At 41.7% G+C, this 72,089-nt stretch overlaps 1 protein-coding gene across 2 annotated transcripts; it reads right to left on the bottom strand.

The window, feature by feature from the left end:
- Positions 1-33,119: 33,119 nt before the first annotated feature.
- Positions 33,120-61,379, bottom strand: LOC138356747 (zinc finger protein 160-like). Of its 2 annotated transcripts, none has more exons than XR_011224633.1 (2): positions 59,239-61,379; positions 33,120-33,458 (listed from the first exon to the last, which is right to left on the bottom strand). XR_011224633.1 is itself a non-coding variant. In XM_069313060.1 (2 exons), the coding sequence occupies exon 1, from the start codon at positions 61,164-61,166 to the stop codon at positions 59,385-59,387; it is 1,782 nt and encodes a 593-aa protein (XP_069169161.1). In that variant the 5' UTR covers positions 61,167-61,379; the 3' UTR covers positions 33,120-33,458; positions 59,374-59,384. The 2 variants fall into 2 exon arrangements, 1 of the variants encoding a protein (XP_069169161.1); XM_069313060.1 differs by having other exon boundaries at positions 59,374-61,379.
- Positions 61,380-72,089: the final 10,710 nt, after the last annotated feature.

Below are 72,089 nucleotides of genomic sequence, written 5' to 3'. Positions count from 1 at the left end.
TCTGTGGCTAACTGCCAACAAACTCACCCTTAACATTGACAAAACTTTCTATATTCTGTTTGGCAATAAATCCTCTAATCAAATAAATCTCAAAATAAACAATACCCAAATTTGTAACAAATTAGATGGCAAATTCCTTGGTATTCTCATTGACCACAAGCTGAATTTCCAGGGACACATTCTAAACATATAAAAAAAAGTTTCAAAAACTGTGGGCATTCGTTCTAAGATCAGATATTATGTACCACGCCCTGCCCTGGTGACTCTCTATTACTCCCTTATCTATCCATATCTCAACTATGGTATTTGTGCTTGGGGCTCTACTACCCAAAATCACTTACGTCCTCTAATTACTCAACACAAAGCTGCTATTAGGACAATATCCAATTCTGGCCCCAGACATCACTCGGTACCCCTACTCAAATCTCTGAATATGTTAGACATTAAGTCACTGCACATTCTCTCATGTGTATTATACATATATAAAACGCTAAACTATAATGCCAATCCTGATCTCAAAAGCTTCATAGAAGGTTGTAACAGAACCCATGAGCACCACACCAGAAATAAATACAGTTTTGATATTCCTAGAGTACGACTAAATCAAACCAGAAATGCTCTACAAATCAAGGGGCCCAGAATGTGGAATGACCTTCCTAACCATGTTAAAGACTGTACCTCTCTCAACCAGTTTAAGTTAAAAACGAAGCTATACCTAATAAATTCCATGTAACCCACCTTACCCCTCTGTTGTCAACCCATGTATGTTTTTTTTTTTTTTTTGTTTTTCAAATCAACGCTGTTTGAATGTAATTTTCTGTAATAATTTGTAATTGTATTTGTGCTGCTTTTTCAACAATGTTCCCCCCTCTTTTACCTCTATTTTTTATATGTACTCATCACATCTTTTCTTTTTACCCATTAGTTTTAAGCTTTAGTCATTAATGTTTTTCCTGCCCGAAACGCTTTGCGTAATAGTGGCTTTAGGCATTGTATGTACTAGCTCTATCTATAAAGCCAACAAACTTTGTAAAATCTCTTTATGTATGTACCGTACCTAAATAAAAATTATTATTATTATTATTATTATTATTATTATTATTATCTGAAGCTGAATTGCATTTGTAGATTTGCTTCCAAATAAGATGTAGTAGGTCTTTTCTATGTTAAGTGTTAGTTTGTTGGTTGACATTCATAAGTGGACTTTTTTTAGTTCATTATTAACAACATTATTTAGTGTATGTAAGTTGGGATTAGAGTAGATGTGGGTAGTATCATCAGCAAACAAAATAGGTTTCAGAATGTTAGAGACGTTAGGCAGATCATTGATGTATATAAGAAATAGGAGAGGTCCCAAAATGCTGCCCTGTGGCACTCCAACGGTTATTGGTTGAGAGGGAGAGGTTATATTATTGAAGGCCACACATTGGTGTCTATCAATAAGATAGAATTGGATATAGTCCAGTGCATGGCCTCGGATTCCATAATGATGGAGTTTACGTAAGAGGTAATCGTGATTAACAGTATCAAAGGCCTTTCTCAGGTCAATGAAGAGTCCAATCGGAAACTCATTTTTGTCAAGGGCTGAGTAAATTATATCAAGGAGACTAATAATTGCATCGTTGGTACTCTTTTGGGAGCGAAAGCCAAACTGACAGGGGCTAAGAATGTCGAATTTTACGAGGTAGGAGTAGAGCTGTTTGTAGATAATTTTTTCAAATATTTTTGATAGTATGGGTAGGTTTGATATTGGTCTATAATTGTTTATGTCTGCCGGATTACCTCCTTTATGAACTGGCGTTACTCTTGCTTTTTTAAGGATATCAGGGAAGGTATGACACTCAAGGGATTTGTTGAACAGCAGAGCTATAGGTGGCGCAAGGGCATGGGAGGCGCTCTTGTATACTGTGCTATGTATTTAGTCTCCGTGGTGTAGTGATAAGACACTCGCCTGGCGTTCCGCGAGCGCTATGTCATGGGTTCGTATCCTGGCCGGGGAGGATTTACTGGGCGCAATTCCTTAACTGTAGCCTCTGTTTAACGCAACAGTAAAATGTGTATTTGGATGAAAAAACGATTCTTCGCGGCAGGGGATCGTATTCCAGGGACCTGCCCGAAACGCTACGCGTACTAGTGGCTGTACAAGAATGTAACAACTCTTGTATATATCTAAAAAAAAAATACAATGGATGGTATTGCACTGATGTTCCCAGCTTTGGTTTTTAGTGAGTGTATGATGGACACAACATCTGTCGGGCTGACTGGTAAAACGAGAAGAGAGTTTGGATAGCTGCCTGAGAGATATGTGTTGATATGTGTCTGAGTCTGTGGGATTTTACTGGCAAGGTTAGCACCAACCGATGAAAAGAAGCTATTAAATTCATTCGCCATTTCTAAATCAGATGACGGTGTAAGGCCATCCTTAGAGAGTGTTATCTGGTTGTGGGAGTGTTGTTTAGTTCCTAGGATATTAGAGATGGTTTTCCATGTGCTTTTCATGTTGCCTTTTCTTTGATAAGATTTGATCTTTTTTGATTCTTTGCGTCTCATAATATGAAAGTTTAGCTTTTCTTATGATACTGGTAAGCACTGATGAGTTCCTCTTAACTACTTCCTTGGTAACTAGTCCAATCCTAAATTTCTTTTCATATTCATGTTTTTTGTTGATTGATTTGATTATGCCACTTGTGAGCCACGGGTTATTTTTTCTTTTATCAGTTACTTGTTTGGTAAAGAGGGGACAGGAGTGTTGTAGAGCGGCTTAGAGTTTTGGAGAGAAAGAGGTTAGTTAATGAGTTTCTATCCTGTGTATTAATAAATTCAGATTCCCAGTTAATATTGTGAAGTGCATTAGAAAGATTGCCTAAAGCTGATTCACTGTGTAGCCTGAATGAGAGTTTCTTGCTATCTGGTGGTGCTGTGTCCATGTTTGCTATGAGGAAGGTAGGATAGTGGTCAGTTGTTCTGTCATAGATTACCCCAGATGTAAGGGGAGCTGTTATATTAGTCCATAAGTGATCCAGGGTAGTGGCAGATGTTTGAGTGACTCGGGTGGGCTTGGTGATTGTGGGGATTAGCATACAGGAGTGCATGCTGTTACGGAAATAGTCAACTTGAGGGTTGTTTTGAAGACCCAGGTCAATATTGAAAACACCTCCCAGAATGATGTGATTTTTGTTGAGATTGTTATTTATGATAAGATTCCTTACGTTGTCTGAGAATAAAGCTATGTTGGTATTAGGAAATCTATAGATGACAGCGATAGTCAGAGAGGATTTAAGGGATTTACTGGAGAATTGGGCAAAGGTATATTCATAATAGTCGTCTCTATCACTGATGACACAATTGCAAATGAACGTATCTTGGTAATATATTGCTGTGCCACCACCCTTTTTTATTAGGCCTGCAGTTATGAATGGCTTTATAACCAGCTAAATTGTAGAGTTGGGTGTAGTCTTTACTTAGCCAAGTTTCTGTTAAAATGATGAATGATAATTTAGTACCTAGTGCTGTGAGTAGTGCATTTATATCATCAAAATGTTTACCAAGTGACCTAACATTTTGGTTGCAAACTGATAAGCAGGTGCTATTTAGGAGTTTGTTTTTTGCAAGATTTGCTGTGTAATACCTGCAATAATGATGATCAATGTGCTGATTTGTGTGGGTATGAGACAGAAGATTTTGATCAGGATCAATATCAATAAGCATATAGATACAATAATGTCACGATACAATAAGATAAGCAATTACAGGAACAGTTAAATACTAAAACTGCTGTAAATAGAAAGTAATTGTAGCAAAACACAACAATAAACGTAGGTACACAAAAAATAGAAATAATTAGAAGTAGAGCAAAGATTCCCGTAGACAGCCAGGAAGGATACAGTAGTTAGGTTAAGAGAGAAGAAAAAATCAGTAGACTGACAAGAATAATATATAGCAAAAAATAAAGAGATAAATAATAATCGTAAAGTAAAAAAAATCTTAAAAATCAATTATTAAATATAGCTTAGTTGTGAACCTATAATTAGTATGAACTTAAGAAAAAAAAATGAGCTCAGTAATTAATTACAATAAATGATGTATAAATCAAATTACAATTAAATTTAAAAATTAAAAACAAAAACAAAAATAACAGGGTAAGATTATATATATGAGCAAGATTTTACTAAGACACTGAGGTAAATGCTTACATAAGTACAAAGTCTGCTATAATTAGTGAATAATTATAGCAACTATAATTAGTGAATAATTATAGCAAAACACAACAATAAATGCAAGTAAACAAACGAATTGAAACAATTAAAAAGTAGAATAAAGATCACTAGATAGCCATGAAGGATACACAAGTTTCGTGGAGAGAACAAAAAATACAGTAGAGACTGTCAAGATGAATATATACAAAATTTGACAAATGATGATTGTAAAGTAAAATAATCTTAGATAATTAATTTTATTTAGCTTAGTTTTTAACCTATAATTAGTATGAACTTAATTAAGAGAACAAAATGAGATTAATAATTAATTTCAATAAATGACATATATCAGAACAATTAAATTTAAAATTTAAAAAAGAATAGGGTAAGATTAGGTTTAAGAGTAAAATTTTACAATGATACTGAGGTAGATGCTTGCATAAGTGCCCCTCCTCCACTTGACTGATTACTTAGGAAATTATATGAATGAGAGAACATTAGGTAAATGGTAAGGCAGAGACAGCACCTTGGACAAAGTTAGATTAAGTTAGGTAAGACTCAGGCACTGAAAGAGTTATTTTAAGTATTGGCATTGGTCGGGTTCAGGTTTTCAGATATACCACAATCACTAAAGAAGGCCAGTAGTTGTTGGTCACACTTTATTTCATATCTTTTTCCTGCACTTTCCTTCTTTGCAATGATCGTTCCATTCCTAGTGTAGCACTGCTTGATAAGACCAGGGTTTTGTTTGCAAATTGTACGCAGCCTGAAGAGGAGGGATCCACGCTGCTTTGTAAGGCACTCATTTATATAGAGGTTGTTTTTTTTCTTAGCAGCTGATTGTATGAGGTCAAACTTAACAGAGGGATTTGCAAGTTTGATGAGCATTCTCCTACTGCTACGGGAACTGTTTTTATCTATCCTGATAGCTGATTTGATATCAACATTGACTTTGATCTTTGAATTAATTAGGGTGTGGGCTATGTTACAACAATTCTCACCTTGTTGTTCATCAGGTAGATGAACATCATCTACTGTCTTAGTCCGTCTTAATCTTCCTCATAATTTTTCCATCATCAGCAAATAATGAGAGGAATGATTATATACACTCTGGAAGATCATTTACATATATTAGAAACAGTATGGGTCCAAGGACTGAACCCTGCGGGACCCCACTGGGGACGTCTCGCCAATCTGAGACCTCACCCCGCACAGTGACTCGCTGCCTTCTGTTACTTAGGTACTCTCTCATCCAATGGAGTACCTTCCCCCTTCAATCCTGCCTGCATCTCCAGCTTTCGCACTAGTCTCTGGTGTGGCACTGTGTCAAAGGCTTTCTGGCAATCCAAAAAGATCCAGTCTGTCCACCCCTCTTATTCTTGTCTGATTCTTGTTGCCTGATTGTAGAATTCAATTAATCCTGTGAGGCATGACTTGCCATCCTTGAAACCATGTTGGTGTTGTGACACAAAGTTCCTTCGCTCTAGATGTTCGACTAGCTTTTTTCGCTCAATTTTTTCCATTAGCTTGCATGGTATGCAAGTCAGACACACTGGCCTGTAGTTCAGATCTGTGTGTGTATGTACTCACCTAATTGTGCTTGCGGGGGTTGAGCTTTGTCTCTTTGGTCCCGCCTCTCAACTGTCAATCAACTGGTGTACAGATTCCTGGGCCTACTGGGCTCTATCATATCTACATATGAAACTGTGTATGGAGTCAGCCTCCACCACATCACTGCCTAGTGCATTCCATTTATTAACTACTCTGACACTGAAAAAATTCTTTCTAACGTCTCTGTGGCTCATCTGGGTACTAAGTTTCCACCTGTGTCCCCTTGTTCGTGTCCCACCCATGCTGAAGAGTTTGTATTTGTCCACCCTGTGAATTCCCCTGAGAATTTTGTAGGTGGTTATCATGTCTCCCCTTACTCTTCTATTTTCCAGGGACGTGATGTTCAGCTCCTTTAGCCTTTCCTCGTAGCACATGTGTGTGTATATGTGTATGTTTCAGTGCGTTTCAGTGGGTTTCAGTGTGTAAATGGGTTTTGTGGGTTTGTATTTGAGTGTGTGCGTGTGTATGATTGCGAGGGCATGCATATTTATGTGGGTGAGAGTTCTTTTTTTGTGTGTGTGTGACTGTTGGTGCCTTTATCTCACAGTGGGGGTGGGGGAGATGTGGAGAGAGACCTAGAGATTAACACACTATCCAGTTCCGAAGTAAGATCACGAGTGAGGTTCCTTAAATGCCTCCTTCCCTATCAAGATTACTATTATATTCTATTATTGAATGAGAATGCATTAGTGATTACCATATGATATTATATAAACCTTCCACACTGTTGTAGACATCAGAGAGACCAGTCCTCACAAGCACTTACCTCCCACAAGCACAACAAGACAAGTTTCATGGCAGGTCTCCTCTCGTCCAGCGATGTGTTGCCACTCCAGTTTGGTTTCTCTATTCTATTTGTTCTATCGTTTGCGAGTTCACTATGCACGTTGCACCCTGCTTGCTGCACACTGAGTGAGGCCAAATACTATGATCTAGCCTCTATATCACTGCAGTGTCCCGACTATTTGACGTTTATTCGCGGACCCCACTGACACGTGTGTCTCCCCGCCGACAGCCTACTACTGCGTGATAGTATGTGTATAGTAAATGAAATATATATAGTATAGTATAGTATATGAATTGTATTTGATATTGTGTATAGTATATGAAATTGGTAAACTCAAGATACCGGGCTAAGCTTTGGGGTAATATGTCTTCTCCGAAAGATTTTAAAGGCTTAAACAAATTTTAAGAAATTTTTATGAATAACAAGACAGCAAGAAAGTAAGAGGCTGCATCTCCACCTCGCTTTTTCGTCGTCAAGGGGACAGAAAGTCATCGATGTGGGAAAACAGGAGAAGAATTCCAGGAAGAAGTGAAATCAGTTGAAAAACATTAAACCAACTGCTTTCTTGTTTATTTTTAAGAAAAAGGAAAGGCTTAATATTTTTGTAAACGTTAGTAATAGTTTTTTCCTTGAAATTCTTAAATTTTTCCCATCCAGTTATATAGTAATGGTGAGAATGTGAATTGTTCTGCTGACAGTTAACAAGTGGTCATATTGACTTCAGTATGTTAAGTAATGTAACCTGCAGCCCGTTCTTTAAACAAAGACCCAAAAGTTTTTTTTTTTTTTTTTTTTTTTATAAATTACACAAAGACAAGAACACACAAAACAACGAAAACCTGTACACATCAAGTATACCAATGAAGGAACAGTACACAGGAATAAACAGTCTGTACACTAAACAATAACAGTAACCGCAAAACAAACACAAGCGCTGAACAAAATAAAAACGCATTGAAGCAATGGGTTAAACAGTACAGGGAAATAAGTGCTAAAACAGTACATGGAAACAATAGGCTAAACAGTTCATATCTACATAGCAACACAGAACATGGCAAAGAAAATTATTTGAAAAATAAAGAAAACAATAAAGTACATAAATAACAGTTAAACACACCTGGAACCAATAACATAAAACATACACAGACGTGGACATAGAATCACGTGCACAGAACCACGCCTACCACACACACAGAAGAACAAAGGAGCATAGGACCATACACGCGCTACCCAGGAAAATGACATACACTAAATGAGAAGAAATTATGTACACACACACTAAACACATCCTAAACAACAAGACAAACACACTCATACCGCCCACACCACCACGGCACACCACACTGCACCCAAGCACGCAAAATAATGGGTCACAGGCCAAAGCGAAACACGGCCACAAAAAGAACAGTAGAAAACAGTACAGCAGAAAACCCAGGCCCACGCAGGAGCCAAAACCCCCCTCAAAACCACACACCCAAACGCATACGGACACAACCGGCACCCGGAGGTACGGAAACACACCACACACACACAAGAGCAGCAGCATCTCAAGGGGGGGAAACACACAATCACACGCATCCCCCGCCAAGGACACCCAAAGAAGCGGAAAGGGAGCGCATAGCAAAGCAAACCCCGAAACCCCCCAACCCCTCTAAACCCACATCGACACCCCAACCCCACCCAAGACGAGAACATCACCTTCCCACCAAGGCACCTACCGACTCAAAGGCAACCCCACGAACATAGGCATCTGTGAACCACCGACCAAACTCCTCCGGAAAATCGCGCTGCAACCACCACCAGGTAAACCGCATGCGCCCCCGCAAAAATCCTAAAATTCAGGCAGCCCCAAAACCCTCCCGCCTCCCAACCCACACACAAAACACATAATCAGCAACCAAAACACACAATGTATTACGCACCCGCTGCGGATAAGCCGGAAAATACAAAAACAAAAACTGCAAAACATCACCCCGACAACCCGGACCACAAAACACCTCCAGGACATCCCGAAACCAGTCCACCAACCCCTGTAACCGGACACAAAAATAAAATACATGCACCTGCGATTCACTTAAACCACAATGAACACACGCCCCAGAATCACGCAAGCCAAGCATACACAACCGCTCATTTGTCGCCAGCGACAAATGCAGAACCCGAAACAGCAATTCACGCTGCTGAGGCGCCAAGAACCGTGCCCCCAAACACGACCAGATACCACCCCAATCCCAACACGGGAATAAGCCCTCCACTCGAGGCCGCACCCGGGGCAACAACACCCCATACACAGCCTTGCACGAGAAGGACAGAAACCCAGGATGGCGGCAGAGCTCCTGAAGAATCCCCACAGCCCAAGAATAAACAGGGGGCGTAACCAAGGCTACCTCCTGACAAACCCCCAAATCAACAAAAAACTGAAGCGAAGCGAGCAGAAAAAAACACCCAGTGTATTCAACCCCCCACCGAGAACCAGCCCCTGACGCAATGAGACCCAGAAGAGGGCCTTGGCTTTCGTGAAGACGTCAGGAATGCCAACACCCCCCTCTCTCACCCCTAACACCAACGTCGAACAGCGCACCGGTTGATAACGCCCACACCATACATATCTGTACACCACACTCTCCAAACTCAAGGCCTTCCGACGATCCAACAGGAAACATCGAGCCACAAACCAGACACGCGACAAGACCTTACACGCAACAAGCAGTCCCCTCTGATAAATCATCAAAGGACGACGCGACAAAAGGCCAACCGCAACACCAACCGACCGAGAGACAGCACCCCAATTCCACTCCAAGGAGTGGTCATAGGAGGCAAACCAAGTAACCCCAAGAACCCGAATCGAGGAAACCACCGGAAACCACGACCTATCCCACACCAGGCGGGAGGTCCACTCACCGATCCCCATGAATCCCGACTTCGCCCGATTAAGAACGGCCCCTGTAGCGGACTCAAACCGCAGGAGAACGTCCTGGACAGCTCCAACAGAACCCTCCGAAGCTACAAACAGAACGGTGTCGTCAGCATACCCGCAAACGGGTAGCCGGAGACCGGACGGCAGACAAGGAGGCACAATCAAGGAACACACTTTCACCGCCCGGAAAAGAGGTTCCTGAAAAATCACATACAAAAGCATGGACATGGGACACCCCTGACGAACGGAACGGCAAATAGGAAAAAATGAACTAAACAACCCATTCACACAAACGCGACTGCGACTCCGGACATACAACAAACGGACCCACCCCACAAACACCACCGGAAAACCAAGCCTCTCCATAGCACTAAAAACAAACTCTAAAGACACCCGATCGAAGGCCTTTGACCAGTCCAAGCTGATCATAGCCGCCGAAAGCCGATACTCGGACGCATAGAGAAGCACGTCACGAAGTAAGGCATTGCAATGCATCAGGGCACGGCCAGGCACACCACAAAATTGCTCCATAGAGACCACCGACGCAACTACACCCCGACATCGACGCGCTAAAACCTTAGAAAGAATTTTATAATCAACATTTAAGAGCGTAATAGGCCTCCAATTGGAAAACAACTGCAAATCGCCCGGCTTTGGGAACAGCCGCACGATCCCGTCACAAAAGGAATCAGGCAGAGCACCCAAACGCAAACACGCCTGCACCACTTCCAAAAGCACCACCCCCAACACATCCCAAAAGGTAAGGTAGAACTCAATGGGCAGGCCATCCGCACCCGGCACTCTCCCAGAACAAAACGACCGAACCACCTCCAGGAGCTCCACTGTGGAAACATCCTGCACCAACCGGTCACACTCCGAGCGCGACAAACCGGGGAAGCACTTGTCCAAAAAGGAACCCACGAGCACACTCTCCCCACGCACCTCCCCATAGAGTGCCTCCAACTCCTGCCGCGCGGTAAGCAGAACACCCTCCGTGCTAGAAATCACAGACCCATCAGGCCGCCGAAGGCCCTTGAGAAGAATGGAACCCCGAGCAGCCTTCTCCCTCCCTAAAAGAAAGGGAGAGAGCCTCTTCCCATCCACCCACTCAGCTACATGAGCACGCACGCAAACACCGTCAGCCAACACCGCACGCAAATCACAAATACGCTCCTTACACTCAGCAATCTCACTAAAGCAGTCAACCCCAGCATTCAACTGCACATATAAAGACAAACGTGCCTGAAGTAACCGCAGCAGACCAAACTTCCCGGCAGCCTCCCGCTTAGCAACAATCCCAAAAAAAACCCGACACTCTTCCTTACACCACTCCCACCAAACGAACAAAGAGAAGAAATCAGCCTTCCGGGCAACGATGCCAACCCACCAGGCCCGAAACTGCGCACAAATACGTGGACAACGCAATAACCGACAATTTAGTTTCCACCACCCAGGCCCCACCCGCACCTGACTCCGGACACCAACCCGGACAACCACCAAACAATGATCCGAGAAAGCCACCGGGACCGTACGAAAATAAAAAACCGAACACTCCCCACCAGAAACATAGAACCTATCCAACCTAGAACTCGCCCCACGCGCAGCGAAGGTATACTCCAACGAGCCGCCACACAAAACAGCTGCATCGCGAAACCCGCACGCACGCAAAACCTCAATTAAAGCAGCCGAAACATTCCGAGGGTGAGCACTAGAGCAATCCCTCACACACGTAACACAATTAAAATCCCCCCCAAAGATCAAATCCCGCGTATCATGCCACAGGTACGGCAAAAACCCCTCCCGAAAAAACAGCTCCCGGTCCTGACGATGCGCCACCCCAGAAGGGGCGTACACCGTCAATAACGGAATCACAACCCCCAAATACTCAGCCCGAACAAACAAGACCCGCCCTTCTTCATCCATTTCCATGTGAAGCACGGAAATAGATGCCCTCCGGGAAAACAACATCAGCGTTCCCCCAAAGGACGTATTCGGCGGGTTCAACACAACATGATACTCAGCACACAACCCCTGTAACACAGACACATCCCGAACATTGTGCTCTTGGATCAGAGCCACATCCACCTGCTGCTCCCGAAGCACATCCACAAGGCCCAATTGGACCGCCAAAGCATTCAGACCACGAACATTCAAAGACGCACAAACAATAGCAGGCGCCATTGAACCCATTAATGACCCCCAGCCCCTCCAGGACCACCATAGGGCACAGAGCCACCCACTGCAGAGGCGCCGTCATCATCCTGAGCCTCAAACTGCCGCCATCCCACCGTCGAGGAATCCACCATAATGCCGGGCCTCTGATCCCACAGGAGGCGGACAGTGCCGGCATCACCCAGCGAAGCACGCCGAGACCCCACTGCCACTGACCAGGTATCACCGACGTCCACCATCGACGAGGAAATCTTGCTGCCATCCGGCACTGCATCACTTCCGGAATCCATATCAGACACAGGAGAATTAGGAGGAGGAGGAGGGGCACTACCCAAGGCACAACTCCGCGAAGCCTCAATCCGTTTGCCAGGGGGCTCTCTACTGCGTGAGTGCGCCCCTGCAACGCGCTTCCGGCGAGGAGCAAGGGAGGTCAACGCCCCCTCATGGCACGCACCCTCAGGGGGAGCAGAAAGCGGACTCGCAAAGCATGCAACAGGAACGCCGGCACCAACGACGACGCTTCCATCACCCTCAGCGAATGTACCGCCCACAACGGGAGGCACCGAGACGACACTCCCAACACCACGCCCATCCACCAACGACGCACCAGGAACAGGATACACCTCCACATCCACCGGAAGTAGAAGACGGGAATCAGGAGCAGCCACGTCCACCACCACAGCCGGCACAGGAGACACCACAGGCACAGACGAACCAGCAGGCACAACAGTTGCAGGTGCACCACCAGGCACAACAGTCGCAGGTGCACCACCAGGCACAACAGTCGCAGGTGCACCACCAGGCACAACAGTCGCAGGTGCACCACCAGGCACAGCAGTCGCAGGTGCACCACCAGGCACAGCAGTCGCCGGTGCACCACCAGGCACAGCAGTCGCAGGTGCTCCACCAGGCACAGCAGTCGCAGGTGCACCACCAGGCACAACAGTCGCAGGTGCACCACCAGGCACAGCAGTCGCAGGTGCACCACCAGGCACAGCAGTCGCAGGTGCACCACCAGGTACAGCAGTCGCAGGTGCACCACCAGGCACAGCAGTCGCAGGTGCACCACCAGGGACAGCAGTCGCAGGTGCACCACCAGGTACAGCAGTCGCAGGTGCACCACCAGGCACAACAGTTGCAGGTGCACCACCAGGCACAACAGTCGCAGGTGCACCACCAGGTACAGCAGTCGCAGGTGCACCACCAGGTACAGCAGTCGCAGGTGCACCACCAGGCACAGCAGTCGCAGGTGCTCCACCAGGCACAACAGTCGCAGGTGCACCACCAGGCACAACAGTCACAGGTGCCCCACCAGTCACACCCCCATGCCGAGGACCGGCCAGGGATGCACCATTCTCACGGAGGGGGGGAAAATCCCCCACACTGAATACAGAAGCAGTCTCCATTCGAGGAACCTCACACTGGGCAGCGTCATGGCCCTCCTCCCCACAGCGGAAGCACGTGCGGGCCTGCCCTGGATAGAAAACTCGGAGCGGAAAACCACAGCACATAACCTTAGAGGGGATGGACTCCTTGAGGCGCATATGCAGCGTGCGAGTACCCAGACGGAGGCCCTGCAGCCGCCCGGCACTAAACAAGTTGTACCGATGACGCAACACCGCACCATACCTCGCAAACACAGAAGAAAGCTCCACCTCAGGAAACGTAACAGGTACCCCGTGCACGCTCACAAAGGTCAGTGGACCCCATGGATCAGAGACAGTCACAGACACAGCCGAATGAGGATGGGGAGTCGTCCGCTCGTTCCAACATCCCACAAACCGCTCGTATTCAGGTGACGTGGCAAACGTCACCGCCACGCGAGTGGGAGAAAATTTCTCGAGACCGAGGAGATCCTTAATATCCACCTTCAGGACATCCAAAAGCGCAGCCGCCACAAGTTCCCAATCCACCGGCGCAGAGAACTCCAGCCGAGCAGTATTCACACGGCGGATGCGGCCACCACCAGCCGTCGCCATATTGCTGACCTCCGCCCCAGTCAGCTGGCGCCCCACACCAACCAGCAACCACCACCAGTCAGCGACAAACAGCTACTGGCAGCCAGAGCCCAACGTCCACGCCCCCCAGAGGCAGAGGACGGAATCCAGCGGACCCCACTGACACGTACTGTGTCTCCCCACAGACAGCCTACTACTGTGTGATAGTATGTGTATAGTAGATGAAATATATATAGTATAGTATAGTATATGAATTGTATTTGATATTGTGTATAGTATATGAAATTGGTAAACTCAAGATACCGGGCTAAGCTTTGGGGTAATATGTCTTCTCCGAAAGATTTTAAAGGCTTAAACAAATTTTAAGAAATTTTTATGAATAACAAGACAGCAAGAAAGTAAGAGGCTGCATCTCCACCTCGCTTTTTCGTCGTCAAGGGGACAGAAAGTCATCGATGTGGGAAAACGGAAGAAGAATTCCAGGAAGAAGTGAAATCAGTTGAAAAACATTAAACCAACTGCTTTCTTGTTTTTTTTTAAGAAAAAGGAAAGGCTTAATATTTTTGTAAACGTTAGTAATAGTTTTTTCCTTTAAATTCTTAAATTTTTCCCATCCAGTTATATAGTAATGGTGAGAATGTGAATTGTTCTGCTGACAGTTAACAATTGGTCATATTGACTTCAGTATGTTAAGCAAAATCAGGTGGAGCCATGGGAGTGATTCGAACCTATAACGTAGGTACTCCCAAGTCCACACCAACAACCACTGAACTACAGTAATGTAGTAATGTAGTCTTTAAGTAATGTAACCTGCAGCCCATCCTTTAAACAAAGACCCAAAAGTGATTCCATCCACCCGCCAAACCCCCTGTTTATGATTGAAAAGCGGTTTCCACACAACTCACAACTGTTGATGTTCGAACACTTCTGAAACAAGTGCTTCACTGACGAATTTTATTCGCACTGCTACGCTGTAAATGCTTCACCCTTGTACTACAAATACAAATAATCGCCAACAGAACCTAAACACGTAACCTAACCTAATCTATGCCTACATATGAACCATATGCTAATATATTATAATATTAATATTAATTTATAATATAATTAATTAATTATAATATTAATATTAAAAGCGAAGCTATACCTAATAAATTCCCTGTAACCTACCTTACCCTTCTATTGTCCACCAATGTCTGTTTTTTTCTTTAAAGAGCACTGTTTGTCGACATAATTGTATTTGTGCTGCTTTTTCATCTATGTTTTCATTTCTTGTTTTCATTCTACTCATTATGCTCAATTAGTATTAAGCTTGTCATTTAAGTTTATCATGCCCGAAACGCTTTGCGTAATAGTGGCTTTAGGCATTGTATGTACTAGCTCTACCTATAAGTCAACCAATCCTTGTAAAAATTTATTGTATGTATGTACCTTACCTAAATAAAATTGTATTGTATTAATTTATATATGAGAAAATTTCCATTTTGAATGAACAGCATGTAAACCTCTGCGAGCCAGAACACCCTACTGCTGTTAGCTTCCTCAACTGTATGAATTCCTGCCTCCTCATACCCTTAATCACTAGACCTACTAGAATCACTGATAGCACTGCCACGACTCTAGATCACATCTGGACCAACATAACCTCTCCGCTTACTTCAGGTATAATCACCGATAGCACTACAGACCACTACCCCACATTTCTTTTAACTAACATTAGCAAACCACCTCTAGAAACAAGGGAGTTAAGCTTTAGGCTGCACAATGAAACTGCTATAAACAATTTTATAACTGCTGCTGATAATGTCAACTGGGAGTCCGAGTTAGGTAACATAGGGGACATCAACCTAGCAGTGCAATCTTTTCTACAAACAACTCTTAGCCTTTATAACACCCACTGTCCTAGGCTTACAAAACAAGTCACAAGCAAAAGGCTTAACAATCCTTGGCTTACAAAGGGAATACTGAAATCCATTAACAAAAAACACGACCTTGAGAAGAAGTATAGGTTAGGAATTGTCTCCAAAGAATTCTCAAAGAATTACTCATTATTGCTATCTAAGATAATTAGACGAGCCAAAACTAATTACTACGAAGATAAATTTACTCAAATAAAGAGCAACATTAAACAAACTTGGAGCACAATTTCACAAATATTGGGATCAAAGAAATCTTTAAATAACAAACCGACTCTCCTGTCTAATAACGATGGTCAGCTTTCAGCCTCTGATTCTGCTATTGAGTTTAATAGGTTCTTCTCTTCCATTGGTTCATCCCTTGCAAATGATATTCCATCTTCCAGTACTGACATTAAGGACTATCTTACAGGTAACTATCCACAGTCTCTGTACCTAAAGCCTATTAACTCCACTGACGTCAATGAGATAATCCTTTCCCTTAAAACCAAGTCTGGTGCCCTTGAGGAGATACCAACTTTAATTTACAAAAAAGCCTCCAGATCTTTAGCCCCTGCTATTGCTTTGCTCTTCAACAAGTCACTTGAACTCCAAACCTTTCCAGATATTCTAAAAAAAGCGAGAGTAACGCCTGTCCACAAATGTGGTGACCCCACAGATGTTAACAACTACAGACCTATATCAATCCTGCCAAACTTGTCAAAAATTTTTGAAAAACTTATATACAAGCAGCTTTACTCATATCTAGCCAAACTCAATATACTTAGCCCTTGCCAATATGGCTTCAGACCCAAAAAAAGCACTAACGATGCACTTATTAGTATGCTTAACTCGATTCATACAGCTCTTGATAAAAAGGAGTTCCCTGTTGGGTTATTTGTGGACCTGCGTAAAGCTTTTGATACTGTCAACCACCATAACCTTCTTCTTAAATTACATCATTATGGAGTCAGAGGACACTCCCTACAATACCTCGAGTCCTACCTTACTGACAGGCTCCAATATGTTTCTGTGAATAATACAATTTCTCCCACCCTACCCATCAACATTGGTGTTCCTCAGGGCAGCATACTTGGCCCTCTCCTCTTTCTCATCTACATTAATGACCTTCCAAATGTCTCCCAACACCTCAAACCAATTCTATTTGCTGACGACACAACCTTCATTTACTCCAGTCCTGACCCTCTTGCTCTAAATGCCACAGTAAATACTGAGCTAAATAAAGTCCATCTTTGGCTAACTGCCAACAAACTCACCCTTAACATTGACAAAACCTTCTATATTCTGTTTGGCAATAAATCCTCTAGTCTTATAAATCTCAAAATAAACAATACCCAAATTTGTAACAAATTAGATGGCAAATTCCTTGGCATTCTCATTGACCACAAGCTGAATTTCCAGGGACACATTCTAAATATATCTAAAAAAGTTTCAAAAACTGTGGGCATTCTTTCTAAGATCAGATATTATGTACCACGCCCTGCCCTGGTGACTCTCTATTACTCCCTTATCTATCCTTATCTCAACTATGGTATTTGTGCTTGGGGTTCTACTACCCAAAATCACTTACGTCCTCTAATTACCCAACACAAAGCCGCTATTAGAACAATATCCAACTCTGGCCCCAGACATCACTCGGTACCCCTACTCAAATCTCTTAATATGTTAGATATTAAGTCACTGCACATTCTCTCATGTGTATTATACATATATAAAACGCTAAACTATAATGCCAATCCTGATCTTAAAAGCTTCATAGTAGGTTGTAACAGAACCCATGAGCACCACACCAGAAATAAATACAGTTTTGATATTCCTAGAGTACGTCTTAATCAAACTAGAAATGCTCTGCAAATCAAGGGGCCCAGAATGTGGAATGACCTTCCCAACCATGTTAAAGACTGTACCTCTCTCAACCAGTTTAAGATAAAAACTAAACACTACCTAATAAATTCCCTGTAATCTACCTCACTCCTCTATTGTCAACCCATGTCTGTTATTTTCTTTTTTTTTTTTTTTTTTTTTTTTTTTAATCAACACTGTCAACCTATTGTATTTGTGCTGCTTTTTCAGTCATGTTTCCCCCTTTTTTTTATCTTTATTTGTATTTGTTCTCAACATCTTTTATTCTTTATGCTCAATTAGTATTAAGTTCTAGATATTAATGTTTTCTTGCCCGAAACGCATTGCGTAATAGTGGCTTTAGGCATTGTATGTACTAGCTCTATCTATATACCAATCCATTAATGTAACATCACTTGTATGTATATACCTTACCTGAATAAACATCTGAATCTGAATCTGAATCTGAATCTAAAAATTTATGAATGGGTCTGTGGGGTTGACCGTTAGATGTAATGGGCTTGAGCCGATAATGAGTTGATAACCTGGGATACAACTGAATCCACAAGGGGTCTTGAGGCCTCGACCTTAGCACAAGGTTTCAAGCTTATACCTCGAGCTACTGCGGCCTCACCAGAGCCAGTACTACCTGGAACTGTTATGATCCGGGTAGCTGAATCTATAACAACAACAACAACAACATGATACCACAAGGTTTCAAGTTGATACTTCAAGCTGATACCTCGAGCTGATGATCAAGGTTTCACACATTACCACCTGCTCTCCGGTGTGGCATAAGAATTCTCCCAAACGCTCCCTTCAAATGCACAAAGTGATCATAGTAACGTGATGTATCAATGAGATATATCTTGTTGATCTAATATCTTTCTGCATGGGTTAAGCAAATTTCCAGATGTATTTGTAGCTGGGTCTAGGGCATAGCAGTAGTAATGACTAGAAGTCTTCCGACTTTACTATATGACTTAAAGATTCATATTGGCAGAGGATATGTTTTCGTGTAAGAGGGCATTTCTCAGTTGGAAGCGGTGTATTTTTAGTTGTGGGTAATTTATCATAGTGAGATGCTATATCTTAGCTGCGGGAATGTTTTTCACTCCTCTGTGTCCTGTCTCTAACAGCGCTTAATGTTCATGATTCGTTAAAGACTTACAAGCTCACTTACAAGAACTGTAACTCTTACCTCGATCATGGCGACTTCGTCAGTCTTATTAAACTGTTTAAGAGTTCTAAATGTTATTATTGTTACTGTTAATCTCCTAGCTAGCGCTTCGGAACTCGTGATTGTATATTATTATTCAATTTACACCTTAGTGCTTGATGAATCCTGCTCAGTTCTCTTAATCTGTCGTCGCAAGTGGTTCATTCCAATTTTGTTAAGGGGGGTTTAGTGGAGGTCTCCATACTGGTTCTCTATACTCCAGGACTCATCTACTATACGTACATGTGTACTCGCCTACATACGCTTGCAGTATCAAATACATCTATCCCATCATATATACTTGCCAATTTTAGGTTAATGATCTTACTGGAACTCTGTGACTAATGTACGTATTGTATCCATATATATCTACCCATTATGTAGTTCTTCACTTGAACATTGTGTTTCTGTCTATATTAATTTTTATTTGATTCTTGTCTCTGTATCTTGTGTTTGTGTGTCCAGTTTTACCAGCTGTGGTTTACTTGAATGATTATAATGATTGGAATCTTCACGTTTTTCTTTCAGTCTTAAAAGTAATTATATCTTCATTAAACAGCTTGTGCAGTGAGCCACAAAAATAATTGCCAGGCACACAAGGGCGTGTGCAAGAAGAAGTGCAGGTCGACGGAGCGCCAGATAGCCAAGGGCTGCTCCAAGAAGAAGTGCGTCTGCTGTGCCAAGTCTTGCAAGCCATTGAGTGCCTGCAAATGTTCTCAGTGGTCATTGTGTCGACAATAAGAAGCTCTGTACAGGATTGATAAACAAAAGGAGCTGCAAGGGGACCAAATGTCGCTGTTGTTATCCAGGTAAGACATCCATTACAATCACATAAGAAATTTGCTTGTACATCTCGGAAAAGACTTGCATAAAATATTTACTTTTCACGGTTGTTATGAGGAATCTAGACCTCAGTAACTGATCTTAATTTCAACAGCCACCTTGGAAGACTGGCACAACTGCCAGTTTCGGCAGCTTCTGAAAGTACTCTTAAAGCGAATCTTTTTAACAGTACTCATTTGATTCAGGACATTTTAGTAACGCTGGTACATAACTATTCTAATTGTAGCTATTTTGTAGATAACGCAGGGTGTGTGTGCATATGTGTGAATGTTTATGTGTGTATATGTATGTGTTTATGTGTATATGTATGTGTATGTATATGAGTATATGTATATGAGTATATGTATATGTGTATGCAATTACCTAAGTGTAATTACCTAAGTGTAGTTACAGGATGAGAGCTACGCTCGTGGTGTCCCGTCTTCCCAGCACTCTTTGTCATACAACGCTTTAAACATGTGTATGTGTATATGTGTATGTGTATATGTGTATGTGTATATGTGTATGTGTATATGTGTATGTATATATGAGTATGTGTACTCACCTATTTGTGCCTGCATCGAGGTCTATTTGATCGAGGTCTAGCTTTTGGGCCTCGCTTTTACCCCTTTAGTTGTCTAATGCAATGACTCCTGACCTATTTCACTATCATACTTGCTTTTAAAGTTATGAATAGAGTTAGCCTCTGCAATCTGCTCCTTTAGGTTATTCTATTTATTCACAACCCTTACGCTTAAAGAAAAATCTTTCTAGCATCTCTATGACACATCTGAGTCTCAACCTTACCCCTATAATGTCAACCCATGTCTGTTATTTTTAAATAATGCTGTTTGTCGACCAAATTGTATTTTTTTTTTTTGCCATGTTCCCCCCTTTTTTATTTTTATATTTTCTCAGCACATTTTATACTTTAATCTCAATTAGTATTAAGTTTTAGTCATTATTGTTTTCCTGCCCGAAACTCTTTGCATAATAGTGGCTTTAGGCATTGTATGTACTAGCTCTATATATAAATTCATCAATATTTATATCACCCCTTGTACGTATGTATTTTACCTAAATAAACATTTGATTTGATTTGATTTGATTTGAGATTCAGGTAAAAATAGTTCTCAGCAGATCAGCTACTTCTCCAGCTTGAAGTCGAGTCATTAGTGTGCAACAATATTCAATCTACAATATTAAGACACTATCAACACACGTGTCTAAAAAAGTACCATAATTGGTGTGGCATTTGTTTGTAATGTTCTTGTTATACGGCGTTCCTTTTTCTTGCAATTTATAACAGCCACTATATTATGTTCTTTTAAAGCGAGGCCTTCCAACATAATTACTCCCAAATCATTTATATTGCAGAATTATTGTTTTTCCCATTTGTTGTGTGACCTGACTGCCTTTTATGTTTAGTTTGGGGGTTTTACATTTTTATTTTTTTGCCCGACTTCAAGGGTGTTTGATCCGAAGTTGGGATACATTATCCATTGTCTCTCACCAGGTGCATACTGCACAAATTTAGATTTGTAGAACCCCAAATCCTTATCCTGACCATTTCCCAGTGGTTGGGCACCATTCCTTCACCTGTTCCATCACTAATCCTTATCGTGACCAACTTCCCAGTGGTTGGCCACCCTTCCTTCCCCCCATCCCATCCCTAATCCTTATCCTGACCCCACTTCCCAGTGGTTGGGCATCATTCCTTCTCCATCGTCCCATCCCTAATCCTTATCCTGACCCCCCTCTTCCAAGAGCTATAGTCGTAATGGCTTGACACTTTCCCCTGATAATTCCCTCCTTCTCTGCCTCTTGAGAATACTGTACTACTCCAGGAAGTTTGTTAAATAACTAGTCAACACTCGACCCATCCTCCTGTTTACATAGTAACTATTGTGAAAATCGTCAATAGTCAGAATTCGTACGTACTTAGCTTTTAGATAGTAGTGTACTGACTAGTAAGGAATTCTTTTACATTGAAATGAAGCAAAAAACAAACTTACATATTCCTAGGCCTAGTATAGCACACATATGTACTATATTAGGCCTCAGATATTGTGTATTAGGCCTTTGAAGTTTGGGTTAGTTCAGTGTCAAAGCAACACAAGTAAAATAAAAAAATTCCAGTTTGTCCAGCTAAATAGTTCAAATTTCTACTTTCTAATTTTGCTGTACGTTGGTATATATACTATGGTCCTTCGCATTACTATCAGTACTACCAAAATATAAGGATGGGGCTGCACAATTAGTCATATATATAATTCACCATGCTTGATACAGTGTTAAGCAAAAACATTACTGATCAAAGATTTGATATATCAGTACCTATCATGAGATGATTTCTGGGCTTAGCGTTCTCACGGCCCGGTCCTTGACCAGGTCTCCTTTTTGTTACACATCCTTAGGAGGAAACCCGTAGCAGCTGTCTAACTCCCAGGTACCTATTTACTGCTAGGTAACAGAGGCATCAGGGTGAAAGAAACTCTGCCCATTTATTTCCGTTTACACTGATGATCGAACCTGGAACCTCAGGACTACGAATCCGAAGCGCTGTCCACTCAGCCATCAAGCCCCTACTTGTCTGCCTGCAACCCATTCTCGCAAATTCGTAAAGTCAATATTGACTTATTAACTACGTGCATAGGTGATATACTAAACATAATAGATACCCTTAAAAAGATTCATAGAAAACACCAGCCTTACCTAACCTTGTTAGTATCTTAAGATAAGCATCTTATTGCTTCGTAATTACAATTATTACTTAACCTATACCTATTATAGGTTAGGTAATAATTGTAATTACGAAGCAATAAGATGCTGATCTTAACATACTAAGTAGGTTAGGTAAGGTCGGTGTTTTCTATGAATCTTTTTAAGGGTATCTATTATGTTAAGTATGTCACCTATGCACATATTTAATAAGTCAATATTGACTTATTAAATTTGCGAGAACGAGTTGCTGCCTGCCTACTTACTAAATACCTACTTACAAATAACAACACATATACCACAGTACTTAAAAGGGGCAAGGTAAGGTAATTATCAAAAGAAGGCACCAAACCGGAAAGGCTATGTAGCACCATCAGAGTGTGAAATAATCAAAAGGCGCAAAATATCACCAAGAATGCCAATACGAGAACAGAAACGCATAAGGCGAACGATATCAAAAGTATCTGATTCACCAAGAATTCTATCGAGGGACAAGTGACCACGACGGACGGTCGGAAAGCAAGACACGCTCGTCCTGGAAGTCAGGACACTCATCAAGGATATGCACAACTGTAAGAGGGACAATGCAACTTGGGCAATAAGGAGCAGGACGCCGCTACCTTAAGTGACCGTGAGTTAAGCGAGTATGGCCAATCTGCAGTCTAGCCACAGCAATTTCCCACCACTGATTACGGTGGTAGAAGGAAGGCCACGGGGACACACTACGTTTGAGAATACGCAGCTTGTTACTAACTACAGAGGAACAACAACCCTGCAAACGGGCAAGGATGGTGGAATGAATAACAGGATAAAAGTCGGAATAAGGAATTCCTTTATGGGAGATGGGACAAGAACGGATAGCGTCCCTAGCAGCAGCATCTGGACGCTCATTTAAAGAAACACCAATATGGCTGGGAACCCAGCAAAACTCTACTGATTTAAATTTACTAGAAATAAGAAACAGCCAATGTTGAATTTCGATGACCACCGGATGGACAGGATTAAAGGACCCTAGAGCCATGAGGGCACTACGAGAGTCAACTACAACCACAAAGTACGAATGACAATGAAAAAGCAAGAGACGGAGAGCATAGAGAATAGCATAAAGTTCTGCTGTGAAGACGCTAGCCTTCAAAGGGAGGCGACACATATAAGTGCGCTTACAGCGGACAGCCCGAGTACAGTCCACATTCCACCAGGGAACGCACTTCCACATTCCCCAAGAGGAAGAGCAAGGAATAGAGTGGAGGGCAGCATCAAAGACAGTGTCATGAAAAAGAAGGAAGGCATGAGGGAGAGGCAGAACAGAGATGTCGGAAATAGTAACATGGAGAGTAAAGAGGCACCAGTCAGCCTCTGCAAACCGCCACCTAGGGAAGGAGAGAGGAGGGTGAAAAGAGAAAAAGTAACAAGGATAGGAAAATGGTCACTGCCATGGAAGTCATCAAGGACCCACCACCCAAATTCTAAGGAAAGGGATGACGAGCACAGAGAAAGATCGAGACAGGAAAGGGAGCAAGTCCGAGAGTCCAAATGACTGGGCTCACCAGAATTAAGAAGGAACAGGAAAGAAGAGAGGATGAAAGGTTCAAGGAGGCGACCCTAAGTGTTTGTCAGCACATCACCCCAAAGGGCATGGCGACAATCGAAATCACCCAGCAGGAGCACAGGTTCCGGCAAGGAGTCTAGGAGGTGTTTAAGATCGGGAAGAGAAAGTGGGACAGTGGGGAGGAGATAAATGGAACAAACCACGTACCATTTATGCACAAAGACACGGGCAGCAGAAAAGTGGAGAGGCGAGGAAAAAAGTAAGGGGATGAAGAGAACATCTGAGTGAATCAAGAGAGCAGAAAAGTTATGGGTCCTAGCAACAGCTGGGGGGGGGGGGGTGAGAAAAGAATAGCCACGGAAGTGACCAGGACGAGCACCAAGCATCGGCTCCTGGAGACAGACACAAAGGGGGGCGAAAACTGTGAAATTATTAGTTGGAGGTCAAGGAAATTTGCGTAATATCCACGGATGTTCCACGGAAGAATAGACATTGGCAAAAAGAGAAAGGATAGCAACAGAGATCAAAGAAGAAACAAAGGTGAAAAGGGAATACAGTACTTGAAAGAAGCACAGGGTCAGAATCAGCGAAGTCAGGGTTAGGGGGCATGGGTAAACTGAGTAAAGAAGGAGGGAAAGAAGCTGGAGGACAAACCAGAGGTGGACGAACAGGGTCTTGAGAAGGAAAAGGAAGAGGAGGAGGAGGGGCAGAAAGAAGGGAGCGCACCTCAGCAAGGGCAGTATTCATGATGGAACCGGGGCTAAACATACCCCCACAGTAGGAACAGGGAGCTCCACTACCGAAGCGGGAGGGGAAGGAACGAAAGAATCAGAGATAGGGGGTTGAGAAGAAAGCAAAGCCTTCTTACCTACTGGGAAGGAGGAAGGAGAGGAGTCAGGTTTCCGCTTCTGACTCAAAGAGACAGGTTTCCCAGCAGCAATGTACTGGGCAACAAACTCCAGCGTCTCGAAAGGAGAAGAAGAGCATGAGCGAACAACATGACCACCAGGAGAGCGATGGACATCAGCCCGCACAAGTAAGTAATTATCAATAGAAGGCACCAAACCGGGAAGTCTATGCCCTGGAAATACAAACCGTAACTGTCTTTATATTCCGCTTGTTACAACTTGTAATAAAGTTGTTACATCTTGGCTTAGCGTGTTTATGACCTATTAGAACGTTGTTACAACTTGCTATATTGGTTGTTATAACTGGTTAGGAGGTGTTAAAACTTGTTCGAATGTTGTACCAACGTCGTAGTTTCGGCGTGTGTTTGGCGGGTGTAGCACCATCAAATGTGTGGGATAATCAGAGGGCGCTAAATATCACCAAGGATGCCAATACGAGAACAAAAACGCATAAGGCGAATGATATCAAAGGTATCAGAGTCGCCAAGAATTCTATCGAAGGACAAGTGACCGCGGGGGACAGCCGGAAAACAAGACATACGCTCGTCCTGGAAGTCAGGACATTCAACAAGGATATGTAGGACCGTAAGAGGGACAACGCAATTTGGACAATAAAGAGCAGGGCGGCACTCCATTAAGTGACCGTGAGTTAAACGGGTATGGCCAATACGTAACCTAGCCAGAGCCATTTCCCAACATCGGTTACGGTGGCAGGAGGAAGGCCACTGGAACACACGACTCTTGAGGGTACGCAGTTTGTTACCAATAACAGAAGACCAACAACGCTGCCAACGGGCAAGGATGGAGGCATGAATAACTGGGTAAAAGTCAGAATAAGGAAGACCTTCATGGGAGATGGGACAAGTGCGGATAGTGTCCTTAGCGGCAGTATCCACACGCTCATTTAAAGAGACACTAACATGGCTGGGAATCCAGCAAAATGCAACCGACTTAAATTTACTGGAGATAAGAAACAGCCAACGTTGAATCTCGATGACCACAGGGTGGACTGGATTAAAGGACCCTAAATCCATGAGGGCACTACGAGAGTCAACTACTACCACGAAGGAGGACTGCCCCCAGGAAAGCAGGAGACGAAGAGCATAGAGAATAGCATAGAGTTCTGCTGTGAAGATGCTAGCCTCCGGAGGAAGGCGACACATATAAGTGTGGTCAGGAAAAACAACAGAGTAGCCCACACCGTCAGCAGACTTTGACCCGTCGGTGAAGATGGGAACGGAGTAGGAGTGAGAAGAAAAGTGCTCAAGGAAGAGGCGTTTCAGAACTGTAGGAGGGGTAAAAGCTTTATTGATGCGGGTTAGAGAAGTACAAAAATTTGGGAAGGGGCAAGGAGGGAACAATACGAGGAGAGACATTAATTAGTAAGACGAACCGAAAGAGAATATTGTAAGCGAGACAAACGGACAGAAAGAGGAAGGTGGTGAAGAGGAACAGGAACTACAGGAGGGATAAAAGTCAAAGCACGATAGAGGCGAGAGTGAGGATGCTGTAAAGACTGCGCTAGATAGCGAAGACTGTAGCGATCACGGCGGTCCTGGAAAGACAGAAAACAAGTGTCAGTGTACAAACTGAGGGTAGGAGTGGAACGAAAAGCACCAGAGCTGAGGCGCAACCCAGTATGATGCAAAGGATCAAGACAGCGAAGAGTAAAAGGAGAAGCAGAAGAGTATGCAGAGCAACCATAATCGAGCTTAGACAGGACGAGAGAGGAATGCAAATAGAGGAGCGTGTGCCTATCTGCTCCCCAAGAAGTATGGGACAAAACCTTAAGTAGGTTAAGGGCCTTAGAGCATTCCACACGGATGTAAGAGACATGGGGCGACCAAGACAAACGAGTGTCAAAGAATAACCCCAAAAGCTTCGCAGAATCTTTGCACTCAAGGGGATGACCATAAAGTGACAAAGAGGGACGAAGAACGACCCACTTCTGAGTAAAAGTCATGGCACAAGTCTTAGTAGTAGAGAACTTGCAGCCATGATTGGTGGCCCAAGATGACACGGCATCAATCGCAAGTTGAAGCCGTCGTTGAAGGAGAGGTGAATCATCACATCGACAGCAAAGAGTAAGATCATCAACATAAAGAGCGGAGAAGATGCCAGAAGGAAGGGAGGAAAGGAGACCATTGAGGGCAACCAGAAAAAGAATAGTACTCAGAACACTGCCTTGGGGCACACCTTCACACAGCCGAAAAGAGGCAGAGAGAGTGCCACACCAAGCCTGACTCGAAAGGTACGACGAGAGAGAAAGCTTTGAAAGAAGAGAGGGAGATTACCACGAAGGCCAAAAGAACGAAGTTGGGACAGAATATGGTATCTCCAAGTCGTGTCATAAGCCTTTTCCAAGTCAAAAAGGACAGCAACAACGGAGGTCTTCGCAGCAAAAGCAGTACGAATATAGACCTCCAAGTTCACCAGGACATCAGTCGTGCTGCGGCACTTACGAAAACCAAATTGAGAAGGAGAGAGGTGGTGATGGTGTTCCAAGAACTACATCAGACGGACATTTACCATACGCTCAAACAGCTTGCAAACACAACTCGTGAGAGCAATAGGGCGGAAGTCCTTAGGGGACGTACTGAGAGACCCTGGTTTCTGAAGAGGGAGTACAATGGCATCGAGCCAGTCCTCAGGGACGGACGACGACTCCCAGGCCTGGTTATACAGATTCAGTAAATACTGAAACGTGCACTGAGGGAGATGGCGAAGCATCTCAAAATGAACGTCATCCGATCCCGCTGCCGTAGATCCGCAGAGGGTCAGGGCAGACTGAAGTTCAGAAAGAGAGAGAAAGGATCGTTATAGGGAAGGCGGAGATGAGTGTGGAAATCTAAAGGAGAAGAATCAAGAACAGGCTTACGGAGAAGGAAGGATTGAGAAAGATGAGAACCAGAGCTAACAGAAGAAAAGTGGGAACCCAGTTTGGCTGCAACCTGCACTGGATCCACCACAAGAGTCCCACGGAGGTGGAGAACCGGCGAGACATCTGGAACGAACTTGCCCGCAATCTTGCAGATATTCTTCCAGATCTGCTGTAGAGGAGTATCGGACGTAATGGTGGAAACATAAGATTTTCAACTCTCACGTTTAGCAGTACGGACGGTCCTATGGGCTACCGCACTTGCCTTCCGAAACAGAATAAAAGAAACAGCCGTCTGCTGGCGGTGGTGTTTTTTCCAGGCTGCACCCTTACAGCGGACAGCCCGAGCACAATCGGCATTCCACCAGGGAACAAACTTCCGTGTGCCCCGGAAGGAAGAGTGAGGGATAGAGCTGAGGGCAGCGTTGAAGACAGTGTCATAAAAAAGGAGGAGGGTGCGAGGAAGAGGCAGAGAGGAGAGGTCAGAGAGAGTAGCACGGAGGGTGAATAGGCACCAGTCAGCTTTGGCAAACTGCCACCGAGGGAAAGAAAGGGGAGGGTGGAAAGAGAAAAAGGAAACGAGGATGGGGAAATGATCACTGTTATGGAGGTCATCAAGAACCTGCCACGTGAAATCTAAGTAAAGGGACGACGAGCAGAGAGAAAGATCAAGACAGGAAAGGGTGCGAGTTCGAGAGTCTATATGAGTGGGCTCACCAGAATTCAGAAGAGATAGAGATGAAGCGAGGACGAACGGTTTGAGAAGACGGCCTCGGGCGTTTGTCAGAACATCACCCCAGAGGGAATGTCGACAGTTGAAATCACCCAAAAGGAGCACCGGCTATGGCAAGGAGTCCAGGAGGTGCTTAAGATCAGGAAGGGAAAGAGGGACATTTGGAGGTAGATAAATGGAACAAACTGTATACCATTTACCCACAAAAACACGGGCAGCAAAGCAATGGATAGGGACCGGAAGTAGGAGACGAAGGGAACATCAGAACGAATTAAGAGAGCAGAAGAGTTATGGGCCCCAGCAAGAGCTGGGGGGGGGGAGAAAGAAAGGAATAACCACGAAAGTGACCAGAACGAGCACCAAGCACGGGTTCCTGGAAACAAACACAAAGTGGCGTAAACTGTGTAATGAGAAGTTGGAGTTCATGGAAGTTGGCATAAAATCCAAGAATATTCCACTGAAGAATAGACATTATCAAAGAGAAGGGACAGTAACAGAGAGCAAGAAAGAAATAAAGGTAAAGAGGAACACAGTGTAATAAAGAATTGCAGAATCAGGGTCAGGAGCAGGGTCAGGATCAGGGTCTGGATCAGGAGCAGGGTCGGCAAAATCAGGGTTAGGGGGCATGGGTAAACTTAGTAAGCAGAGAGAGAAGGGAGCGAGAGAACAGACCAGAGGCGGACTGATGGGGTCCGGAGGAGGAGGAGACAACTGAGAGGGGCAGGCAAGGACAGTTGGAGGAGGGGGGGGGCAGAAAGCAGGGAGTGCACCTCAGGAAGGGCAGCAACAGAAAGGGAATCGGGGGCAGAAGAAACCTCCATATCAGAGACAGGGGGTTCGACTACGGAAATGGGAGGGGATGTAGTGACTAGAGTCAGAGGGAGGGGGTGAGGAAGAAAGCGAAACCTTCTTACCCGCCGGAGAGGAAGGAGAGGAGCCAGGCTTACGTTTCTGACTCAAAGAGACAGGCGTTCCAGTAACAACATACCGGGCGACAGACTCAATGGTCTCAGCAGGAGAAGAGGAACGAGAGTGAACAAAACGAAGGTTGCTGGGAGGATGATGGATATCAGCCTGGACCGCCAGGTGGCGTGGCGGGTCAAGAGACTGGGGGGAGGGTCGGGAAGAAAGAGTGGGGGGAGATGGGGAAGAAGACAAAGGAGACATGGCGGAAAATCCCAGATGGAGAACTGGGAGGGAGACCATCTGGGACAGGAGGCAAAGGAATAGGGGAGGCGGTGGTGGGTGTGGCTGGGTTTAAGGCCTGGAAACGGTTGTGAGACTGAGGAAGACAGGAAGGACGAGGAGAGGTAGAATGCAACACGTGAGCGCAGGAGACGCCCGCGAAAGGGGTAAGATGACGAACTTGGCGTCTCGCTTCAGGAAAAGACAGACGATCACGGTGCTTCAAGTTGAGGACGGCTTCCTCGAGTTTGTAGTGCATACACGTGCGTGAGAAGGTAGGGTGGGCTTCACCGCAATTGAGGCAGCGAGCCTGGGGAGAAGCACACTCGGACTTAGAATGACTATCGTCCCCACACAAGGGGCACAGATACACAGTATTGGTGCATTTGAGGACACCGTGCTCGAACTTCCAACACTTATTGCATAGTCTAGGAGAAGAAATGTACTCTGAACGGAGCATCTAGCACCAGCAAGAATAACAGAGGGCAGAAGGGCCCTACTATCATAGGTGATTTTTACAACTCGAAGGGGCTGACGGCGATGACCACGAGGGGGTCGAGTAAATGTGTCCACCTAGAGGACAGAATGGCCTTGGGCTTCGACGATATGTTTAATATCCTCCTGGAAATCTTTGAGGTCCCGAAGACCAGTTGCAACATGGTGTGGGAGAAGAACAGTGCCAACACTGGCATTTAACCGAACGTTCTTGGAGACCCGGACAGGGGTCTCGCCAATACAGGACAAAGTGGATAAGCGAGTAGCTGCATCCTGAGAAGGAGCAGCGACGACATGCATACCATAACTGGTGGAGTTAAAAGTAACAGAGGCATCTACTGAATCAACAAGGTGTTTATGGAGGGAGAAGTTGTCAGGAGGAGTAGAATCCAGATGGTGGAGATCAAAGTATTTAGCCCATGTAGCAGGACCAAACTTAGGCGTTGTAAGTACTATTACGGGAAGGGATCGTGGAAGTGCAGCCGTGGTGGGAACGGCGGTGAGAACCCCCGGAGGTCACGAGAGTAAAAGGTGCAGTAGTCACAATGAGAGATGAAGTCGCTCCAGGGAACGAGGTAGTCACCACTGGGGGCCTGGGGCTCGATCCAACCACAGAGGAGGGAGGGGAGCCGAGGGGAGGAGTCAGAGAGGTCAAAGGAGGAGCAAGTCGGGGCCCAATGCACCGGAGGCTACAGAGCCCGGTCTTCCAACACGGACCGACCCGGGGGCTTGGTCGCCCACCCCACGAGCCTGAGAAGGTAAAGCAGAAACAGTTGAAACAGGATTTATCATCGCTACGAAAAGGAATATTCATTCAGGAATGTGCCCCCACACCCACCATGGAGCCACAATTAGAGGCAGGACACCCAACAAGAAGCTATCGCCGATCATGCCGGGGCCTCACAGGGGTGCATCGTGAGTATACGCCCCACAAACGCCACCTTAAGAACCGACAGTCCGTCGAGATCGGGTTCAGTGACGAAAGGGGGATTGACAATAAAAGGTTCCCCTCGCTCTCGACGTTGGGTACTACAGTTCTAAGGGTGCACGAGTATGCCTCCCCAAGCACCCGGACGTCAAAATAGAAGAAGTCCAAAGGAATAACCAAAACAAGCAAAAGGTCGGCAGGAAACGGCAAGCAGATAGGAGAAGAGGGGGGAGAAAAACGAAACAGAAGGAAAAGGAAAAGGTGCTCAGCACAATTGGAGAGGACAGCAGCAGGAGCACAAGGCTACAAAAGGCCAGAGGATTGTCCCAAGGAGCATCACACTCCGGCAGCCGCCCACCAAGCCCCCCTCACGGCAGCAACAAGCTGAGCGGGGAGGGGTGATCGGCCCACACAGTCAGGTGGCGTGGTGAGCCAAGAGACGGAGGAGAATGACGGGAAGGAAGACCAGAAGGAGAGGAGAAAGAAGACACAAGAGACATGACAGACTGGGTAGAAAGAAGGGATACCCTAGACAGAGAACCAGGAGGGGGGGGACCCTCTGGGACAGAACGGAGGGAAACAGGGGAGGTGGTGGTGGGTGTGTCCGGGTCTAAGGCTTGGAAACGGTTGTGAGACTTAGTAAGGTGGGAAGGACGAGGAGAGGAAGAGCGCACCACACGAGCATAGAATACGCCAGCGAAAGAGGGGAGACAATGAACTTGGCGCCGAACCTCAGGAAAAGACAAACGGTCCCGGTGCTTCAAGTTGAGGACAGCCGCCTTAAGTTTGTAACGTATGCACGTGCGGGAGAAGGTAGGGTTGGCCTCACCGCAATTGAGGCAGCGGACCTAGGGAGAAGTGAACTCCAGCTTAGAGTGACCCTCACCTCCACACACGGGACAGAGAGAAACAGGACTAGAGCATTTGAGGGCACCATGCCCAAACCTCCAGCACTTATTGCAGAGCCGAGGAGATGGAATATACTCCTGAACGGAGCATCTGGCACCAGCAAGAATGACAGAGGGCGGAAGGGTCCTACCATCAAAGTTAATCTTCACAACTCGAAGGGGCTGACGGCGATGACCATGAGGGGGATGAGTAAACGTATCCACCTGGAGGACAGAATGACCCTGGGCCTTGAGGATGTGCTTGATATCCTCGTGGTTTTTTCAGTCTTTTAAATTCCTAACACCAGTCGCAACATGGTGTGGGAGAAGAACAGTGCCAACACTGGCATTTACCCGAGCATTCTTTGAGACCCGAACAGGGGTCTCGCCAAGGCAGGATAAGGCGGCCAAGCGGGTGGCTGCATCCTGAGGAGCAGCAACAACACGGGTACCAAGACGGGTGGGGTTGAAGGTAACTGAGGCATCTACGGAATCTACAAGTTGCCTACGAAGGGAAAAATTGTCAGGAGTTGAATGTAAAGGATGGAGGTCCAAGTACTTAGTCCATGTAACAGGACCAAACAAAGCATGGTACGAATTAGTATGGGAAGGGAGCATACGAGAGTAGCCATGGCGTGGACGGCGATGAGGACCTTTAGAGAGAGAGGTCAAAAGGCGCAGTAGTCACAATAATATGGAGCCATGCAAGGGGACGAGGCAGTCACCACAGCAGGCTTAAGGCTCGACCCAACCACATAGGAGGGAGGGGAGCAGGAAGGAAGAGTCCGGTCTGGGCCTAAACCGGGCCCTGTAGTAGGGGCTACAGATCCTGGTCTTCCAGAATGGTCCGACTCAGGGGCCTGGTCACCCACCCCATGAGCCTGGGTAAGAGAAGTCGTATCGTCATCCATGCAGCAAACAATATCAAAAGTTTGGGACCTGGAACCAAGAGATACCACCTACCAGGGCAGCCAGGGAAACTGAGCGCGTGCCAGTGCAGGAAGGGTGCGTTGTCCCCAGCGGTGCTCCCCCTTTTCAACAGGGGAGTCCTACTACATCGTCCATTCTCCCACACTGGTGCTAAGACCCCATTCCCCCTATCGCCCCAGCCTGGACACCCAACCATCCACTCAGGGCGGCCCCTCACAGGCGACCCCTCCAGCAGGTGGTCCGATGGCTCATAAGGCCCCTACGTGGTGCCCTTCAGCACATCCACCACCCAAAAACGGGGCAGGAGAGGGGGCAAAGGCAACCTACACTGGTCACAGGGAGGTGTACGTGAGCCCCTCACCACGGCAAGGAGGCACCACGGAGGGGTTAAAAGGGGCAATACCAGTCGTCTTGTACTCCAGAAATTATGAAACTTGACAGCAATAATAAGTTTTTAAACTCAAATATACTTTTATTGTTTATTATCAAGACAAGTTGAAGTACACAACTGCTATCAATCAAACCTTTATCTGTATACAAATCATGGAATACATTCTTAAGGAAAAGAACATCACTTGTGATACAGAAATCACAATATCATGATACATTTAATGAACAAATCCACAAAGGCTGTAATGAGGGTTCGAACTTGTGTCTGGGCTAAGATGCATGTTAAGGTCCGACTAAGGCGCTTCTTGGATCATCCAGGACGTAAATCAGTACAGCCACGATGGGTCGCACCGCTGCGGCCAGATCACTTTGCCGCCACACCCACACAAGGAACGCCATATTCATGTGGTGTTACTGCCAAAGAGAAAAAAAAATAGATTCTCTATAATATTATCTCTACTCCGAGTAAATACCTAACCTGTCCTCCGATAAAGAGCATCACTTTTTGCTCATATGAATCACACAAGGCCAAAAAATTTACTAGAAAATGAAAGCGACTCAAGAAAGTGATGTACTGTCCCATTTTCTGTTTTGGAGCCTCTGGTAGGGTAGGAGAGACTACTTTAAATTTACCGTTTTCTTGACATTGTGAAACCTTTGGAGGATGATCTGAAACAGTCCATCCCCTGAAACCGGGTAATGATGATCACTGTTATTTATTACCCGAGGCAAACTTACATTACTGTATAGTGTGCCCAAAGCATAGGCACACTATACACACTATACGTACTCTTAACAAATGAATCAAATTACACCCAAAAGATCTATTTGGTCTCAAGTCTAACACACAATTATGTAAATGAACTCCACAACTCACCAGCTTGTACCATGTAAGGTAGACAACAACAACAGTTATGGTAAATAAACACTCATCTTGACAATGTCCAAAATGAGCTCATATTCTAGTGTAAAATTCAAATGAGAAGTGAAGTGTACCTCTAGCACACCAAACAAACTGTTTTTAATTAAAAATAATTTAAAACACAACAAAACTTTTGGCTACACTGACACCACAACCGTTACTCACCAGACTAATCAGACACATTACAGTCTCAGATTCTACAAACTCACACCGTAAGCTCATTGAAGTGCAAACTAACATTAATAACAGTAGTAAGTCCAACAGAACCAACAAGCTAGAAGGCTTATTCAATCAATTCAATTTCAACAATAAGAGGATCGACTGGGAAGAAATAAATATAGACCTTGGAAACATTCATTGGGGAACCATCTTAAGTGACAAACCTCTCAAACAGGGAATAGCTCTACTGACAGCTGAAACCTACTAGATCTGCTTAGAGCACATGCATATGAGGAGGGTCAGAAAGAGGACAACTCTAGAAAGAGAACACGCAGACGACTGTACAGAAGGAGAAAATAACGTAAATTGCTTAAACAGACACAACTGTCTTTAGAAAGGAAAATAAATCTAAACAGAGAGATCGAAGAAATAATTCTATGAATAGAGCAGACGTTGAAGTGATCATATTAGTGAGGGAAACAGATAACAGACTGAACAAAAACCATCTAATTATCGCAGGGGACTTTAATATTGATCTCTGCGAGCCTGAGGACCCTATTGTTGCTAGCTTCCTCAACTGTATGAATTCCTGCTTCCTCATACCCTTAATCACTAGACCTAATAGAATCACTGATAGTACTACCACGGCTCTTGATCACATCTGGACCAACATAACCTCTCTGCTTACTTCAGGGATAATCATCGATAGCACTACAGACCATTACCCCACATTTCTCCTAACATTAACAAACCACCTCTAGAGACAAGGGAGATAAGCTTTAGGCTGCACAATGAAACTGCTATAGGCAATTTTATAGCTGCTGTTGCTAATGTCAACTGGGAGACCGAATTAGGTAACATAGGGGACATCAACCTAGCAGTGCAATCCTTTCTTCAAAAAACTCTCAGCCTTTATAACATCCACTGTCCTATGCTAACGAAACAAGTCACAACTAAAAGGCTAAACAATCCTTGGCTTACAAAGAGAATACTTAAATCTATTAATAAAAACATGAACTTGAGAAGAAGTGTAGGTTAGGAATCATCTCCAAAAAATTTTCAAAGAATTACTCATCATTGCTATCTAAAATAATTAAAAGAGCCAAAATTAAATACTACGAAGATAAATTTACCCAAACAAAGGGCAACATTAAGAAAACATGGAGCACAATTTCACATATATTGGTATCAAAGAAGACTTTAAATAACAAACCAATACTCCTGTCCAATAACGATGGTCAGCTTACAGCCTCTGATACTGCTATTGAGTTCAATAGGTTCTTCTCTTCCATTGGGTCATCCCTTGCAAATGATATTCCATCTTCCAGTACTGATGTTCAGGACTATCTTACAGGTAACTATCCCCAGTCTCTGTACCTAATGCCTGCAAATTCCCCTGATGTTAATGAGATAATCCTTTCACTTAAAACCAAATCTAGTGTCCTTGAGGAGATACCAACTTTAATTTACAAAGAAACCTCGAGATCTTTAGCCCCTGCTATTGCATTGCTCTTCAACAAGTCACTTGAACTCCAAACCTTTCCAGCTATTCTAAAAAAAGCGAGAGTAACCCCTGTCCACAAATGTGGTGATCTCACTGATGTTAACAACTACAGACCTATATCAATCCTGCCAAACTTGTCAAAAATATTTGAAAAACTTATCTACAAGCAGCTTTACTCTTATCTAGCCAAACACAATATAAATAGCTCTTGTCAATAAGGCTTCAGACCCAAAGAAAGTACTAACGATGCACTTATTAGTATGATTCACTTGATACATGCAGTTCTTGATAAAAATGAGTTCCCTGTTGGATTATTTGTGGACCTGCATAAGGCTTTTGACACTGTCAACCACCAAAACCTTCTTTGTAAAATACATCATTATGGAGTCAGAGGTAACTCCCTGCAATACCTCAAATCTTACCTTACTGACAGGCTCCAGTATGTTTCTGTGAATAATTCAATTTCTCTCACCCTAAGCATCAACATTGGTGTTCCTCAGGGCAGCATACTTGGCGCTCTCCTCTTTCTCATCTACATTAATGACCTTCCAAATGCCTCCCAACACCTCAAACCAATTCTATTTGCCGACGACACAACTTTCATTTACTCCAGTCCTAACCCCCTTGCTCTAAATGTCACAGTGAATACTGAGCTAAATAAAGTCCATCTTTGGCTGACTGACAACAAACTCACCCTTAACATTGACAAAACTTTCTATATTTTGTTTGGCAATAAATCCTCAAATCAAATAAATCTCAGGATAAATAATACCCAAATTTGTAACAAAATAGATGGCAAATTCCTTGGCGTTCTCATTGACCACAAGCTGAATTTTCAGGGACACAGTCTAAATATATAAAAAAAAGTTGCAAAAACTGTTGGCATTCTTTCTAAGATCAGATATTATGTACCTCGCCCTGCCCTGGTGACACTCTATTACTCCCTCATCTATCCTTATCTCAACTATGGTATTTGGGCTTGGGGTTCTACTACCCAAAATTCTTTACATCCTCTAATTACTCAACACAAAGCTGCTATTAGGACAATATCCAACTCTGGCCCCAGACATCACTCGGTACCCCTACTCAAATCTCTGAATATGTTAGATATTAAGTCACTGCACACCCTCTCATGTGTATTATATATATATATATATATATATATATATATATATATATATATATATATATATATATATATAACCTCTATATATATATAACCTCATATATATATAACCTCATAAATATATATATATAACCTCTCCCTGCAAGATGACCAAAGGGACCAAGCAACGCTCCCAGTTAGACTCGGGGGGATAGGTATTCGCAAGGCGACCCAGTTAGCATTGCCGGCATTCTTATCCTCGACCAGTGCAACAGGTGAATTAGTTAAGAAAATACTACCGGAACACCTAAGAGACTTCATTGGGATTCATGATCCCAAATTCGCGGAAGGAGCCGGTCAGTGGGACACTCTTGTCAACTCTCATCCTCGACCGAGTTTTCCAAATGACTGCAAACAGTCCAAATGGGATAGCCCCATAGTGGAGAACATCGCCACATCATTGCTGGAGGCAGCTTCCAGGAAGGACAAAGCGCGTCTTCTAGCTGTGCAAGCTCCCCATGCCGGGGACTTCCTGTTGGCAGTCCCTAATTCCGCCTTGGGCACCCGCCTGGACCATCGGACCCTAAGTATTGGTGTTGCTCTGCGCCTTGCCGTCCCTATCTCCACCGAGCACCGGTGTATTTGCGGCCATGCACGGGCAGACCAATACGGCAGCCATGGTCTCATCTGTCGTAAGACACAGGGAAAGATTGCCAGACATGAAGCAGTCAATGACATCATCAAGAGAAGTTTGGCTTCAGCTGGGTGCCCAGCACAAAGGGAACCTCAGTTGTGCAGGCCTGACAACAGCCAAAAACGCCCAGATGGAGTCACCCTGCAGCCGTGGAGGGAAGGTAAACAGGTCGTGTGGGACTACACGTGTGCATCCACATTGGCTGATACCTATCTACCTTACAGCGCAGCTGAGGGAGGCGGGGCGGCCACCTTCAGGGAGACCCAGAAAACTAACAAGTACAGGGACCTAGAACGTTGTTACAGGTTCGTGCCAATAGGCTCTGAGACTCTGGGCGCCTGGGGTAAATGTGCACTTAAGTTCCTGAAGGAGCTGGGCGAGGAACTCATTGGGTAGACTAGAGACCCAAGAGCGGCCAGTTTTATGTTCCAGCGCCTCAGTGTCGCTGTTCAGAGGGGAAATGCGTGTTGTATCTTGGGTACGCACCCGACCCCCGAGGAACTGGACGAGGTCTTCGAACACTGATTGGTATATTGTTATATTGTTATATAAGTGTGTGTTTTCTGTAAACTGTAACATTGCTATATATATATATATATATATATATATATATATATATATATATATATATATATATATATATATATATATATATATATATATATATATATATATTAGTATATTTTGGTAGCAGTCTTTCCTGTAGACATATTTTATTAAATATGACCGAAAAAGTAAGATTAATAATTCTAACACGAATTTTCTCAATCTTTCGTACATTATACTTCACTGTTGGAGGTAAATCAAAAATCACTTCTCCAAAATTCATTTTTATTTCTAGTCTGACGCGACACGGGCGCGTTTCGTAAAACTTATTACATTTTCAAAGACTTCACAAATACACAACTGATTAGAACTTGCATTTCCCTGATTTTATATCTACTTTTGAGTGAGGTGGGAAGGGTGATGTGGCATTACATTTGAGTGAGGTGGGAAGGATGATGTGGCATTAGAGGATATTAATAGGGTATTAAAAGTATCAACACAAGACAGAACACGAAACAATGGATATTGAATAGAAGTGTTTGTAGAAAGCCTATTGGTCCATATTTCTTGATGCTTCTATATTGGAGCGGAGTCTTGAGGTGGGTAGAATATAGTTGTGCAATAATTGGCTGTTGATTGCTGGTGTTGACTTCTTGATGTGTAGTGCCTCGCAAACGTCAAGCCGCCTGCTATCGCTGTATCTATCGATGATTTCTGTGTTGTTTACTAGGATTTCTCTGGCGATGGTTTGGTTATGGGAAGAGATTATATGTTCCTTAATGGAGCCCTGTTGTTTATGCATCGTTAAACGCCTAGAAAGAGATGTTGTTGTCTTGCCTATATACTGGGTTTTTTGGAGCTTACAGTCCCCAAGTGGGCATTTGAAGGCAGACGTCGTCTATGCCTTCAAATGCCCACTTGGGGACTGTAAGCTCCAAAAAACCCAGTATATAGGCAAGACAACAACATCTCTTTCTAGGCGTTTCACGATGCATAAACAACAGGGCTCCATTAAGGAACATATAATCTCTTCCCATAACCAAACCATCGCCAGAGAAATCCTAGTAAACAACACAGAAATCATCGATAGATACAGCGATAGCAGGCGGCTTGACGTTTGCGAGGCACTACACATCAAGAAGTCAACACCAGCAATCAACAGCCAATTATTGCACAACTATATTCTACCCACCTCAAGACTCCGCTCCAATATAGAAGCATCAAGAAATATGGACCAATAGGCTTTCTACAAACACTTCTATTCAATATCCATTGTTTCGTGTTCTGTCTTGTGTTGATACTTTTAATACCCTATTAATATCCTCTAATGCCACATCATCCTTCCCACCTCACTCAAATGTAATGCCACATCACCCTTCCCACCTCACTCAAAAGTAGATATAAAATCAGGGAAATGCAAGTTCTAATCAGTTGTGTATTTGTGAAGTCTTTGAAAATGTAATAAGTTTTACGAAACGCGCCCGTGTCGCGTCAGACTAGAAATAAAAATGAATTTTGGAGAAGTGATTTTTGATTTACCTCCAACAGTGAAGTATAATGTACGAAAGATTGAGAAAATTCGTGTTAGAATTATTAATCTTACTTTTTCGGTCATATTTAATAAAATATATATATATATATATATATAATGCCACCTCACCCCATCCACCTCACTCAAATATATATACAGTATATATATATATATATATATATATATATATATATATATATATATATATATATATATATATATTATATATATTTTATATATATATATATATACATATATATATTATATATATTTATATATATATATATATTATATATATATATATATATATATATATATATATATATATATATATATATATTATATATATTTTATATATATATATATATATATATATATATATATATATATATATATATATATATATATATATATATATATATACTGATATACTGTACAGTGGTACCTCGGAATGCGATTGTCCCTGTATGCGAGGTTTTCGGAAGTGAGGTGTATTTACTCCAAAAATTTGTCTCGGAAGGCGATGGTTACTTCGGGACGCGAGTTTGTTGATACGCGTACAGGCCGACCTAGCGCGTGGTGGTTCGGCGATCGTCGCCCCTCTGCCCCGCTGCCCCTCAGTTTACCATTGTCTCGCGCTCAGTGACTACTCCCACATCAATTCTTCTCGCGGATTTTCGGTGTTTTGTTGGATTTTTGGTGATTTGTCTATACAATTTGTTATTATATATCTCACCATGAGTCCCAAGAAAGCCAGTGGTAAGGATAAAGGCCAGAAAGCTCATGTGAGGATGACAATAGAGGAGAAACAAGAGCTCATTCGGAAGCATGAGAACGGTACACGTGTTGTTGAACTTTGTAGGCAGTACAACAAAGCCACATCAACAATATGCACTATACTTAAGAAGAAAAATAAGATTATGAGTGCTAATGTGGCAAAAGGAGTAAGAACATTAACAGCACAAAGACCACAAATACTTGAAGAAGTGGAAAAGTTGTTATTAATTTGGATACACGACAAGGAGTTGAGGGGTGATAGTGTTTCGGAGGCCATTATTTGTGAGAAAGCCAGGGTGTTGCACGAAGACCTTCTAAAGAAGACCCCTGCAACGAGTGATGCAGATAAGAAAGAGTTTAAGGCAAGCAGGGGCTGGTTTGAAAAATTTAGAAAGAGAAGTGGTATCCATAGTGTTACAAGGCATGGGGAGGCAGCCAGCTCAGACAAACCAGCCGCTGGACGATTTATTGACGAATTTAAAGAGTTTGCAGAGGCTGAGGGATACCTACCGCAACAAGTGTTTAATTGTGACGAAACAGGACTGTTTTGGAAAAGAATGCCTAAGAGGACATACATTACCAAGGAGGAAAAATCCTTGCCTGGACACAAGCCTATGAAAGATAGGTTTACGCTTGTGCTGTGTTCAAATGCGAGTGGCGATTTGAAAATTAAACCCTTGCTAGTGTATCATTCTGAAAATCCAAGGGTTTTCAAACAGTATAATGTGCAGAAAACCCGTTTGTGTGTGATGTGGAAGTCTAATAAAAAAGCATGGGTCACTAGGCTTATTTTTTCGGAGTGGGTGAATGAAGTGCTGTGCCCTGCCAGAGAAAAATATCTGCAGGAGAAACAATTGCCACTCAAAGCCGTGCTTCTCCTTGACAATGCTCCTGCTCATCCTCCAGGCTTGGAAGATGATTTGATGCCTCAATACAATAAATTCCTCACAGTTAAATTCCTTCCTCCTAACACCACTCCTCTAATTCAGCCTATGGACCAGAAAATCATAGCGAATTTTAAGAAACTGTATGAAAGGGCACTTTTCCGGAAATGTTTTGAAGTGACTGAAGCCACAAACCTCACCCTCAAAGAGTTCTGGAGAGAGCATTTTAACATTTGTAGTGCTTTAAAACTCGTTGACAAAGCCTGGCAAGAAATGACTCAAAGAACCCTGATCTCTGGCTGGAGAAAATTGTGGCCTGAAGGTGTGAGAGAACTAGACTTTGAGGGGTTTGAGCCTATAAATGATGCGCCTATTGTTGAGGAAATTGTTAGTCTAGGCCAGCAAATGGGCTTGGAATTGGATGGTGATGATGTGGAGGAGTTGGTGGAAGAACACAACGAAGAACTGACCACCGAAGAACTCCTAGCCCTTCAACAGGAACAGCAAGCCAACACAGCAGCGAATGATTCTGCAGTGGAGGAGGAGGTGGCAGCAGCACCAATAGCACCAGCGAATGTCCCTTCTGCAGTAATTAAGAAGGTGTGTCAGATGTGGGAAGAGATTCAAACAACTATTGAACAGACTCACCCAGAGAAAGCTGTAGTAGGCCGTTGTCTTAATCTTTTCAATGACAATGTGATGCCTTACTACAGAGAGAGCTTGCGAAGAAGGGAAAAGCAAGCTTCCATGGACAGATTTGTGGTGAGGAAATCGAGCAGTGAGCCTCAACCAGGACCTAGTGGCACTCAGGTTAAACGTCCCAGGGAGAGCACACCAGAAAGGTCCTCACTGCCTGATGTGATTATGGAAGGGGACTCCCCTTCCAAACAGTAACTCCTCTCCTCCTCCCCCCTCCTCACCATCTTCCATACGCCTACAGCACTCGACAGCAAGGTAAGTAATAACTGGAACATAGTTTTGTAGGTTTATTTAGATGAATTAGGTAAATTAGGTATAAAAATTTAGTTTGATGTGGGGTTTTTGGGGTAGTCAGGAACGGATTAATTCATTTCCCTTTATTTCTTATGGGGAAATTAACTTCGGAATGCGAGTTTTCGGAAGGCGAGGCGTCTCCAGGAACGGATTAAACTCGCATTCTGAGGTATGCCTGTATATATATATATATATATATATATATATATATATATATATATATATATATATATATATATATATATATATATATATATATATATAAAATGCTGAACTGTAATGCCAGTCCTGACCTTAAAAGCTTCATTGAAGGTTGTAACAGAACCCATGAGCTCCACACCAGAAACAAATACCTTTTTGATATTCCAAGAGTACAATTTAATCAAACTAGAAATGCTCTACAAATCAAGGGACCCAGAATGTGGAATGACCTTCCCAATCATGTTAAAGACTGTACCTCTCTCAACCAGTTTAAGATAAAAACTATGCACTACCTAACTAACTTGCTATAACCTACCTTACCCCTATAATGTCAACCCATGTCTGTTATTTTTAAACATTGCTGTTTGTCGACCAAATTGTTTTTTTGCTGTTTTTCTGCCATGTTCCCCTCTTTTTTATTTTTATATTTTCTCAACACATTTTATACTTTAATCGCAATTAGTATTAAGTTTTAGTCTTTAGTGTTTTTCCTGCCCAAAACGCTTTGCGTAATAGTGGCTTTAGGCATTGTATGTACTAGCAGTAACTATAAATTCATCAATATTTGTATCACCCCTTGTTTGTATGTACTTTACCTGAATAAACATTTGATTTTTTTATTTATGTACATAATATTTGATTTAGAAAAGAATGCCAAGTGATTTTAAAATATTTTTTAGCTATATTTTGTATGTGGCACTGGAAATTCAGCTTGTTATGAATGAGAACTTCATGGAATTTGCCATCTACTTTATTACCAATCTGGATATTGCCAATTCTTGATTTAAGAAACTGTGGGTTGTGTAAACAGCAAATAAAACTGGCTTGAGGAATTGAGACACATTTTGAATTTCATTTATGTAGATGAGAAAGAGTACGTAAGTAATTATCTAAAGAGGGAACCAAGCCGGAAAGGTTATGAAGCACCATTAACTATGTGGAATATAAAAAAATGATAAATATGACTAAGGATGCCAATTCGAGAACAAAAGCACATAAGGCAAATGATATCAAAGGTATCTGATTCATCAAGGATTCTATCGAGGGACAAGTGAGGGACTGTAGGGAAGCAAGACATACGCACCTCCTGTTAGTCAGGTTATTCGACAAGGATATGTACGACCGTAAGAGGGACAATGCAATATGAACAATAAAGAGCAGGGAGGCGCGCCATTAAGTGCCTATGAATTAAACATGTATGGCTAATTCGTAATCTCGTCAGAGCCAATTCTCACCGCCGGTTACGGTGGTAGGAAGTAGGCCAAGGGGACATGTTACCTTTAGGAGAACGCAGTTTGTCACAAGTAACTGAAGACCAACAACCCTTCTAACGGGCAAGGATTGAAGAATGAATAACTGGATAGAAGACAGAATAAGGAACACCTTTACGGGAGATGGGGCAAGTGCAGAGAGTCTCTTTAGTGACAAAGTCTGCACACTCATTTAAGGACACCAATATGGCTTGGGACCCAGCAAAACTCCACTGTCTTAAATCTGCTGGAGATAAGAAACAGATAATGTTGAATTTCGACAACCACAGGATGGACTGGATTAAATGACTACAGAGCCATGAAGGCACTGTGAGAGTCAACTACAACAACAAAGGAAAAGTGACAGCAAGAAAGCAGTTGACGAAGAGCATACAAAATAACATGAAGTTCTTCTGTGAAGATGCTAGTCTCTGGAGGCAGGCAACACATAGGTGTGGTCAGGAAAAACAACAGAGTAGCCTACACCATCTGCAGACTTTGACCCATCTGTGAAGTTGGAAATGGAGCGGGAGTGTGATGAAAAGTGTGTGAGGAAAAGTACGACATAAGTGAAAGTGAGGAGGGTGTTGTAGGGACTGCACAGTGTAGCGAAGACAGAAGCGATCACAATGATCCTGTAGAGACAGGATGCCTGTTTCGACATACAGGCTTAGGGTAGGAGTCGAATGCAAGGCACCAGGGCTGAAGAATAACCCAGTATGGTGCAGAGCATCAAGACAGCAAAGAGTAAAATGAGAGGCAGATGAGTAAGCACGACAACCATAATTGAGTTTAGACAGTACGAGAGAGGAGTGTGCTCGTATCAGCTCCCCAGGAAGTATAACTTACCTTAAGTTAGGGACCTTAAAACATTCAACTCAGAGGTAAGAGATATGGGGAGACCAAGACAAGTGAGTGTCAAAGAATAATCCCATAAGTTTAGCAGAATCTATGCACAAAAGGGGATTACCATAAAGCGACAAAGGGGGACGAAGAATGACCTACTTCCGAGTTAAAGTCAGAGCACAAGTTTTAGTTGTGGAGAACTTGATGCCATGATTGATTGTCCAAGACGACACGGCATCAATCGCAAGTTGAAGATGCAGTTGGAGGAAAGGCAATTCATCACCTCAACATCGAAGGGTAAGATCGCTGACAGAGAGCTGAGAAGATGCCAGAGGAAAGGGAGAAAAGATGATTGAGGGCAACCAGGAAAATGAGCAAGTGCTCAGAACACTACCGTGGGGTACACCTTCGTATTGCCGAAAAGAGGCAGAATGGTACAAACCCTCACTCTAAAACAACGATTAGAGAGGAAGCTTTGTAGGAGCAGAAGGAGATTACCACGAAGGCCAAAGTAACAGAGTTGGGACAGAATACAGTATGCCATCTCCAGGTGGTGTCGTATGCCTTTTCCAGGTCAAAAAAGAACAACAGCAACAACAGAGATCTTTGCAGCAAAAGCAGTATGAATATAGACCACCAAGTTCATCAAGACATCAGTCATGTTTTGACACTTGCGAAAGCCAAATTGAGAACGGGGGAGGTGGCGATAGTGTTCCAAAAACCACATCATACCAACATTGAACATACACTCAAAGAGTATGGAGACGCAACTCGTGAGGGCAATGGGGCAGATGTCCTTAGGAGCTGTCCCTAGAGACTCTGGTTTCCGAATAGGAAAAACAACCACCTGAAGCCAGTCCTTAGGGACAGATGACGACTCGCAGATATGGTTAAGCAGATTCAGTATATACTGAAATGTGCATTGAGGGAGATGACATTCATTATGATATGTTTTGCCATCTGAGCCTGCTGCCATAGAACCACAATGAGTCAGGGCAGACTGGAGTTTGGAAAGAGAGAAAAGATCATTATAAAGAAGCTGGAGATGCATGTGAAAATCTATGGAACAAGATTCATGAAGGTGCTTACGAATATTATATTTGCTATCTATATTCTATTTATTTAATTCTATTTGCTGACGACACAACCTTCATTTACTCCAGTCCTGACCCCTTTGCTCTAAATGCCACAGTAAATACTGAGCTAGAGAAAGTCCATGTTTGGCTAACTGCAAACAAACTCACCCTTAACATTGACAAAACGTTTTATATTCTGTTAGGCAATAAATCCTCTAATCATATAAATCTCAAAATAAACAATACCCAAATTTGTAACAAATTAGATGGCAAATTCCTTGGCGTTCTCATCGACCACAAGCTGAATTTCCAGGGACACATTCTAAATATATAAAAAAAAGTTTAAAAAACTGTTGGCATTCTTTCTAAGATCAGATATTATGTACCCCGCCCTGCCCTGGTGACTCTCTATTACTCCCTCATCTATCCATATCTCAACTATGGCATTTGTGCTTGGGGTTCTACTACCCAAAATCATTTACGTCCTCTAATTACTCAACACAAAGCTGCTATTAGGACAATATCCAACTCTAGCCCCAGACATCACTCGGTACCCCTACTCAAATCTCTGAATATGTTAGATATTAAGTCATTGCACATTCTCTCATGTGTATTATACATATATAAAACGCTGAACTGTAATGCCAATCCTGACCTCAAAAGATTCATTGAAGGTTGTAACAGAACCCATGAGCACCACACCAGAAATAAATACAGTTTTGATATTCCTAGAGTACGACTTAATCATACTAGAAATGCTCTTCAAATCAAGGTACCCAGAATGTGGAATGATCTTCCCAACCATGTTAAAGACAGTACCTCTCTCAACCAGTTTAAGATAAAAACGAAGCACTACCTAATAAATTCCCTGTAACCTACCTTACCCCTCTGTTGTCAACCCATGTATGTTTCTTGTTTTTTTTTTGTTTTTTTTTCAAAACAACGCTGTTTGAATGTAATTTTCTGTATTAATTTGTAATTGTATTTGTGCTGCTTTTTCAACCATGTTCCCCCCTCTTTTACCTCTATTTTTATTTGTTCTCAACACATTTTATTCTTTTTACCCATTAGTTTTAAGCTTTAGTCATTAATGTTTTTCCTGCCCGAAACACTTTGCGTAATAGTGGCTTTAGGCATTGTATGTACTAGCTCTATCTATTAACCCAACAAACTTTGTAAAATCTCTTTATGTATGCACCTTACCTAAATAAAAAAAAATTATTATTATTATTATTATTATTATTATAATAAGGAAAGATGGAGGAAGACTAGAACTGGAACCAAGAGTCGAAAAACGGGGAACCCAGTTGGGTGGCAACCGACACTGGATCCGCCACAATAGAACCAAGGAAGTGAAGGACTGGCGAGACATCTGGAACAAACTTACCCGATATCTTACAGATTTTCTTCCTGATCTGGGGCAGAGGAGTATCAGTCGTAATGGTGGAGACAAAAGATTTCAAACTCACACGTTTAGCCGTACGGACCGCACTCACCTTGTGAAACGAAAGAAAACAAACAACCATCTATCTGCATCTGTCTTTCTTCTATGCTGCGCTCTTACAGCAGACAGCCGAAACACAGCCTGCAGTCCACCAGGGAACGCACTTCCACATGCCTCGGGAGGTAGAGTGAGGAATAGAGCGGAGGGCAGCGTCTAATATGGTGTGATGAAAAAGGAGTAAGGCTTGAGGGAGAGGCAGATCGGAGAGGTCAAAAAGAGTAGCATGTAGGGTGAATAGATTCCAGTTAGCCTTGGCAAACTGCCACCTAGGGACGGAGGCGGAAGGGTGAAAAGAGAAAAAGGTGACAAGGATGAGGAAATGGTTACTGTTATGGAGGTAACGAAGAACCCGCCATGTGAAATCTAAATAAAGAAAACGGGCAGGAGAGAAAGATCAAGACTGGAGACGGTGCAAGAGCAGGTGTCAACATAAGTGGGCTCACCAGAATTCAGAAGAGACAGAGAAGAACAGAGGATGAACCCTTCGGGAAGGTGGCCCCGTGTGCAGAACATCGCCCCAGAGGGTATTCTGACAGGTAAAATCACCCAACAGGAGCATAGGCTCTGGGAAAGAGTCCAATAGGTGTTTAAGACCAGGAAGAGAAAGTGGGAAATTTGGGGGGGAGATAAATGGAACAGACTGTATACCAATTACTCAAAAGATATGGGCCACAGAACACTTAATGTGCAACTGGAAAAGTATGGGGACGAAGGTAATATCAGTATGAATCAAAAGAGCAGTAGTGTTATGGGCCCTAGCAAAAAATGGAGGGGGGAAGAGAATGGTGTAACCACGGAAGTGACAAGGACAAGTGCCAAGCATCGGCTCCTGGAGACAGACACAAAGCAGTGAAAACCGTGACATCTGAAGCTGGAATTCATAAAAGTTGGCATACAATACACGAATATTCAAATGAAGAATAAACGTTGTCAAAAATAGAGAGAATAGAAATAGAGAACATGGGTCAAACAAAGGCAAATTAAAACAGTATACTAAGTAAGATCAGGATCAGTGAAATTGGGGTTATGGGGCATAGATAAATCTAGCACAAACAAGTAAATCTAACAAGAACAGGTAAATCTAGAAAGAACAGGTAAATCTAGCAAGAACAATGGAGTCAAGGTAGTGGTAGGATGAACCAGAGTTGGACTGACAGGGTCCAGAGCAGGAGGCATTGGAGAGGTGCAGTCAAGGCAATCAGGGAGAGGAAGGGCAGAAACAGGGGAGCGCACCTCATCAAGGGCAGCATCCAAGAGAGAATTGAGGGTCAAGGGAATTTCCATATTTGGGACAGAGGACTTAACCACCGAAATGAAAGTGGGATTCAGGGATAGAGTCGGAGTCGGAAGGTGAGGAAGAGATTGATGCCTTCTTACCTGCTGGGGAGGAAGAAGAGGAGCCAGACTTATGTTTCTGACATAGACAGGTGTGCCAGCAGCATCGTACTGGGCGACAGCCGTTACAGTCTCAACAGGAGAAGGAGAACAGGAGCAGTCAATATGAAGATTGCTAGGAAGAGGGACAACGACCTGGATCGACAGGCGGTGTGGAGGGCTAAAAAACAAGAGGGAAGGGCCGAGAAGGAAAAGAGGGCACAGGAGACAGGGAAGACTGAAAAGGAGGGAGGGAAGGAAGGAAGGAAGGAAGGAAGGAAGGAAGGAAGGAAGGAAGGAAGGAAGGAAGGCAGGAAGGAAGGAAGGAAGGAAGGAAGGAAGGAAGGAAGGAAGGAAGGAAGGAAGGAAGAAGGAAGGAAGGAAGGAATTGAAGGAAGGAAGGAAGGAAGGAAGAGAAGGGAGACACCAGACAGAGAACCAGGAGGAAGACCCTCTGGCCCAGAATTCAATAGAGCAGGTGAGGTGGTGGTGGTGGAGGTGGTGGAGTCCAGGTCCAAGGCCCGGAAACGGTTGCAAAACTGAGAAAGTGGGAGAGGGCGACAAGTGGAACGCAATATACGAGTATAAGACATGCCAGAGGAAGATAAAAGATGGAGTACTTGGCGTCTCACCTCAAGAAAAGATAAATGATTCTGATGTTTCAAATTGAGGATGGCTTCCTCAAATTTGTATTGCACACATGTGCGGGAGAAGGTAGGGTGGGCATCACTGCAATTGATGCAGTGAGCTTGGGAAGAAAAACACTGTCTTATAATGACCTGAGTATCCACACAGGGGGCATAGAGACACAGCACTTGTGCATTTGAAGGGACCATGTCCAAATTTCTAGCTCTGGCACCAGCAAGAATTACGGAAGACGGAAGGGACTATCAAAAGTGATCTTCATTACGCAAAGAGACTGGCCAGGATGACCACGAGGGAGGTCAAGTAACATATCAATCTGGAGCATTGAATGGCCTTGGGTTTCAAGGATATGTTTACTATCCTTGTGGCAATCCCTATATATCTACACATATATATTATATTATATATATTGTGACGATAATCTCCTTCAAGAGATTGAGCCTGCTCTTCCCTCCACAATTACGTCGTTATATATATATAAAACTACTATGGAAGAAATGTCCAACAACGACAACAACACCAGCAAGGTTTGCCAGAGCGCAAAACGTATGCAGCCAGGGACACCTGCTCAGACTCAAACCGCCAAACTACCTGTCTTACTGCCAGCTCCTCGCCTGATTGGTCGCCGGTCTGGCTGCAACTGCACTCACCCCCCCATACTACTTGATGTCTGGGGCCGCCACGACCTCAGTCCTCAGAATATTCCGTGCTTTCACAGTTAACACTTCTCCCTGCTAGACGTAAGCTTTAGCGTACGTATACTGAGAGAGGTGATGGCTTAAAGCCAATATTCCAGCACCTTTCATATACTTGTATATTGCACTTCTTGTTATTTTGTCTTAACGTAACTTTTCATTGTGTCATTTAATTATTCTTATTATTTTGATTGATTGATTTTATTATACGAATTTGTTTGTCCATTTTATTCATGTTTTATTTCTTTAACGTAATTAAAATTCCATTGTTAAAATTTACTTGTGTTTTGTGTGTCTTCTCCTTACCTTACCACAGACGAAGTTCCCGATTTTCTATTTTTTTTTTAATACTATGTGACGAGGCCATACCCCTAGCTTTGAACAGCCGAACACCAACGCGTTACCGTCACAATATATATATATATATATATATATATATATATATATATATATATATATATATATATATATATGTATATATATATATATATATATATATATATATATATATATATATATATATATATATATATATATATATATATATATATATGTCGTACCTAGTAGCCAGAACGCACTTCTCAGCCTACTATGCAAGGCCCAATTTGCCTAATAAGCCAAGTTTTCATTAAATAATTGTTTTTCGACTACCTAACCTACCTAACCTAGCCTAACCTAACTTTTTCGGCTACCTAACCTAACCTAACCTATAAAGATAGGTTAGGCTAGGTTAGGTAGGGTTGGTTAGGTTCGGTCATATATCTACGTCAATTTTAACTCCAATAAAAAAAAATTGACCTCATACATAATGAAATGGGTAGCTTTATCATTTCATAAGCAAAAAATTAGAGAAAATATATTAATTCAGGAAAACTTGGCTTATTAGGCAAATCGGGCCTTGAATAGTAGGCTGAGAAGTGAGTTCTGGCTACTAGGTACGACATATATATATATATATATATTATATATATATATATATATATATATACAGAGCACCACTTGGTTTCCGAACTTTAGTTATCCGAAACTTCCAGTTTCCGATTGGGGTTGGGAAGTCATGCTACCCGAACAAAGTAGGAAGGGTTTTGCCAAGCGTCACGCCGGCTTGTGGTGGTGGATGGGAGATGGTCCAGTTTGCCCACTGTGACTTCACAGATTCACAGCCTATTATTCCTATTATTTTGAATTGCCATAAGGCTGGAATGTTCATTCTGTGCTTTTGTCTTACATATCTGCACAATCAAGAAACATCTGTGCACCATGTCGGCTCCAAATGCATGCATTGCGTCAGCGATGGCTGACTGGTGGGTGGATGGATGGGGGAGCTTAGGTGGAAGGCAGAATGAGAGAGGGGGGAGAATCAGTGAGAGAGGGGGAGAATTAGTCAGAAAGGGAGGGAGAGAAAGATGCTAGGAGGGAGGGGGAGGGAGGGGGAGGTAGGGAGAGATGTTAGGAGGTAGGGAGAGATGCTAAGAGGGAGGGGGGAGGTAGGGAGAGATGCTAGGAGGTAGGCAGGAAGGGACGGAAGTAGTGAGAATTAGGGAGTGAAAAGGCAGGCTGGCAAGCACAGGCTGGCAGGCAGGCAGGCAGGCAGGCAGGCAGGCAGACAGGCAGGCAGGCAGGCAGGCAGGCAGGCAGGCAGGCAGGCAGGCAGGCAGGCAGACAGACAGGCAGGGAGGGAGGCAGGCTGGCTGACAGGGAGGGAGGCAGGCTGGCTGGCAGGGAGGGAGGCAGGCTGGCTGGCTGGCAGGGAGGGAGGCAGGCTGGCTGGCAGGGAGGGAGGCAGGCTGGCTGGCTGGCAGGCAGGCTGGAAGGCTGGCAGGCAGGCAGGCTGGGAAGGAGGCAGGCTGGGAAGGAGGCAGGCTGGGAAGGAGGCAGGCAGGCAGGGAAGGAGGCAGGCAGGCTGGGAAGGAGGCAGGCAGGCAGGCTGGGAAGGAGGCAGGCAGGCTGGGAAGGAAACAGGCAGGCAGGCTGGGAAGGAGACAGGCAGGCAGGCTGGGAAGGAGGCAGGCAGGCAGGCTGGGAAGGAGGCAGGCAGGCAGGCTGGGAAGGAAGCAGGCAGGCAGGCTGGGAAGGAGGCAGGCAGGCAGGCTGGGAAGGAGGCAGGCAGGCAGGCTGGGAAGGAGGCAGGCAGGCAGGCTGGGAAGGAGGCAGGCAGGCAGGCTGGGAAGGAGGCAGGCAGGCAGGCTGGGAAGGAGGCAGGCAGGCAGGCTGGGAAGGAGGCAGGCAGGCAGGCTGGGAAGGAGGCAGGCAGGCAGGCTGGGAAGGAGGCAGGCAGAAAACGATATATGGGTGTTGAAGTGAACCGTGAACCACGTGACCTTTGTGAGTGTGTGTGTGTGTATGGGTTTGGGGTGGGGGAGGAGTGTCGGTGGTGGGGGAGGGACCGGCTGACTCCGTAAGCCTAGCCACACTCCACAGACCTGTGACCCAGATTTGTTTCTGAAATGTACAGTACATCATCGTATATTTTTGGCAGGATGTGCCTGCAGGCTGGCAGGATGTTCCTGCAGGCTGGCAGGAAACATCCAGAGGATGATTGCCAGACGTGTTAATAATCAGTTAGGAACAATTAAGGACTTTTATAAAGCGGATCAGGACTTCACTTATTGGTGAGTACAAACAAAATACGGTCGCATTTATGCTATGAACCTGTCGATTTTTCCCCTAGAGTTTTTTTATAAATTTTGTTGAAAAATTTCATTTTACATTTCTAGTTTATATTTTCCCCTCTATTTCTCGTTTACGAACTTACATGTTAATACATATATACTTACATGTATAACTTACATATATATTTATATATATATATATATATATATATATATATATATATATATATATATATATATATATATATATATATATATATATATATATATATATATATATATATATATATGTCGTACCTAGTAGGCAGAACGCACTTCTCAGCCTACTATGCAAGGCCCAATTTGCCTAATAAGCCAAGTTTTCATGAATTAATTGTTTTTCGACTACCTAACCTACCTAACCTAACCTAACCTAACTTTTTCGGCTACCTAACCTAACCTATAAAGATAGGTTAGGTTAGGTTAGGTTAGGTAGGGTTGGTTAGGTTCGGTCATATATCTACGTTAATTTTAACTCCAATAAAAAAAAATTGACCTCATACATAATGAAATAGGTAGCTTTATCATTTCATAAGAAAAAAATTAGAGAAAATATATTAATTCAGGAAAACTTGGCTTATTAGGCAAATCGGGCCTTGCATATAGTAGGCCGAGAAGTGCGTTCTGGCTACTAGGTACGACTATATATATATATATATATATATATATATATATATATATATATATATATATATATATATATATATATATATATATATATATATATATATATATACATACACACACACACACACACAAAAGGACCATTGGGTTTGTTAGGGGTACATAGCATGGAGTTTACATTCTTGTAAAACTACTAGTACATAAAGCGTTTCGAGAAGGTCCTTAATCTAACGGATAATTTTAAGTAGGTAAATTGTAGCAAAATTTATAAAAAGTTGACAGATACTTTGTAAAAAAAAAAATGAGAGAGATTACTAGGTATATTAAAGCACATCGATAGCTCTGATTGATAGCATTGACAGCTATCACCAGTCGCTACATGGTGCGGGAGAATAACTGTGTAAATCCTAGCATTTAACTAGGCATTTTTGGAGATCCGAACCGGGGTTTCCCAATGCAGGACAATGAGGCTAAGCAGACAGCTGCTTCCCGAGAAGGAGCTGCAAAGAAACATGTATCAGTAGGCATGGGGATAAAAATGACAAAGGTATCCACCAAATCAACTAGGTGTTTATGGATGAATAAATCATCAGGACGAGTAGAATCAACATTACTAAGATCAAAATACTTAGTCCATGTAGCAGAACCAAATAAAGCTTGGAACGCATTAGAACTGGAAGGAATCGTGTGAGTATGACTGCGGAGGGAACAGCACCGAGCACCCCCAGTAAGGGGGGGGGGCAAAGAGGCCCAGTTGTTACAATGAGAGATGGAGCCACTCCATGTGATGAGGTGGTCATCATTGGAAGTTTGGGGCTCAACCCAGCCACATAGGTGGGAGGGGGAGCAGATAGGGGTAGTTGGGACCTGGTGAACCAAGCACTCACAAGTCAGGTAGTAGAAGAGCTCCCAGAACCCCATCAAGCAGGGAGAGTCAGGAGCTGCCTGATCTGGGACCAATGTAGTGTGGGCTATAGAGCCCAGCTTTCCATCACAGTCTGACTTGGGGGGGCCTGATCTCCCACCCCTCATGTCTAAGAAGTTAAAAAGAGGGTCAGATATCAGCATGTAAATGAACGAGTAAACATTTCATCAACAAACAAGGCCCCATACCCACCATGGAGCCACAATTAGAGGATAGGACACCCAACAAGACAAAGGCCCCCCCCCCCCCCAGGGGTGCACTGTAGATATATGCCCTACAATCGCAACCATAGGAATCGTCAGTCTGTCAAGATATAATGGAAGCTCAGCACGATATAATTTTGCTCAGCAATGAGGGAAAATATTGACATTAAAGGTGTCCTCCTGCTCGACAATGCTGAGTACCACAGTTTTACGGGTGAAAGGGTGTGCCTCCCAAAAAACCCGGTGTCTAAACAGAAGAAAACATCTGAAAGAATAATCAAGAATTGTAAAACATCACAAGGAAATAGCAATTAAACAGGAGAATTGGGCAGGAAAAATTAAACTTTATAGGAAAAAGCATTCAGCACAATTAGCGAAAATGGCAGCAAGAGCATTAGGCTTCAAAAGGACAGAGGACACTGTCCCATGGAGCATCACACTCTAGCATCCACCAACCAAGCACCACATGATGGTAACGGGCTGGAAAGGGAGGGGGGAGATGAGAAAGACGAGAGGGTGAAGAATACTGCCCGGTGTAACACCAGTGTTAATAGGTAGAGTGGGTGAATGGGAATCATTCCCAGAGGCATACTGGAGCCTGTCACTAAGGTAAGACTGTAGGTATTGGAGGGGTTAACCGACCTTCCCAACCATGTTAAAGACTGTACCTCTCTCAACCAGTTTAAGATGAAAACGAAGCTATACCTAATAAATTCCCTGTAACCTACCTTACCCCTCTATTGTCAACCAATGTCTGTTTTTTTTTTTTAAATGGCGCTGTTTGTCGACATAATTGTATTTGTGCTGCTTTTTCAGCCATGTTCCCCCCTTATTTATCTCTTTTTTTATTTTTTTTGGTTCTCAACTCATTTTATTCTTTATGCTCAATTAGTATTAAGCTTTAGTCATTTAAGTTTTTCAAGCCCGAAACACTTTGCGTATTAGTGGCTTTAGGCATTGTATGTACTAGCCCTATCTATAAATCCATCACTCTTTGTAAAATCTCTTGTATGTATGTACCTTACCTAAAAAAAACATTTGATTTGATTTGATTTGATCTTACTCCGTAATGTTGTAATTTAAGGGGCTTATTACCGGTTTCGTAAAAATTGTTCAATTTGTTTATAAATTTATTTATGAAATGGTTATAGAAAGGGCTACAACTGGTCAAAGTTTCACCATCACACCCTAAACAGAAAAGGAGAAAAAAAATACACAACGTATTATGCAACGAATTTTCAACATTTTCAAATAATTTCAGGGAACACATGTGTCAACTAAAATCATTTCTATAACACTCAGATATTAAATTTAGCAATAATAAAGGATTGTATTGATCAGTTTTATCAAAAAAAGTGTTTAGTGCAATAATATAATTATTCAAAGTTACCCTTCCAAAAATATGCAATATATGATGTTTATAAATTTTTATAAAATCAACAAATGGACTTTGGACTAAAATGTCTCAATAGGTTTGTAGAAGCACAAACTCTACATATAAGGTGTAATTTGCATGTAAATTGATTAATAAATGAAAGCTCTGAAGTACTTTGAAGGTGCAAATTACTTTCCAGAGTAAAATAAAGATCCAAGTTCGGCCACCTGTAGCTGAGCTTGACTTCAACAAATTTCGTTCATAATTGGCACCCTTGCAGATAGGCATCCATTGAGCAAGGTGTGCAAGTTTCATTCAAATCCCTTGATAACAAACGAGAAAAAAAAATTGGCCAAAAAAAAAAAAAGAAAAAAAAAGAAAAAAAAAATTTAAATATAAATATATTGAACATACATATTACAATTATTACAAGAGTTTGTGCTTCTACAGCACATAGTAGACATTTTAGTTGACACATGTGTTCCCTGAGATTATTTGAGAATGTTGAACATTCGTTGCATAATACGTTGTGTATTTTTTTTCTCCTTTTCTGTTTAGGGTGTGATGGTGAAACTTGGACCAGTTGTAGCCCTTTCTATAACCATTTCATAAATAAATTTATAAGCAAATTGAACAACTTTTAATTTATAACGATTTAGAATGATATGCCCCCTTAAGAAAGTTAATGTGTTAACAGTGTAAAAAAGTCTTAATGTATATCAACAAATACTGTAAATGAACAAGGGTACTCATTTCTACCAAGAGCTGCATATATTAAGTTAATCATACTAATCGGTGCATGATTGGTCCTTTTTTGGGCCTGAAACCATTATGGGAAGAACTAAGTAAATTTTGTTTTGCTAAATAGGATTAATGCTGCTAGTAGATTAACTCTTTAAAATATTTTAGACAAAATCTGCAGAGTTGGTATTGGTCTATAATTGTTGACTTCAGTGAGAGTGACACTTTAATGGACTAAGGTTACTCTTGCTTTTTTTTCCCTTAGAATATCAGGAAAAGTAAGGAGTTCAAATGATTTGTTGTAGAGCAATGAAATGGCTGGACCTAAAAATCTAGAGGTTTCTTTGAAAATTAGGGTTGGTATGTGAACATATGGTATCTGTGCATGGGGTTCATTCATCCACTGCAAATTACCTGATGCTCATCACCACCCAATAAAAATCTGCTATCAGAACAATAAAACTGTCTTCAAACAACACACAGCCTCTCTGTTTAAATCCCTGAACATGCTAAATGTACACTCGCTCTACACATTCTCTTGTGCTATTTACATGTACAAACCTTGTTCCTAAATGCTAATCCTGATCTGAAATTCTCCATTGATAAATGTAGTAGAACCCACGAGCACCACAACATAAATAAATATCTGTTTGATATAAATTGACAGTCATGCTAATATAATTGCCAGTAAGGTTTATGTAATTCACAATCATCTTAATTAATATAATTGCCAGTTTGGATAATATAATTGACAGAGGATTATACGAATCAGGATAATATTATTGCTAATCAAGCTAATAAAACTTTGAATCAGGCTTTTTCACCCACAGGGTTATTGATCGACGGAACTATGTACTTTATGTACCCAATCTGAACGTCTTTACCATTGTGATCATTGCTGTCTTATATGTGCTGTCAATCTGCTGTATGGTGTCTATTAATCTTGTTTAAATTACTAATCAAGCTGTCAATGTAATCAACCAGAGCTTCAATATAACAATATGCTTTAATATACAGTGGTACCTCGGAATGCGAGTGTCCCTGTATGTGAGTTTTTCGGAAGACAAGCAGGATTTCCTCGGAAAATATGTCTCGGAAGGCGAGGGTTACCTCGGAATGCGAGTTTGTTGATACGTGTACAGGCCAACTGGCGCGTGGTGGCATGGCGATCGCGCCTCAGTTTACCAGTGTCTCGTGTCCAGTGACTATCCCACCTGAATTCTTCACAAGGATTTACAGTTTTTTATTGTTTTTTTTTGCCATTTGAGCATAAAAGTTGTCATTATATATCTTGCCATGGGTCTCAAGAAAGCCATTGGTAAGGTTCAACCTAAGAAAATAGCTGTGAGTAGAGGCAGTAGAGGATGTCCCTTCTTGATTAAGAAAATGTGTGAAGTATGGGAAGAACTGCAAAGTTTTGTTGAAAAAACTCACCCAGAAAAAGCTGTAGCAGGCCGTTGCATTGACCTTTTAAATGATAATGTGATGTCTTACTACAGACATGTGTTAAAATGTAGGGAAAAACAAGTGTCATTAGACAAATTCTTAGTAAAACAAGCAAGTCCTAGTGGTATGCAGGCAAAATGTGCCAGAGTGTGCATACCAGTGAAGTCCTCACTGCCGGATGTGATAATGGAAGGGGACTCCCTTTCCAAACAGTAACTCCTCTCTTCCTCCCACCTCCTCACCATCTTCCATACGCCTACAGCATTCAACAGCAAGGTAAGTAATAACTTGAACATAGTTTTGTAGGTTTATTTAGATGAATTAGGTATAAAAATTTAGTTTGATGTGGGGTTTTTAGGGTAGTCAGGAACGGATTAATTCATTTCCCTTTATTTCTTATGGGGAAATTGCTTCGGAATGCGAGTTTTCGGAATACGAGGCGTCTCCAGGAACCAATTAAACTCTTAAACTGAGGTATGCCTGTACTTACTAAGCTCTCTCATCTCATTTTTCTCTTGCAATGTATCTATCATTTATCAACTCTGATAGAAATTACCTACTTAAAATTATCTGTTAGATTAAGGACCTGCCCGAAACGCTGCGCGTACTAGTGGCTTTACAAGAGTGTAAATACTGTACTATCCAATGTATTCTCACAAACCCAATGTACCTTCTTGTATATATATAAATAAATAAATAAATAAATAAATAAATAAATAAATAAATAAATTAATAAATAAACTACCCACCAATGCCATAACTGCCAAAATGTGCTGAATTTTAAAATATACCTGGAAAAAATCAAGGAAAATTGGGGGGGGGGAAGGGAACCTTCAACAAGCTGCCAGCTTCCCATTTTTATCGAGGCCACTAGGGTTAATGGCCCTCAGGTAAATTGGGTAAAATATTATTCCAAGACAATTACAGCATAACTTATAAGGTTAGGCCAGAGTAATATAAATTTCTGGTAAATTTAGAGTGATGTAAATTTCTGGAGTAATATAAATTTAAATTTCATATTAGCTTGACTGACAGTTATAAATGCCAATCTGCCTTCAATAAACTCATCAGTGAAATATTTATAATCAAGAGTAATATTCATAAATATGCCGAAACAAAAAATATAAAATAGACATCAGTTAACATATGAATCTGATGAGAAAATTCCTTGATTAACCTACATTTCCCTATCAATCAAATGGTCTCATCTTAAGTCCGTCTCAGACTGTCTTCTTCACCAGCACCATTGCTAAATAATATTACAACAATAATGTCCATAACTTAGCTACAGAGTATATTACATTTTAAATAAATTTTCACAGAACAAAAACAGAAAGCACATTATTATTTACATAAATATGAAGAAAAACATTTAAAGCTTTGATTTATCTTTGCTAAACTAAAGAGATATTTCTATACTTATAAGCAATTTTGAATTTTCCTATAGTGACAGTTTCTCTAGTTCTTGCTTAATCATCAAACTTTCATAAAAGAACAATACAATAAAATATCTTGATCTTTACCTTTCACGGTGAAGTGTATTTCTCAAACAAAGTAGAATTACCTTTGAAGAACATCCAACTGACATTGTGATAGCATACTGTTAGATTAAAGTTACCTGTATGTGCCTCATTATCCTTCAACATTCTCTTAATTACCTTCCACACTCTTAAGTGTTTACCCTATTATCTGCATGTATCATTTTGTGCCTCTTCATATCACTAAGACGACTGAATCTCTTCCCACACTCTGGACACTCGTGAGGTTTGTCACCTGAATGCACTAACATGTGAATCTTCATATTTCCAAGACGACTGAATCTCGTCCCACACTCTGGACACTTATGAGGTTTGTCACCTGAATGCACTAACATGTGAGTCTTCATATTTCCAAGAATACTGAATCTCTTCCCACACTCTGGACACTCATGTGGTTTGTCACCTGAATGCACTAACATGTGAGTCGTCATACTATAACGTTGACTGAATCTCTTCCCACACTCTGGACATTCATGAGGTTTGCCACCTGAATGCACTAACATGTGAGTCATCATATTTCCACGTTTACTGAATCTCTTCCCACACTCTGGACATTCATGTGGTTTGTCACCTGAATGCACTAACATGTGAGTCGTCATACTTCCACGTTGACTGAATCTCTTCCCACACTCTGGACATTCATGTGGTTTGTCACCTGAATGCACTAACATGTGACTTATTATATTTCCACGTTTTCTAAATTTTTTGCCACACTCGGAACATTGAAAAGGTCTCTCATGCGCATGCACCATCCTGTGAGTGTTCATATGTCCTTGCCGACTGAATCTCTTCCCACACTCTGGACACTCGTGAAGTTTATCACCTGAATGCACTAACATGTGAGTCTTCATACTTCCAAGACGACTGAATCTCTTCCCACACTCTGGACACTTATGAAGTTTGTCACCTGAATGCACTAACATGTGAGTCTTCATATTTCCAAGACGACTGAATCTCTTCCCACACTCTGGACACTCATGTGGTTTGTCACCTGAATGCACCAACATGTGAGTCGTCATACTTCCACGTTGACTGAATCTCTTCCCACACTCTGGACATTCATGTGGTTTGTCACCTGAATGCACTAACATGTGAGCCATCATACTTCCACGTTTACTGAATCTCTTCCCACACTCTGGACATTCATGTGGTTTGTCACCTGAATGCACTAACATGTGAGCCGTCATACTTCCACGTTGACTGAATCTCTTCCCACACTCTGAACATTCATGAAGTTTGTCACCTGAATGCACTAACATGTGCCTTATTATAATTCCACGTTCTCTAAATTTTTTGCCACACTCGGCACATTGAAAAGGTCTCTCATCAGCATGCACCATCCTGTGAGTCTTCATATGTTCACGTTGACTGAATCTCTTCCCACATTCTGGACACTCATGAGGTTTCTCACCTGAATGCACTAACATGTGAGTCTTCATACTTCCAAGACGACTGAATCTCTTCCCACACTCTGGACACTTATGAAGTTTGTCACCTGAATGCACTAACATGTGAGTCTTCATACTTCCAAGACGACTGAATCTCTTCCCACACTCTGGACACTTATGAAGTTTGTCACCTGAATGCACTAACATGTGAGTCGTCATACTTCCACGTAGACTGAATCTCTTCCCACACTCTGGACATTCATGAGGTTTGTCACCTGAATGCACTAACATGTGAGTCGTCATACTTCCACGTAGACTGAATCTCTTCCCACACTCTGGACATTCATGAGGTTTGTCACCTGAATGCACTAACATGTGAGTCGTCATACTTCCACGTTGACTGAATCTCTTCCCACATTCGGGACACTCATGAGGTTTGTCACCTGAATGCACTAACATGTGACGCTCCACATTTCCGGGACGGGTGAATACCTTCGGACACTGTGGACACTTGTGAGTCTTCATCTTCTTTATGACAGATGCAATTTGTGTGAAGGTTTTCTCCTCCGGTTGGGAGAAGCGTCAAGGCTTGAGTGTTGTTTCTTAGAGTTAGACTTGATGTGAGCACTTGACGGTCAATGGTGGTGCTTCTTCTTTCTGATAGATACAGTTTGTGTCAAGGATTTCCCTTAATGCTCGTGCTGGACATCACCGGCTGGCGCGCTAAAATGGCGGCGGTTGTTTACCCTCTCATCACCTAAGCGTTCCAATGTTTTTGTCTGATTCCACATATCATTTTTCCTACTTCTTATTTTTGTTTATACCTGGTCATTTACAATTAACACTTGTATTTATATTCATGTTTTTTCAATCAAAGAATGTACTTGTAATTGTATCTTTAAAAATAAAGCCACACGATTATACTTTTTGAAGGAAATAGCTCTCCCATAGTGGATGCACTACATGCGCAGAGTTGACCAACAGGAGTTTCATATTTTTTTTTTTTTTTTTTGAGATATATACAAGAGTTGTTACATTCTTGTACAGCCACTAGTACGCGTAGCGTTTCGGGCAAGTCCTTAATCCTATGGTCCCTGGAATACGATCCCCTGCCGCGAAGAATCGTTTTTTCATCCAAGTACACATTTTACTGTTGCGTTAAACAGAGGCTACAGTTAAGGAATTGCGCCCAGTAAATCCTCCCCGGCCAGGATACGAACCCATGACATAGCGCTCGCGGAACGCCAGGCGAGTGTCTTACCACTACACCACGGAGACTGCCTATTCACTTTTCACGGAGAATATTCACTTTTATTTATTAGTTTATATATATATATATATATATATATATATATATATATATATATATATATATATATATATATATATATATATATATATATATATATATATATATTGGTAGCAGTCTTTCCTGTATACATATATTATTAAATATGACCGAAAAAGTAAGATTAATAATTCTAACACGAATTTTCTCAATCTTTCGTACATTACGCTTCACTGTTGGAGGTAAATCAAAAATCACTTCTCCAAAATTCATTTTTATTTCTAGTCTGACGCGACACGGGCGCGTTTCGTAAAACTTATTACATTTTCAAAGACTTCACAAATACACAACTGATTAGAACTTACGTCTCTCTGATATTATATCTACATTTGAGTGAGGTGGGAAGGGTGATGTGGCATTAACACAAGACAGAACAGGAGGGGATATTAATAGGGTATTAAAAGTATCAACACAAGACAGAACAGAAACAATGGGTATTGAATAGAAGTGTTTGTAGAAAGCCTATTGGTCCATATTTCTTGATGCTTCTATATTGGAGCGGAGTCTTGAGGTGGGTAGAATATAGTAGTGCAATAATTGGCTGTTGATTGCTGGTGTTGACTTCTTGATGTGTAGTGCCTCGCAAACGTCAAGCCGCCTGCTATCGCTGTATCTATCGATGATTTCTGTGTTGTTTACTAGGATTTCTCTGGCGATGGTTTGGTTATGGGAAGAGATTATATGTTCCTTAATGGAGCCCTGTTGCTTATGCATCGTTAAACGCCTAGAAAGAGATGTTGTCTTGCCTATATACTGGGTTTTTTGGAGCTTACAGTCCCCAAGTGGGCATTTGAAGGCATAGACGACGTTAGTCTCTTTTAAAGCGTTCTGTTTTGTGTCTGGAGAGTTTCTGATGAGTAGGCTGGCCGTTTTTCTGGTTTTATAGTAAATCGTCAGTTGTATCCTCTGATTTTTGTCTGTAGGGATAACGTTTCTATTAATTTCTATTGATTTACCTCCAACAGTGAAGCGTAATGTACGAAAGATTGAGAAAATTCGTGTTAGAATTATTAATCTTACTTTTTCGGTCATATTTAATAATATATATATATATATATATATATATATATATATATATATATATATATATATATATATATATATATATATATATATATATATATGTCGTACCTAGTAGCCAGAACGCACTTCTCAGCCTACTATGCAAGGCCCAATTTGCCTAATAAGCCAAGTTTTCATGAATTAATTGTTTTTCGACTACCTAACCTACCTAACCTAACCTAACCTAACTTTTTCGGCTACCTAACCTAACCTAACCTATAAAGATAGGTTAGGTTAGGTTAGGTAGGGTTGGTTAGGTTCGGTCATATATTTACGTTAATTTTAACTCCAATAATAAAAAATTGACCTCGTACATAATGAAATGGATAGCTTTATCATTTCATAAGAAAAAAATTAGAGAAAATATATTAATTCAGGAAAACTTGGCTTATTAGGCAAATCGGGACTTGCATAGTAGGCTGAGAAGTGCGTTCTGGCTACTAGGTACGACATATATATATATATATATATATATATATATATATATATATATATATATGAATTAATTTATTTTTTCTAATTTTTCTCTTATGAAATGATAAAGCTACCCATTTCATTATGTATGAGGTCAACTTTTTTTTATTGGAGTTAAAATTAACGTAGATATATGACCGAACCTAACCAACCCTACCTAACCTAACCTAACCTATCTTTAAAGGTTAGGTTAGGTTAGGTAGCCGAAAAAGTTAGGTTAGGTTAGGTTAGGTAGGTTAGGTAGTCGAAAAACAATTAATACATGAAAACTTGGCTTATTAGGCAAATCGGTCCTTGCATAGTAGGCAGAGAAGTGCGTTCTGGCTACTAGGTACGACATAAATATATATATATATATATATATATATATATATATATATATATATATATATATATATATATATATATTGTGACAATAATCTCCTTCAAGAGATTGAGCCTGCTCTTCCCTCCACAAACACGTCGTTGAAATTATATAAAACGACTATGGAAGACATGTCCAACAACAACAACACCACCAGCAAGGCTTGCCAGGGTGAGCAAAACATATGCAGCCAGCCACCTGTTCGGACTCAAACCACCAAACTACATGTTGATCGCTACCGGCTCCGCTGATTGGTCGCCGGTCTGGCTGCACCTGCACTCGCCCCCCCATACTACTTGATGTCTGGGGTCGCCCCAACCTCCTACCTCAGAATGTTCAGTGCTCTCGTTGTTACCACTCCTCCCGGCTAGACGCTAGCGTGTACTGAGGGAAGTGGTAGCTTAAGCCAATATTCCAGCACCTCCCATTTACTTGTATATTGCACTTCTTGTTATTTTGTCTTAACGTAACTTTTCATTGTGTCATTTAAGTATTCTTATTATTTTGATTGATTTTATTATCAGAATTTGTTTGTGCATTTTATTCATGTTTTGATTTAATTAACGTAATTAAAATTTCATTGTTAAAGTTTACTTGTGTTTTGTGTGTCTTCTCCTTACCTTACCACAGACGAAGTTCCAGTTTTTTCTATTTTTTTTTATAACTATGTGACGAGGCCATACCCCTAGCCTTAAACAGCCGAACACCAACGCGTTACCGTCACAATATATATATATATATATATATATATATATATATATATATATATATATATATATATATATATATATATACGAACAAGCCTGAATGGTCCCCAGGACAATATGCAACTGAAAACTCACACCCCAGAAGTGACTCGAACCCATACTCCCAGGAGCCACGCAACTGTTATGTACAAGACGCCTTAATCCACTTGACCATCACGACCGGACAAAATGAGGTGATAGCCGAGGCTATTTGAACCACCCCACCGCCGGCACTCGGATAGTAATCTTGGGCATAGCATTTTACCAAATCACCTCATTCTTTGGGGCACACGTGAGGAACACAAATGCGAACAAGCCTGAATGGTCCCCAGGACAATATGCAATGCCCAGGACAATATGCTATGCCCAAGATTACTATCCGAGTGCCGGCGGTGGGGTGGTTCAAATAGCCTCGGCTATCACCTCATTTTGTCCGGTCGTGATGGTCAAGTGGATTAAGGCGTCTTGTACATACCAGTTGCAATGCTCCTGGGAGTATGGGTTCGAGTCACTTCTGGGGTGTGAGTTTTCAGTTGCATATTGTCCTGGGGACCATTCAGGCTTGTTCGCATTTGTGTTCCTCACATGTGCCCCAAAGAATGAGGTGATTTGGTAAAATGCTATGCCCAAGATTACTATCCGAGTGCCGGCGGTGGGGTGGTTCAAATAGCTTAGGCTATCACCTCATTTTGTCCGGTCGTGATGGTCAAGTGGATTAAGGCGTCATGTACATACCAGTTGCGTTGCTTCTGGGAGTATGGGTTCGAGTCACTTCTGGGGTGTGAGTTTTCAGTTGCATATTGTCCTGGGGACCATTCAGGCTTGTTCGCATTTGTGTTCCTCACGTGTGCCTCAAAGAATGAGGTGATTTGGTAAAATGCTATGCCCAAGATTACTATCCGAGTGCCGGCGGTGGGGTGGTTCAAATAGCTTAGGCTATCACCTCATTTTGTCCGGTCGTGATGGTCAAGTGGATTAAGGCGTCTTGTACATACCAGTTGCGTTGCTTCTGGGAGTATGGGTTCGAGTCACTTCTGGGGTGTGAGTTTTCAGTTATATATATATATATATATATATATATATATATATATATATATATATATATATATATTCATAAAGGAGTTCATAAAGTTCATACAAAGGCCAGTTCATAAAGGAGGTAATCTGTCAGACATAAACAACTACAGACCAATATCGAACCTACCCATACTATCAAAAATATTTGAAAAAATTATCTACAAACAGCTCTACTCCTATCTCGTAAAATTCGACATTCTTAGCCCCTGTCAATTTGGCTTCCGCTCTCAAAAGAGTACCAACGATGCAATTATTAGTCTCCTTGATATAATTTACTCTGCCCTTGACAAAAATGAGTTTCCAATTGGACTCTTCATTGACCTGAGAAAGGCCTTTGATACTGTTATAATCACGATTACCTCTTATGTAAACTCCATCATTATGGAATCCGAGGCCATGCACTGAACTATATACAATCCTATCTTAGTGATAGACACCAATGTGTAGCCAACAATAATATAATCTCTCCCATTCTACCAATAACTGTTGGAGTGCCACAGGGCAGCATCTTGGGACCCCTACTATTTCTTATATACATTAATGATCTGCCTAATGTCTCCAACATTCTGAAACCTATTTTGTTTGCTGATGATACTACCCTCATTTACTCCAACCCCAACCCACATACACTAAATGATGTTGTCAATAATGAACTAAAAAAAGTCCACTTATGGATGTCAACCAACAAACTAACACTTAACATAGAAAAGACCTACTACATCCTATTTGGAAGCAAATCTACAAATGCAATTCAGCTTCAGATTGACAATGTAAACATTAGCAAAAAAAATGATGGAAAGTTTCTTGGCATATTCCTAGACAAGAGACTCAACTTCAGTACCCACATACAACACATAACTAAGAAAGTCTCTAAAACAGTTGGTATACTCTCCAAAATCAGATATTATGTTCCTAACTCTGCTCTCATCTCTCTATATTATGCACTAATCTATCCCTATCTCAACTATGGTATCTGTGCATGGGGTTCAACCACTGCAAACCACCTCAAGTCCATCATCACCCAGCAAAAATCTGCTATCAGAATAATATCAAATTCTGCTTTCAGACAACACACAGCCCCCTTGTTTAACTCCCTAAACATTCTAAACATAATCTCACTCCACAAATTCTCTTGTGTCAACTACATTTACAAAACCCTGTTCTTAAATGCAAATCCTTGTCTGAAACTCTTCCTGGACAGATGTAATAGGACCCATTATCACCACACCAGAAATAAATATCTCTTCGATATCCCCAGAGTTAAACTTAATTTGTGTAAACACTCTATGCAAATAAAGGGACCCAGTTTATGGAACTCACTCCCTACTGAATTGAAAAGCTGTCCAACTTTTACATCATTCAAAATCAATACTAAAAAGTACCTAATTTCATCTTCATAGTTTTTCTCTTTTTGCCTTAAAATTGCACTGTATCTATTGCTACCCAATCTCCCAACCTTTTTGTTCCCATTTGAACATCTTTACCATTGAGATCATTGCTGTTTTCTTATATGTGCTGCCATTCTATTGTATGGTGTTTATAAATCTTGTTTATCTGTATCTTTTGCTACCCAGTCTCCCAATCTTTATGTACCCATTCTGAACATCTTTACCATTGTGATCATTGCTGTCTTATATGTGCTGTCAATCTGCTGTATGGTGTCTATTAATCTTGTTTAAATTACTAATCAAGCTGTCAATGTAATCAATCAGAGCTTTAATATAACAATGTGCTTTAATATACTTACTTATCTCTCTCATCTCATTTTTCTCTTGTAATGTATCTTTCATTTATCAATTCTGATTGAAATTACCTACTTAAAATTATCTGCTAGATTAAGGACCTGCCCGAAACGCTGCGCGTACTAGTGGCTTTACAAGAATGTAATTACTGTACTATCCAATGTATTCTCACAAACCCATTGAGAACACAAATGCGAACACGCCTGAATGGTCCCCACTGAATGCGTTTTCAGTTGCATATAGTCCTGGGGACCATTCAGGCTTGTTCGCATTTGTGTTCCTCACGTGTGCCCCAAAGAATTAGGTGATTTGATAAAATGCTATGCCCAAGATTACCATCCGAGTGCCGGCGGGGAAGTGGTTCAAATAACTTCGGCAATCACTTCTTTTTCGTCCGGTCATGATGGTCAAGCGGATTAAGGCGTCCTGTAAATACCAGTTGCATTGCTCCTGGGAGTATGGGTTCGAGTCACTTCTGGGGTGTGAGTTTGCAGTCACATATAGTCCTGGGGACCTTTCAGGCTTGTTCGCATTTGTGTTCCTCACGTGTGCCCTAAAGAATTAGGTGATTTGATAAAATGCTATGCCCAAGATTACCATCCGAGTGCCGGCGAGGAAGTGGTTCGATTAAAAAGTAAGAAAAAGTTAGATTTTACAGCAGATTTAGTTTTCATCTGTTCCTGTAATTGCTTATCTTATTGTATCGTGACATTCTTATCTATATTTTTTTTTATTATTTTATTTATGCATATACAAGAATGTACATAAGGAATGTGAGGATACAAATATGGTAATTACAGTCTTGTAAAGCCACTAGCACGCGCAGCTTTTCGGGCAGGTCCTTAATCTAAGAAAATTTTAAGGAGGTAAATACATGCAAAATTATAGACAAAAAATGATAACAGATTACATGAAATGAAAAAAAAGATGAGAGAAAATTGTAGGTACAGTATATTAAAGCACATAGGTAGCTAAGATTGATTGCAATGACAGCTTGAATGGTAGTTGACAAAAAAATTAGTAGGCATAATACAGCAGAAACAATATAAGATTGGTTGCAATGACAGCTTGAATGGTAGTTGACAAAAATTGGTAGTCACAATACAGCATATGGCTAGCACATAAAAGAAGACAGCAATGAACAGGGGCAGATGGGTGAGGGATGGATGACTGATGATGGGTAAAGAGTGATAATTGTATGCATGACCTGGGTATGGTTTTCCGGTATTCCATGATAATTTAAGTTTTTTTTTTATTCCTAAAATGAATATATATTGTAACCTTACAGACTATATATTAAGTAAACGGTTTATTCAAAACAATATTATTTCAAGACATGGCTATCAATACAGATCAGATAACAATTAAAATTTTTGGTTTATCACCTGACATGATACAATTTAAATTAGAAAATATAAATTTAGCTCTAGTAAATGGATTGCGGCGGATTTTTATAGCTGAGACTCCTACTATAGCCATTGATTGGGTTCAAATTAAAAAAAATACAACTATATTAAGTGATGAGTTCATTATTCATCGTCTAGGTCTAATTCCAATACCTTCAGATGAATTCATTAATAAATTAAAGATTCCATGGAAATGTCAATGTATTAACTTTTGTACGAAATGTGCAGTAGAATTTATTTTGGATGTTAAATGTCGTGAAGACAAACAATACCTCATAACAACATCTGATATAATACCATCTTTTCACAAAGAAATCCCAATTCCTTTGGTTAAACTTAATAATGGACAAGAATTATGCTTAAAAGCATATGCTATCAAGGGGATTGGCAAAAACCACGCCAAATGGAATCCGACAATTAATATAGATTTTGATTGCTGTAACAACACTTCTTCTTATTTTCTGGAAGATTGTAATAAACGAAAAACAATTTTATTTCAATATTGAAAGTTCAGGTGCATTAAAGCCTGAAAATATTATGCTAATAGGCCTCGAAACTTTGAAAAACAAATTAACCTTCTTATTGGATAAATTTAAATGTTAATACTGTAAATAGAATACCAGACCGGGGTGTGTGTGTGTGTGTGTGTGCACAAAAAAAAAAAAATGGAATAATAAATGATCAAATATTTATTTTGCTTTTAATCATTCAATAAATGCATTAAGACAGAAATTATTGAGCAAGAAATTGATTAGAAAAATTTTGTTTTTATTAAATCATATTTCGTTTTAACCTGATTAGAGTGGTTTAATTCTATATCTTCATTTAATGTATAAGATGAGAAGTTATTATAAATCCAAATGAAAAGTACTAAACTTATCAAAAAAATAGGAATTATAATAATAATAATAAGAACAGTCGAATTGATATTGATTGTTTCTTGTGTGTCATTTGGTGTTGTTGAGTCAGTGGTTTCTTCTTTAGGAGTTTCTTCTGTTGTTTCTAAAGTTGACTGGCTTTCTTCGGTTGTTAATGGGGTAGTTGCCTTAATAATTATTATTTCTTCTGTTGAGACAACTGTATATGTTTTCGTCACTGTATCATTTTCCCACAGTGGTGGTGTTGTGGCCATGGCCGGTCTTTCTGATGATGTTGTTACCTGGCTTTCTTGAGGGGTAGATGCTGTCTCCTCATAAGTATCATTGGTTGTGGTGGTTATTGTTGTTGTTGTTGTTGTTGTTGTCGAGGGAGGAGTAGTTTTTGTTTCCTCATAGTTATAATAATTTTCTGATGATGTTGTTGCCTGGCTTTCTTGAGGGGTAGATGCTGTCTCCTCATAAGTATCATTGGTTGTGGTGGTTATTGTTGTTGTTGTTGTTGTGGGCACGCCGCGCTGCTCGAGAACACGCCCACGCAGCCTAGCGTCTACCGAAGGGACGGAGATACGCCGGTCCGAGCTCGGTTCAGAACAGTTGGCCGGACAGAGCGGACGTCCCCGACCTTCATCTCGCCCAGTCTCCTTATAATTGGTTGTGATTGTTGTTGTTGTTGTTGTTAAGGGTGGAGTAGTTTCTATCTCCTCATCTGAAGTTGACGGGATTTCTTGAGGGGTGGATGCTGTCTCCTCATCAGTATCATTTTCTGTTGATATTACTACCAGTCTTGGTTTGGCTGTTGTTGAGTTGCTAATAAGAGGTTTAGTTATCTTTTTCTTTTTAGTTGTTGTTGTGTTGTAAGCTGCTCTCTCATTTTCTGAAGTTATCATTAGTGAGACAAATGTAGATGTTTCCGTCACTGTATCATTTTCCTATGATGTTAGAGGGGCTGTTGATGTTTTCTCATTTTCATCCGTTACAATTAAGTGGGAAGATGTAATTGGTGTAGTTGTGTTTTTCTTTTGGGACCACATACAACTTTTGGTAAATCCAACTATTAATATGAGTATTAGCACATTCATTTTCTTTTAGTGTCAGGAAAAGGTTGATATGTGAATCGATCAAAATTCACAGAAGAAATGAAATAAATTTGCTGTGATTTACTATATTTATATGGCCCACTAGGAAAATCGAGCACAAGACACTGCCAGGGTAGCAGGCACAAACCCCGTTAACAGCACTAGCCTGTGTGAGAGAGAGACACACACACACACGTCCGCTCTCTCCGGGAGGCAGCGTGCCATTGTAAAGAAAAGGAGCCGGAGGATCTTTTTTTATCTCCTCTCTCCATGGTGTAGGTGCCGGAAGCACTCAACTATCCTTTAATATCAAATCTTGTTTGCTCCCAGTATGTGATTTACCTACCAATTTCAGAAGAATTTCGCAAAATTTTTAGGCAAATTTCCTTACAAATGGTGATTTACTAAAAAAAAAAAAAAAATAGAATTTAGTTTTGTTAAAAAAAAAAAATATAGCATATTGGAATAATACAAAAATCTATTAATTTCTTTTAATAATTTTTAGTTTTACATTATCATTTTTAATGTATAATTTCTTATTAGAACATATTAAGGAAATTTAATGCTGCTTCCTCTTGATTTTCATAATTAATACAATTCTCCTCTTCATTTAATTCTCCAACTAAAGGAGCTACTATTTTACTATTTTCCACATCTAAATTACACTTCTCTGCCTCTTTAAAATCGTCCTCATTAACTTTTTTCTCAATTTTTATTCGTTTGAATGGTGGTTCTTCTGCTGTGACACTTCCATTACATATAGGTTCTTCTACCTGAACTTCATCTATTACTTTAGAAATAATATCTTTATATTTGGGCATTAGTTTCTTCCTAATGCTATTATTAGTTAAAAGAATTTGTATAATTGCATCAGAGGCTTGATTTCGGATATTGTTAGCTGGGACATCTGAATAAAAAACAGAATCTAAATTACGTAGATACAGAATTATTTTGTTATTAAAAACTCCAATTTCAGATAAACCAAATGAAATTAAAGCATTAACAGGACACGGGGATTCTCTAATTTCAACAAAGGTTTCACTTGAGTAAGGGATTCGGTTACGACCAATCCCATATATTTTAGAATTTTTGATGTAAACATTTCCTAGCGGCGAACCCATGTAAACTTCATCTTCTTTAGGGTTGGCCACAAAAGGACAAAATTGAACACCTAAATTTATACGTTGACGCAAACACTCGTTCTGAAATTGTGGCTGTTTTTGTATAAGTATTTCATTACATTTTAAAGAACATTGTTTATCTTTATGACCATCT

The sequence above is a fragment of the Procambarus clarkii genome, chromosome 74, assembly GCF_040958095.1.
Source record: "Procambarus clarkii isolate CNS0578487 chromosome 74, FALCON_Pclarkii_2.0, whole genome shotgun sequence".
NCBI classification, from domain to species: Eukaryota; Metazoa; Arthropoda; class Malacostraca; order Decapoda; family Cambaridae; genus Procambarus; species Procambarus clarkii.
Note: the sequence above shows the minus strand (reverse complement) of the source record. Positions and strands in the feature narration are given on the sequence as shown.

What these genes read in the sequence shown, in the direction of transcription:
- LOC138356747 (XM_069313060.1), bottom strand. Translation starts at nt 61,166, where the DNA reads ATGAAGACTCACAAGTGTCCACAGTGTCCGAAGGTATTCACCCGTCCC.